General features: G+C 32.0%; 9 protein-coding genes across 16 annotated transcripts; 3 read left to right on the top strand and 6 right to left on the bottom strand.

Annotated features, from left to right (window-relative positions):
* Positions 1–8,370: 8,370 nt before the first annotated feature.
* On the bottom strand, positions 8,371–16,336 carry LOC103498051 (MLO-like protein 11). Of its 7 annotated transcripts, none has more exons than XM_008460506.3 (17): positions 15,894–16,336; positions 15,433–15,700; positions 15,083–15,319; positions 14,369–14,426; positions 13,985–14,217; positions 13,778–13,894; positions 13,368–13,428; positions 12,828–12,922; positions 11,714–11,788; positions 11,310–11,395; positions 10,680–10,729; positions 10,022–10,062; positions 9,691–9,861; positions 9,550–9,585; positions 9,283–9,350; positions 9,123–9,183; positions 8,371–9,027 (listed from the first exon to the last, which is right to left on the bottom strand). In XM_008460506.3, the coding sequence occupies exons 3-17, from the start codon at positions 15,206–15,208 to the stop codon at positions 8,644–8,646; spliced, it is 1,662 nt and encodes a 553-aa protein (XP_008458728.1). In that variant the 5' UTR covers positions 15,209–15,319; positions 15,433–15,700; positions 15,894–16,336; the 3' UTR covers positions 8,371–8,643. The 7 variants fall into 7 exon arrangements, with proteins under 7 accessions (XP_008458728.1, XP_008458731.1, XP_050945565.1 ...); XM_008460509.3 differs by having other exon boundaries at positions 15,083–15,279; positions 15,362–15,604; XM_051089608.1 differs by having other exon boundaries at positions 15,083–15,271; positions 15,362–15,604.
* Positions 16,337–21,461: 5,125 nt separating this feature from the next.
* LOC103498049 (nuclear/nucleolar GTPase 2) lies at positions 21,462–28,800 on the bottom strand. The gene is made up of 12 exons (XM_051089607.1): positions 28,643–28,800; positions 28,081–28,312; positions 27,391–27,524; positions 26,878–27,007; positions 26,186–26,346; positions 25,843–25,944; positions 25,631–25,735; positions 25,021–25,149; positions 23,589–23,729; positions 23,328–23,428; positions 22,238–22,295; positions 21,462–22,122 (listed from the first exon to the last, which is right to left on the bottom strand). The coding sequence occupies exons 2-12, from the start codon at positions 28,310–28,312 to the stop codon at positions 21,742–21,744; spliced, it is 1,674 nt and encodes a 557-aa protein (XP_050945564.1). The 5' UTR covers positions 28,643–28,800; the 3' UTR covers positions 21,462–21,741.
* Positions 28,801–33,327: 4,527 nt separating this feature from the next.
* On the top strand, positions 33,328–34,678 carry LOC103498048 (peroxidase 31-like). Its single transcript, XM_008460502.3, has one exon. The coding sequence runs from the start codon at positions 33,459–33,461 to the stop codon at positions 34,527–34,529; it is 1,071 nt and encodes a 356-aa protein (XP_008458724.1). The 5' UTR covers positions 33,328–33,458; the 3' UTR covers positions 34,530–34,678.
* Positions 34,679–34,893: 215 nt separating this feature from the next.
* LOC103498047 (U-box domain-containing protein 40) lies at positions 34,894–37,241 on the bottom strand. The gene has a single exon (XM_008460501.3). It carries the CDS (start codon positions 36,656–36,658, stop codon positions 34,997–34,999), a length of 1,662 nt encoding a protein of 553 aa, XP_008458723.2. The 5' UTR covers positions 36,659–37,241; the 3' UTR covers positions 34,894–34,996.
* A 5,780-nt stretch (positions 37,242–43,021) lies between these two features.
* On the bottom strand, positions 43,022–46,671 carry LOC103498046 (uncharacterized). Of its 2 annotated transcripts, XM_008460499.3 has the most exons (8): positions 46,491–46,671; positions 46,349–46,393; positions 46,111–46,253; positions 45,704–45,756; positions 45,070–45,602; positions 44,848–44,928; positions 44,540–44,602; positions 43,022–43,283 (listed from the first exon to the last, which is right to left on the bottom strand). In XM_008460499.3, exons 2-8 carry the CDS (start codon positions 46,391–46,393, stop codon positions 43,200–43,202), a joined length of 1,002 nt encoding a protein of 333 aa, XP_008458721.2. In that variant the 5' UTR covers positions 46,491–46,671; the 3' UTR covers positions 43,022–43,199. The 2 variants fall into 2 exon arrangements, with proteins under 2 accessions (XP_008458721.2, XP_050945563.1); XM_051089606.1 differs by lacking the exons at positions 46,349–46,393; positions 46,491–46,671 and having other exon boundaries at positions 45,704–45,775; positions 46,111–46,245.
* Positions 46,672–47,697: 1,026 nt separating this feature from the next.
* Positions 47,698–49,912, bottom strand: LOC103498045 (ferredoxin-thioredoxin reductase catalytic chain, chloroplastic). The gene is made up of 6 exons (XM_008460498.3): positions 49,681–49,912; positions 49,475–49,587; positions 48,884–48,933; positions 48,730–48,801; positions 48,072–48,132; positions 47,698–47,903 (listed from the first exon to the last, which is right to left on the bottom strand). Exons 1-6 carry the CDS (start codon positions 49,772–49,774, stop codon positions 47,859–47,861), a joined length of 435 nt encoding a protein of 144 aa, XP_008458720.1. The 5' UTR covers positions 49,775–49,912; the 3' UTR covers positions 47,698–47,858.
* A 1,010-nt stretch (positions 49,913–50,922) lies between these two features.
* Positions 50,923–54,216, bottom strand: LOC103498044 (uncharacterized). The gene is made up of 6 exons (XM_008460496.3): positions 53,423–54,216; positions 53,147–53,182; positions 51,698–51,899; positions 51,532–51,610; positions 51,340–51,457; positions 50,923–51,203 (listed from the first exon to the last, which is right to left on the bottom strand). The coding sequence occupies exons 1-6, from the start codon at positions 53,743–53,745 to the stop codon at positions 51,179–51,181; spliced, it is 783 nt and encodes a 260-aa protein (XP_008458718.2). The 5' UTR covers positions 53,746–54,216; the 3' UTR covers positions 50,923–51,178.
* A 1,471-nt stretch (positions 54,217–55,687) lies between these two features.
* LOC103498179 (metalloendoproteinase 2-MMP-like) lies at positions 55,688–56,575 on the top strand. The gene has a single exon (XM_008460695.2). It carries the CDS (start codon positions 55,688–55,690, stop codon positions 56,573–56,575), a length of 888 nt encoding a protein of 295 aa, XP_008458917.1.
* Positions 56,576–60,164: 3,589 nt separating this feature from the next.
* LOC103498178 (metalloendoproteinase 3-MMP-like) lies at positions 60,165–61,076 on the top strand. The gene has a single exon (XM_008460693.2). It carries the CDS (start codon positions 60,165–60,167, stop codon positions 61,074–61,076), a length of 912 nt encoding a protein of 303 aa, XP_008458915.2.
* Positions 61,077–70,730: the final 9,654 nt, after the last annotated feature.

The raw sequence follows: 70,730 nt of genomic DNA, 5'->3' as shown, positions 1-70,730 counted from the left end.
TTAATTTAAACCTTACTTCATAATTATTTTAAATTAATTAACTAAATAATAACATTAATGATTTAAAGTAAATATTTGATGAAAAACTGAGATTAGAAATGTAAATCAGAAATAATAGAAGAACCAATTAAAACTAAACTCAAATCTCAAAAATAAATTATAGCATTTTGAGATCAAAAAAGTCAACTAAACTTGGGAGGACTGTGTATTAGTATTTTCAAACCCTCGATTAAAAGGATTTTTTTTTTCCAACAAACATTTAAATTAATAAAGATATAGTTTTTTTTTTCTTTTTAAACAAAATAATATGCATATTATTTAGATTATATTTACTTTAATTACATTTATTAACATTTACATGTTTCTTTTAATTTTTTTGACGATATAATCATTTCCATGAGGAACTCATGGGAATTTAATAATTTAGTGTTATTTAGGTCGGTTTAAATTTTATTTTGATCTCTAAACTTTATATCTTGTTTATTTTGTTCCCTAACCTTTAAAAAACGCTTGTTGTTTCAGTCCCTACACAAATAATATATATATATATATATATTATTTATTTTTTTTTTTTTTGGTCCCTGCCATTAGGGGTTCTATTAACTCTTTAACAAAATGACGAGGCGAGACTTGATCTGTACATGTATGACTAGGCTGCCAAATGAAAAATAATCACTCCTAAAAATCTAGGATTTTAATGTTTAATTAGAGATAGATGATAAATCGATGTTTTATTGGAGAACTCAAAAAGTTACTTTGCCTTTAAAATTTTGATTGCATTTTGGTGCATTAATATTCTATTTTACTTTACCAACTCATGCTAGATGCAATTTCGTACACATGTAATTTTTTAGATATTTTGTGATTCATTTAAATGTTTTTTGGTGGGGATTGTGATTTATTATGAGAATATATTTATCCGAGTTTTGTAGAGTTTATTTTATAAATGATTTACATTTTTTTAGTTTGTTCTGTCGAAGCTTTTATTCGAGATGGTGCTCTTAGGCCTGTGAATATCGCTTATTCTGGTGTTTATTAGTGGTGATATACAATCGGTTTACACACTAATGAGGATCTTTATACTTGAGCTCTTTTTCTATTATTTCTATCTGTGATATCTTTAATAGCGGATTGGTTACATCTACAACCGAAATGGAAATCGAGCGTTTTCTGGTTTAAAAATGTCGAATCTTGTCTCAATCATCATTTTTCAGGACTATTCGAAATAAGTTACATGAATGTTAACATCAATATGACAGGAGTCGGAAAGTGGATGTGAAAGATTTGAGTTTTTGAGAAAAAACAAAGCAAAATTAATTTTTGAGTTTATTTGATAAATGATTTGATTGTTTAATTTTGTGTTGGCATAAACAATGTATAGAATAAATTAGTATGATTTTTGGTAATTTATCAATTTAAATAATATGATGGATCTAAAGTCTAACCATTCAAATATAAAAGCTACATCATCATTTTGTTAAATAGTTAACGAATCCTAAATAAGAACCAAAACAAATTCTTTCTAAAAGTTTGGAGACTAAAAAAAAAACGTTTTTAAATATTTATGAATCAAAATAAACAAAAATATAAGTTTAAAACAAAATAAGATCTAAACATATCTAAACATGTATATGTTTCCTACGTGTAACTTAAATGGATTATATTGAGAAAATATTTTTTCTTATGCCTTTTCTTTCAAAAGAAAATGGAAGTCATAATTATTTATCACCATCTAATCTAATTTCATTCAAAAGAATGTGACACTAATAAGTTCTTTTTCAATCCATTTGATTGGACCAAGATTTTCTTTCCTTTGAGAAAAAGAAAAAGTAATGTGGTTTCCTTTTTTTTTTTTTTCATAAAAGAAATTTTAAAAAATATTTTAAAGAACAAACTTCATAAATTATTCATAAATAATAACAAAATTTTATGTTATTTTTATGATAGATTTTTTTATCAAAATTTTATGTTATTTTTATGATAGATTTTTTTATCACTTTATAAATGTAACTTTTGCTCTTTGTTTTTTTTCTTTATTGGTTTTTCTAAGAAAATAAGAAAAACAATAAATGGGTCATAAAAGAATGGTGCACATAAAGAAGCAAAGTTACTTAGAAGAGTGGAAATGAATAGTCAAATTTCCAACTTTTTATTGTCAACAATTAAAATGTGGTTCCTTTAGCATTTAAAGGTATTATATATTTATTTATTACAGAAGCAAAAAATAATAACAATAATAATAATTTGTACTAAATCAATAATTACCATAGTTAAGAACTTTATGCAATTATTTGAAATGTTAGCTAGAGAGGTTCCACCCTAATGTCTCATTGCATTTACTTACAAGTAAATACACATTTTCATCCAATCATATATATATTTCATGTCCAACCATAATAGGTCCCTTTTAATAATTAAAATTTAAATAAAATATAAATCTAGCTAACTCCACGACACCTCATCCTTGAATCTTATCTCATTGTACTACGATAGATATATAGCTATATATGTGCGTATGAAAAATCGTCAAAAAAAAAAATTAACAAAATATTTATACAAATTCAAGTATAATAAATTTTATCTTTTAGTAGTTTTTCTCTATGACGTGCAAATAGTTTGAAATCACCTGTATGTATCGAACCAATAATTAATTATAAAAGCATAATAAGAATTAATAAGAGCAAATGTCAATTTATTTATATTTATCTATAGTATATATAAAAGCTTCCATGTGGAGAAATTTTTTTAGTCTATTTTACCCTTTTGATTATAAGTATTTTTTAGTCCATTTTACCCTTTTGATTATAAGTATTCTTACTCTTCATTTAATGATAATTTTGTCATTCAACTTCAAGAATGGATAGTGAGTGAATTTTAACCATTTCTCTCAATTTCTTTAACTATTTCAATATTTAATTGAAAAATATTTAATTGAAGAATTTGTATAGGCATGATAATAAATTCAAAGAAGCCTCCTAGAATTCTCTAAGCCACACTTTCACCAATTTATTTAATATAAACATATGGTACCCCTTGCTTCCTTATAGCAACAAAAATGAAGAGGGAAATGAGACAAGAAATATGAAAAGATAAGATAAATAGTGAATTTAGAAAATCGCAGCTTCAATTTGGAGGAAAGAAAATGTAAGAAGACAATTTTTATTTCTTCTATGTTGGAGATCTATATAAATATTTTTTTATTTCTTTGTAAATATTATTTTTTTATCTTTTAGTTATATAGATGAGTAAATAAAAAAATTTCTTCCATATTATTTTCTATTCTATTTTTTCTTTTATTTTTCTAGCTAAAATGGGAAAGTAAAATGACATAACTTATGTTTCCTAGATCAACATTCTAAAATTTTCCATTTTTTTTTGGAGAATGTGTTTTTAAATTTAAAAATTAGTATTATTATATTATTTAACTCTCTTTTTCTTCTTTTATTTTTTATAACTTCTACTTCTTTCAATAATCTTGAATGATATTAATTCAAAATTATTCTATAATGTGGAGATATAATATTAATTTTTAGAAAAAAAATAAATTAAATATTATCACATTTTAATTCATAACTAAACTTAAAATAAAGAGATAAAAAAAAAAGTTTGCATTCACTATTTAATAGAAATTAATTTTGAAACATCTCTATCATTCATTATAATTATCAATAAAATATTAATTCTAAATAGAAGTAAAAAATATCAGATGCAACTCTAAATTAGGTAATTATTTTTATAAAAATATGAAAATATAATTATTAATCAAAATTAATAATAACTTATATTATTAATTTTATATTTTAAAAGATACATACATGCATGTATAACGTACGTGCAAAAACCTAGCATATATAAAAGCTCCTATATGGAGAAACTTTTTTTTTTCTATTTTACCCTTCCTTTATAATTATTTTCATTATTAATTTGGAAGATAATTTTGTCATTTTAAATCAAATACATTTTTTAGCTTTTCTTTCTTTTATCATTACCCTTTTAATTGAATTTCATTAATAAAAATAATTTCTAATAATTAATTATCATTAAATGTAATCAAATGTTAACAACTTAGAATTTGAGATGTCTTTTATCTATTTATTTTTAGAAAGAAAATGACTTTAAAATTTATGACTTTACCTTTTATTTATAATTACATTGGTTTTAAAACTTTTGGAATTTTAGTAGTTTTGCAATGTCATTCTTGTTGCTATAAAAAGAGTCTTCTCTTGGTTTATTTTGCACACAACTCAATCTCTCTCAAAATTTATTTTTAAATTTAAAGAATGATAGATAATGATTTTTTTTTTTTGTTCCTTCATCTACATTTTTTCTCCAGCAAATTCTTTTTTGTATGATTGAGAGACAAGGTCAAAAAATTATTAAGAATTTTTGTTGCACTTCAAGAGTTTTTAATAATTATGTATCTTCTCCAATTCATGCTAGCAAACAAATGTTTGTGAAATGAATTTGCATGTTAGAAGATTATTCTTGTGTCTTTGTAGACCGTCAATATGGATGTTTTATTTGTTATGATATTTTCATTATTGACTTGGTTCTTCTTTCTTATTTTGAAGTTTATGCTTATTTGTTTTTCCTTTTTGTATTTTTTCTTCGATATTTAATGATATATAAAGAAATCTTTAATAATTAATCTATCATTCTTATACCTTTCTATTATTTTTGCAATTTGTTTTACTTCTTCAATTATCTTTGCATAAATTTTCAAAGAGAATCTAAAAGGGAAAAAAATATAATTTGAAGATAAATGTGACAAATCATGATATTGAAAAATGTTTGAAGTATCACGGGCATCGCACTGTTAAGTACTAGTATTCTTAAATTTTAAAGAATTATATTAATTAGAATCTTGAACTAACAACTATATCAATTTAAACTCTGAATTTTATTAGTGTTTCAATTTACACCTTCGGTCTCTAGATTTTAGTTGGTTGATATCTCGAGGAAAATTTATAATTTGAGCCAATTAAATTCCACAAATCACATGAATAATTGTACCAAAATTTAGACTATTCATAACAATTGCCTATGGAATTAAACTCTTTCCTTTATTATTATTCTCAAACATTTATATGCACCTTTTCAAGCTAAGATTTATTAAATGGACGATTCAGGAAGGAAATTATTAGAATTAAAAGATTAAATTGATTTATTTATAAAAGTTTAGGGATTTAATTTATATTTCCACCGTAACTAAAGTTTTTAGGAACAAAATATAATAAAAAGTAAAAAAATTAATAGATCTTATGTCGAAAGGGTTTCGATCAAGACATTATAATTAATTCATGAACTTCAATCGTTATAGGCCCTAAAGTTTAGGTTATAAATTATTTTACCTAAGAATAATTCTACGTAGTAAATGTATCCATTTTATATAAATAATTTTGTAGTTAAAACATATCATATGTACCTGTTCTGACAAGCTACATGATTGGGTTTTCTCTTAGATTTAACCTTGAGTATAAAATATCGAATGTTCTTTTTCACATATATATATATATATATATATATTACGAAAATTAGCATAAATTTCTACTTTCAGCCTAAAACTGTGTGTGTGTATATATATATAGCAGAAAATATCAATTTATGGTCTAGACTTCAAAGAGTTGAATCAATTTAAGCTTAAAATAATAATTTATATCACTTTAAATCCTAAATTTTTGTAAATAAGTCAATTTACACTTTCTATTATATTTCATTTGGAAAAATTAAACATCTTTCATAAATGAATCATTTTCGACACTTAATCTTCGTTTCTTTTGAGAATTGCTAAATAATGCATTTCCATTTTGTTAAAATCGAGAAGAAGTCAACCTATGTTTAAGAGTTAATGCACGGAGGATAATTTTCAAAAGTTAATCATATATAATGAAGAATGTATAGATCGATTATTTTAGAAATTTATTTGACCTAAATTATAAAGTTCACACGACATTAGTTGAACAAACTAAAGTAAGAAGTCGATCAATATCAACTTAGAAAAAAAAAAAAAAAAAAAAGGAAGTTTTAGGGTTCAAAAGAAGAAAAGAAGAAGAAGAAGAAGAAAGAAAGTGGTGGTAGGGTAGGGGGTTAGAGAAAAGAAGATGAGATGTAGACAAGTTGAATTGAGGTAGAAACATGTGAAGGTTGAAACCAAAAACATAGGCATTTAATACTTATGCCCTCTCACCAGAAGACCACACACCCTACCCTTTTCTCAATTATCCCTAAACCCCTCCACCACTTCATTTCTCTCTCTCTCTCTCTCTACCCTCAATTTTTTTTTTCCCTTTTTTTTTCCCTCTTTTTATTAGTATAACGGGATCAAAATTGACTCTCTAACCTTTAGAAATGGAGGTCATCTCAATACCATTGATCAACTTATTTGACCTATTTGTTTATATATTACAATATGTAGCCAACTCTTCTTCGTTTATTAGGTTAACTTTGGTTTGTTTGAGTATATAAATCTTTGGCCTTCTTTTAGGACACCCTTTTGGGTCTACAAAATTTTAATTAATATTTTATGTCTCAACAACTCTATATTTTGTTGATTATATGCTTTGCTTCTTTTACGTCAAATTGTACATCTTATTTATGAGTTATAATATAAGAATATGTGGAATTTCGTTTGATGATGATCGACGACTTAGAATTATGATTAGAATGAATGGAAAGTGTTAGATCGATAAATTAAGTTGTTTTAATATATCAAGTCTACATGTTTGTTATGTGTTTGTAATTAACTATAAAAATTCTATTAGTTGGGGAGTTCAAGAATAGTTAGAATATCTAGTCGATCACTTTAAAATTCTAACTTAAAAGATATTGATAGATTATAAAATGCTTATTATATTTGTAAATAATTTTTAGTAATTTTATCATTTGAAATAGATTTATTTAAAGATGGAGATAGTGGGGTATACAATTCAGAATGGGGGCTGGTGAGGAGACGGGCCTTAAGGGTCTCTATGGGCTTTTTAAGCAATTGATAAGCATAGTCAAGAATGTTTCTTCTTTGTTTATTTTACAAAACATAAAGCCAACCAAGTGAACCAAATTACCATGTTGAAATAAAGAAAAACAAAACAAAACCTACATTTGTGTAGTGTAGATCATATGCATCGGACAAATCCATAAGCTAACAAGTGCTTTAATCATCCAGTATAAAGTAAAAATTACCAACTAAAAGATGTGAAGTTTAGATCTCTCAACCCTATATCGTTGAACTAAAAAAACGATAACTATTGGATAATTATTTGTGATATTTATGCCTATGACCACCTCATTTTCATTGATATAAGATTAAGCGTAAATATTATTCTTTTCAGGTTTAATTTTATATCAAAGCAGATAAAATAAACAATTGTGTTGTATTTGATATAAACTCTTTTCTTTAAGTTTGAAGGTTTACGCTGGCAGTATTTGTTACTTATTCAGTTGTGGCAAATAAATGTAAAGGAATCCAGCTTCCCATCCCCAAAAGATGGCAAACAAGATTCACACAATGATGGTTTCCTAATTCCATGAAAAGAAAACCCAAACACTCTTGATGCTTTTGCATTTTCATCTTCATCAAAAGGCTGCTTTTTTTCACAACCCCACCAACTCCCCCCGTAATAAAAAGCCATAGCAGACCTTCACTTTCACAATCCATTCCATTCATAGGCTAACCAAGAAAACGAAGAGAGAGCTTCAGCAGAAATGACCTTTTCCAAATCCAAGTTCCTCACCATCTTTCTCCTCTTTTGCACTCTTCTTCACCTTGGCTTTGCCATTGAAGAAGCTATGGACGACCTCATTGCTCAGAGCGAGATTGGCCAACATCTCCCTTATGCACCGGACTGCTGCAGTAGCTGCCACTCAGGGACCTGCGGCGGTGGTGGCGGCTGTGACATCCCTCCTTATGGGTGTGTGGACAATCCACCTAGGTGTTGTTCTGGCTCGAGTTGCCACCCCACTCCTCCGTCGGTACCGTGTCAAGGACCGTGCCAGGGGCCGTGTCAAGAACCGTGCCAGGGGCCGTGCCAGGGACCGTGCCAGGGACCGTGCCAGGGACCGTGCCAGGGCCAGTGTCAGGGATCGTGTCAAGGCCAGTGTCAGGGATCGTGCCAAGGCCAATGTCCGGGATCGTGCCAAGGCCAATGCCAGGGATCGTGCCAGTCTTGTGGCTGTGGGAGAGGCAATGCAAGCGTTGAGGAACAGCATGAATCGAACTTTAATCATCCTAGGAGTGAATCAACATCCCCAAAGAATGATGGAAATTAGGACATGAAGCTCAGTGAAGGTGTTGGATCATGTTCTTCATGTCCAACATTAACATCTTAGTCAATAATGTCAACACTGCTCGTGGCTTGCAAATAAAAAGCTTCATGATTTGAATTCATTTTCTTATTATAATACCACTCTAATATCAATACATAACTTTTTCTCTACATATCAGATTTCCTATGTTACAAAAGCTGAATTTCATAAGTTCGTGTTCTGTATGAGTATCTCCTTCCTATAAACATCTACCCTCAAATATTCTCAACACTTGATTTCGGTTGAATCTTACACTAATCTAATTTTGACTATCATTGCTGCTTCGACGTAACTATCATTGCTGCTTCGACATTGTTATCAAGGCCAATATAATCCTACGGGCTATCTTTTGACTGGCATAGAAAAGCTTCTCATAAAGTTTTCTACCTCAAACTTATGATCAACTGACGTAGAAAGAGATGTAGAGGGTTGTAGAAGAGGCGTTCTAGCCCTGCTTGGCCGTTCATTAGGAACAGATTCAGGTCCATCGTGTACAGAAGTCGGCTGTAGTTCGATTGACGTATAGTCGACAGTAGTTTCAGAAGTATCATCAATAAGCCGACGGTCGTCATCCTCAAGTGACATCACCGTGCTTGTTTCAGTGTGAATCGTGGTGTCATCTGCAAACATGCGAAGCCTTCTTTTCCTTCTAGCTGCCTTCCCCCATCCATGGATTGTTTCCCTTATTCTTTGTGGAATTAATGCAGCTTTATAGTTTGTTCCCATCTAGAGAAAAGATGCACAAAAGTTTGAAGTTAATCATAGTAGTATGCAGGATACAAGTACAAAACTAGCTGGCCCACTATGTTTGAAACTGATACCTGAGTAACCAAAGCATACAAGGGCAAGGTGCTGTAGCTGCAAAGGAACTGCCCAGCAAATCTGCGAATAAACATCAGAAAAATTGAATATATAGCAAAAATTGAATATATAGCTCTTTAAGCAAGCACGCGACTAGAAATAACTTCAATTCATGCATACCCCAAAATAAGCCTTGCATAGACAAGCATATGATTCCTGATGAAGCAAGAATTATACCCGAATTGCCACTGCAAATTAAGGAAAAAAAAGTATTAGTTACAAACTTACAAGTAATTCTAGCAGAGTTTTCTCAATCCATATTTCTAAACATTTTGTGATCTTGTTTGTTCCATTTCATTTTTCCATTTGTTGTAAGTTGCAAAACGCTGGCAGCGCTTGATATCCGTAGAAATTAAGTTGATCATAGTTATGAAAGGAGGAAAGTACCCAGAACCAGAAGAATGATGCCAACTCGAATGCATTCTGCAAGGAGGGTTAAACAAGAAAAGACTTCAATAAATCAAATATAAACATTAAGGTCAATAATCTGGATGATGATCATTCTAATGTAAAAAAATAAAAATTGACCTGGAAAAGGATAAAGTGGATCAAGGACAAAAGGAGTTCAGGCTTCTTAAACCAGAAAAGATCATCTCTTGGCTTTAGCTTTGAACCCGAAAATGAACCAGTTATACCAGCACTTTCCAATGCCAATGTTGCAATGACATGTTGCAGCTTGGTGCCCACTAAAAGAACAAGCTACAAAAAAAAAAAAAAAAAGGTTGGATAGACAAGGTGAAGGTTTTCTTGATGATGAGAGGTTCAAGCAAGATCTTAAAATGCTGGTATAGAAAATTGCTGTGTTTAAAGAAGTTCATATGAGCGAGACAAGAGATAGACAAGGAGAGAGAACACTCACAACAATAGGAATGCTTGCTATCCAGAAATACAGATTAGAGCCTACAGTAGTAATGCAAAGAAAATGAGAAAATTCAGCATGTTTTATAGAAACAGGCAACTTGAGTTTGATCGTGGTAGTTTAGAGATGGATATAAAATAGCATGAGTTACAAGATGTTTGGCAATGTGTTAGGTGATATTTAGTATGATGTTAGTTAAGGATATAAGGGTAATTAGATAGATAGGAAGTTACTAGTAGTTATAGTGTAAAGGTGGTTGCTAGGGTAGTTACAACTTGTTATAAATAGATGGGAGGGTAAGTGAGAGTAAGGGAGGTTATTTTGTGGAGTGGTCTAGGGCTTGGGTGAGAGTGCTCAAGAGGGAGGTTCCAAGTGCATTATACTTGGGTTTATCTTGTATTTCCTTATAGTTACATTACAATAAATTCAATCTTGTTCTTGTTAAACACAACCATCAAGATCAGAAGCTAAATAATGACACCAACTGAAGTAAAAGTATCTAACGTAACCGTTCTGAGGATCATCAATCTTCGGCTCAACCTAGTAATAATAAGATCAGATAGGAAAGAAGCAGAGGAAGGATTAATGGACAAAATGACATATTTCATGCAATTGGTTCAAACCACAACTTTTTGGTCTTGATTTCCAACAGTGTTACCTTTTACATTAAACAGCATGAAAGCAACGACGAATCCCCACAATGGACCACTGCATTAAAGAGAAGAGGTATTAGTGTTAGTGATATATAATTAAATTTGCTTTCAACCACCAGCTTAAGCTTTTGGGTGAATTGGTGGTTTAATAATTAGTATTAGCTTTCACATCTCCTAGGAAATCTAAATATGCATGCATAAATAGTAATGTCAAGTTTCCAAACATGCTAAAGTGAGCTCAACTCAATAATAATTGGCACGGTCTTCCTCTCTCAAGGAAAAAGATTCAATCTACCATCCCTACCGTTGTAGGACTCGGAAAAAGGAGTTTCCAACACATGAAGCTACCTACTACTATGGTAAATATTTATTTTAGGTTATTATTTCAACTCCTTTATCCTTTACAAACCGAGAGGAGTCAAACTGGCCATATAAATATCAGAGCCTTTTGATTGTGTCATGATGTAGCAAAATCAACATTTTCAAGGAGACCAACATTCTAATATTAACTGAAGGAATTCCAATGTCTTCAAAAGGCCTCCAAAGTATTTCCCCTCAACCTCTGTGTTGTAGCTTGGCAGGAGTCTATTATCATATAAACTTATCTAAAATGAAATAGCAGTCATTTCACCTACCTCACGCCAACTATCCTTTGGAATTCTTCTTCCATGGAGCGGATCATGTAACTGTGGAAATCATAAGTCAAGGAGAGATGGTGATTCTGCAATAAATAAGTTCAAATGGAAAATCTGTTTCAATATTTAGGGTCTTAAGAATATAGATTAATTCCTTAAAAAAAAGCACCCACATATTAAGAGATTAAAATGAGCCACCTTAAATAATGTAACTAAGTAGATTTTACTGCGACTACTATGTTAGCATGAACAATTCGAACACATTTACTGAAATAATAAAAACATGTCACTATTGCACAAGTCCTCCAAACTCATACTAAGTATTCTCCAAAAGATTCCACAAACATAATAGCTTGACAACAGCCACCTGATGATACAAATGCTAGCAAATCATATTAACATACCATGATGAAGCCCTTGCGAAGTGTGAGGTAGTCAGCACGAACTACAGAATTCCCAAATTGCCGGAAAAAACATGTCTACAATTTATAAGTTCAATTAATTGAAAGAAAATTAAAATCAAGATATGTCAACGTAGTGGTAAAACATTAAAAGGGCAGGAGGAGAAAACTACAAGAAGAGAATACAGAGTTATTTTGTTGAAAGGAAAATAAAAAAGGTATCTAGATAGGCTTTCTAGAGTGCTATCTCCCGTATATCTGGACACAAATATTTGTCTACCTCACTCACCTATCTCTTCATATATTGTTAATCTATTGCTATAAACAAACTTCTCTAACAACTCTGACAAATTATGATGACCGAACATGTTATATGACTATTCTACACTAGGCTAACTAACCTGTTTACTAATTAACCAAATATGTATTGTTACTCTGCCACAAAACGCATATTTTGTATTCATCCGATATAAAGATTCCCTAAAAATACATACTTCAACTATTACAGTTGCTCATAAAAAGCGAGATGACCATGTGGTATCTTTTACTCGTCTCTATGGAATTAAATAATCTGATTCAAGTAGCCAAACCCACAAAACTAAAAATTTCGAGGTCCAGGCTCACATCGACTATGGAGTTGTCCATTCCAACCTCAAGAATTTGATAATAGTTCCCTCTAAATATGTTGAAATTGTAACAATGCATTGATTATCCAAGAAAAAGGAAAAGATGGGGAAATTTTTGCTCCATCGTTATCTAATGCTTTTTAGCCCAGAATTTAAGTTCCCCATGCTGCAACAAGTTTTTATGTGATTATATTTTATCCGAGGTGAAAAGTTCCTCCGTGACCTATGTGGGAAAAGTGAGTGGACTTTCTGACTGACCATTATACAGAAAGAGTTTACTTCCATCATTATCCAACTCTTCCATTGATTTCATCATCAAATGCCTCTTGATGTAGCTCATCACTGCATGCCAGAACGAAGCACACAATTGAATCACTATAAGAACCCCTCATAATACACCCTTGAATAGATGGATATGGTGAGTGCACATGCATGCGGATGCAGAATTATAACATCAAACAGAGAATTTTGTGTGGAAGTTGAATTCATACCACCCAGATTAGAAAACTGTTCCTTGTCATAGGATTTGAAGTGTGATATCGAACAAAGGTTGATTGCCTCCGCAATGTCATTTCTCTGGTGATATCTATGATGGCATACAATTACTTGTTAGAGTAAGAAAATTGTATCTGATTAAAGAATTAAAAATTTGTTGGCTCATTTGGAACCTTAAAAGAAAGAAAGAAAGAAAAAAGTCCTTCATTCAACGTGTTGAATAGTAAATAAAACATGAACTCCAGATAAGGGGGAAAATAGTGCAAACTTTGCAAGAAGAACGAGAAAGAAGAATAAATAGGTAAAGGGGACATCAACCTTGAAAATATATGAGGTATAAACTACTATGAATAAAAGATGATTGGCTTGAATAATGCCTTAGAGACTTCTAAATTCAGTATCATTAACAAAAGTGTTCTTGATAGGACGAAATAAGAATTAGTTTCATACTCATTATGCATCGAGTGCTTAATAGAAGATGAATACGATAAAATGCTATGTTATCTAATCCCACATTACCTGACCATAGAGCTTACCATTTAGTGAATCATGTCTGTCCATGTGGGCTTCATTCTCCCAAACTCTCCATCTGTGAATCTGATTTGTAACATATATCAAACAATTACAACTCGTAACACTTGTGATTCTTTTGAAATTTCCCAATTCCCATCAAATACCAATATTCTATGTCAAGATATTGCAGGTCAATAGGCAACATCTTTGGATGTATTTTGAGAAAGAAAATGAAGGCAGTCATTTCATCAATAACAAATGAGATCTCTTTCCAACACAAAATGCAATATAAATAGCAGATATTGGGAACTAAGGTGGTTATGTGAAACCAAAAGTGAAAAAAAGCTCACAAGTTTAGAAATCCTTGTTTTGGGAAGTGTGAAAATAATTTAGCTAGATTTAATACAAAATGACCATAACAACTAGGAAGTACCTTCACAATCGCCAGTAACATTGTTAAGCAGCTATAAGATATATGAGTTACTGCCATTATAAAGATAAAGCGATGCAGTTGCTCAAGACCCTCATATGAAACAAACGGCTCATATCCCTGCATAACGAGTATTTGAAAGTTTTCAATCAGCATCAGCTTGGAAGAAGTATGAGTTCTTATTTGAGTAATATGAACTTCATTACATGCCTCTTTGCAGGTTTTCTTGTTCACATTAAGCATCCGCCTAAACAAATGGGGTAATACAGAAGCTGTATATAGTTTTCGTTCCTCAGATGAACTGTCATCTTCATGTTCGTCAGCCTCAGCTTTGGTGCATGGAGTAAAAGGGGTATTGTAGAACTTTGATGGGATACAGATATTTGATATTGAGCTTGAAGTAGCTGTTAAAAGGAGAGAAATAAATCCAAGCAGCATCAACTCTGAAACCAGAAAGCCAAATGATTGAAGTTCAGAAATAAGAAAAGAAAAATAAGCTCTAAATTAAATACACTAGGCAGCCAGAATGCATAAACAAACTTTTAACTTTTAAGCACACCTTAAGCAATTGATTGAATAGCATGGGCAACTTACCTTCTTTCATTTTCTCCACTGCCTCAAACAGTGGCTTTCGATTAGTTTTCCCCAACCACTGAGTACAAAAGGAACAATCACAAATCATAAAAACATAAAAATCTATAGTTAATGAACTGAAACAAACCAAAAAAATAATCCAAGTTTGCAGGATCCTAGCTCTTAATCAAAAGAGAAATGTAAAGCTACATTCTCCATTCATGTTATTACTCGTTACATGAAAGTTCGAACAAATTACGGACAAAACAGTTAAAATGGAAGAATAATAGAAATTCAATGAGACAAACTAAGGCCCCATGTGGGTGACAATTTGGTTTTCTTTTTTAGATTTTTGAAAATTAAGTTTATTTCCTCTAAATTTCTTACCATGATTTCGTCCTTCTTTCTTTGAACGAAAGAGTTGAATTCTTCGCCAAATTCCAAAAACAAAAAACAGATTTTTAAAATACTTCATTCAGGTTTTGAAAGCTGGCTCAGATTTTTAAACATTGAAAGTCAATAACAAAACAAAAAGAGAAAATCATATGCAGAAGAGAGATGTTTGTAGGCTTAATTTTCAAAACCACTAAAAAAAGTCAAATGGTTACTAGACAAGGCTTAATAATCTCGCCAAAGATGAATCATGTGATGTTAGTAGTCCATAAATTACAGCATGGAGGAAAGGCTGGTGGACCAGAAAGAAAAAGGTACAGAATCACCAGATGAAATGCTTACAGTGCTTAACCGGTGAATGGACCGCTCCACAAGCAAAGAGACTGCAACGAAAATAGTCAGCACAGAAGCAACAGACCAAGTGGGAGTCAAAGCCAAAGATCGAATCTCCTGTTCATTTTCAGCCATCTTCAACAACTTTCTGAGAAACCCCTTCTAGTATGTTCTTCAAAGCTCCACTTACACACCAACCTGGCAGTCTTAACAGACCTCGATCAATTAGAAGGTCATCAATGGTCACTGATGAGAAAAAAGAAGAAAAAAAAATAAAATACTGCTTACTTTCTGAGGACAGCTAGATCACTCAAAACATGAAAGGAAAATCCTTAAAGACAGCATAATGCTTTGCTTACTGCCAAATAATTAGAAAGAAACCCGTGTTTGCTTTATCAAAGTGTTTCCAGGTCCCAATACTCCATGAAAGTGAAAAACGAAGAAGGGTGAATTTATCTTAGGATTTTGCCCAATTGATGGAGACAAAAGTTTTCTTTGCTTTTCCCCTTTTTTGGGTCTGTCCCCTTGGCTCTGAGAAAAAACTTAAGCTCAAAAACCAGCTGAGACAAACTTAATATGACCTATTGCGAGTATTGAACAAAGAAATCAATTGAAACAACAGAGTCCCTGTAGAATACACCAGAAACATTCACTATATCAAGGAAACAAAAAACTAGCAACCTTCTTTTGCATCTCGCGACCAAATGGACAAAAAGGGACAAATAAAAGATTCTTTCAACAACCCCTATGAGCATAGAATCTCAGCTCACATTCCCAAAAAAAAAAAAAAAAAGAAAGAAAAGCTTAGCTAAGAAGACACCTTTTCAAATGCTTCCAACTCCTCAAGTCGTAGAAACAGAAGTTATGTAAACCCAAATCGAAATGGCAACGCAAGTCCCAGTGAAGTGAGAACCCCAAAAGCTAAAAACCACAAGATTTGACTGTGTAGAAACACTAAATTGCAAAGCCCCACATGCAGTAACACGAGGTTCTTGGGTATGAAAACCCCTGCCTTGTGCATCAACTCCCCCAAAGAAACAGAGAGAAGTTCAAGAAGAATACAATACGGTAATGAAATAAGAGGGGAAATTAATAATGACCCAGAAAAAGAAATGCATGGAATTGCAGAGAAATGACAGTGATTTTCGTTTGGGTTTCAATTCTTGTGCGTGGCTGAAAATTTAAAACGGTGGGTCAGAACCCAACTGGACAAAGCAATAATCTTTAGAAGCCAAGTGGGAAAGAAGGCAAGTAATTAACTCGTTAATCGCTCAATTTGACAAGGCAGCTTTTCTTTTGTTTATACTCTCCGCTGATTGAGGAACATGTCAAAACGCCAAATCCACTGCTCCAAAGTAGACGTAAGTCATCAACTTATCAAAAATAATAATAATAATAACTTCCTCATTTCTGTGCTTATAAATGAAAGGAGAATAACAGAAATTTGAACACAGATTAACCATAAATTACCCATTAATCCAAAAATCTAAACCTCTTTTAATACAATTATAGAAGAGATGATCAAATATCTTTTCTCTAAAGAGTATGGTTAATTAGAACTTAGCTCATTTTGGCCCAAAAACTTAAACTTGTTGGTGATAAAGTTAATAATTATGTGTATAGCAACTTTTAAAATTAAAAATATAGCAAAGGTCTATCTCTACGTAAAGTTTGATCCAAATTTTGTTATATTTATTAAGGTTTTTAGTGTAATTGTTATATTTGTAGCTTAAAACACTTAAAAATATGACAAATTTTGACTATCTATCGATGATAGACAATATATTAATGTCAGTCACACTTTGTTATATTATTTTGTTGGTAGACAGATATTAAAAGCAATAGATGATAAAAGTTTTTCAATAATGTCTATCAATAATATCTTTATATTTTTAAGAATATTTTAATTTATTTTTTTATATTTAAAAACAACAATTAATAATACACCAAAAATTTAATAGTGCTTTCACTTACTCTAATTTTATTCTTTTCCAATTTTGTGTTGTAAATTGGTAGTCTCCCATTGCTTTTAAGTGCTTTCAAGTTCTTTCTTCTTTCTTCTTCTTCTTCTTTCTTTTTTTTTTTTTTTTTTTTTCCTTTTGAAATTTAGGGGGGAAAAAGTAATGACTTATTGAAAATGATGCTTTTGTTGCCATATTGAGACAAAAAAAAAGGGAAATTTACTTGTTTTAGAACAACATTAGTTAAACTATTAGGTTTCTACAGCAATTCTCAGTTGTTGACATAATAGAATATTGTATTTTAAAATTGTGCAAGAAATTATATATATATATATATATATATATATATATATATATGTGGAAAAAATGATGCATTATTGCATGATTTCTAAAATATGATAGATGAGAGGTTAATTAAGCTTACAAAAGAATATGTACCTTTTTATGTTATTTTAGTTTTTTTTTTTCCCTCGTGTAATTATCATAAGTTGAAAATTATCTTTTCTTTTTTAATTATTTTTAAATATAACAAAATTTTACTGACTATTAGCAACAGACTATGATAGATTACTATTTTGTACTATTAAACACATGATAGTATAGTTTATCGCAGCAGATAGATTAAGACATTTTGTTATATTTATAATAATTTTAAAAAGTTTGTCATTTAAAATAATTTTCTTTTAAAAATTCTAATAAATCAATTATTATGATTTATACGTAATGTAAAGCGATAAGACGAGATAAGTGATGTCCATCTTGTCTCAAAACTTGCCCTATCTAAACTTAATATTCCCTACATGCCTTTATTTTGTAGCAAAAGCAAAATCTCAAATCTTTATTATCAATTCAATAATCTCTCATTTTTTGCCAAGAAAATAAATACAAATAGCCTTCAAAGATTTGAACATTAAATACAAATATTAGGAATTGATTAATATTTTTGTCAATTTAGTGGTTATTAGGTGAGTTCAATCAATGGTCTCCATATATTTTTCTAGAGAAGAAAAGTTGTTATCAATATATATATATATATATATATATATTGTAATAAAACAAATTGATTTTGTTGATTTTGTATCTTCATTGGATCATGGAAAATGCATCTCTCTAAATTAAAATCATATTTATTTTTAATTATACTTTTTTAAAATTTTAAATTATATTATAAAATTAGAGACAAAAAGAGAGCAAGTTGAGAGCAAAGAGACTTTTTTTTCTTTTCAAATAATTAAAGGTTATCATCATTCCCTCTTTTTTTTTAATTCTAAACTTTTATGAAAGTAATATATATATATATATATATACACATGTACACACATATATATTTTCACTTTGAAACCCATTGACAAGAATGTAAAAAGTACATATCTTTGTTTACAAAAAAAAAAAAAAAAGTTGTCTTTCCCTTTAGCTAAATGTATTGAAACGAAGGACACACGTTTTACTATTGTTAGAGCGAGTGATAAATCGTGATTTTACTTTAATTTATAAGTAGTAGACATCGAGCCATATTATCGCATCCAATCAACATAAATAAAACATCAACAAAAATTAAACTCCACGGAATACGTTTCTTCGAAAACCTCGTGTGAACATATCTCTCTTTACATTTCTTTGTATTCTTTACCCGTTGATTTCATAACGATATTTTTACATTAAACTTGAGCCTCGGAATTTTCTTTCTTTCTTTTTTTTTTTTTTTAAGAAAAGGATTCTTAGATGTTAAGTTTTCAAAGTAATGACATATTATCCATCTAATTAATCTATTTAAATTGGAAGCCCCAACATTCTTATTTGATACGTAGCATAGACCTATAGATCATTTAGCCAAATCCCAACTCCCTTTCACCAATGAAGTTTCCTCCAAACCTAAAGAAATTGCCTTTTTTTTGACTCCACGATTGCTATATCATTTTATTAATATTTTTTGTAATTTTAATTTTTTAAGAGAATCTCATTTGGTGTTTTTTCTTTAAAAAAAGAAAGAAAAAAAAAAGCTTTCATTTTAATAATTTAGATTATAATTAATGGTGTGACGGTGAAAAAAAAGACAAAAGTCTTCAATTGACATCCACCATACCCTTTCATTTTTCTCCATTCTTTTTTCCTTTTCTTTTAAATATATACACAAGTATTATGTCTTTTCTATGTTTATTATCATTCAAACTTCTCCACGAAAGATGTATGCTTCTCTGTCGGTTATTTCTTTAAATTTTCATTTTGGGTGTTAGTGTGTTCGAATTCAACAATTGAGTTTATTAGAGTAGCTTATACGAGTAATGAAGTGAGAAACGCAAGTCAACGCGAATAACGAGATAATAAATCTTTTCAATTATTGGTGAACCAAACAATGAATGAGTTTCTTTTACCCACCCAACTTAGGGTGTCAGACATCCCGTAAAATAAATTCATATACAATCAAATTCTTGACATAAAATACATTCAAAAATAAAAGAAAGAAAAAAGAATGTATAAAACATATACATAGAAATATATTTCTCAATAATCTTGCTCAAATGGGATTCTAGAACATAAGGATCACAAATGCCAAACTTGTGAGGAAGATAGAGAAATAATTTTTGTTGCTCGAAGCACTTTGTAAAGATATTTGCAAGTTACTTTTTAATTGTAGGAACATGATATGCAATAATGGTGTCATATCGAACATAAACACAACAACAGTCTATCTCAATCTGTTTTGTGTGTTCGTGAAGAACATGATTTTGAGTAATATGTATTGTTGAATGACTATCACGAAGTAAATTTATGGCATGAAAAATGACCCATCCCAATATTTTTAAATACACTTTAGACCACTCAAGCTACAGAGGTACACCCAACGTTAATTGATAAACGAAACATTGTTTATGTTTCTTTTTAGTTTTTCAAGAAAAACAAACCATCCAAAACATCGAGCCATGGGGCAACTCTCCCAATTCAACTCACACCATCCTAATAGAGCCGAATCACAATTTGAGCAAAGAAAAATCTATTTGACGTGGACAACTTAACATGAAAAATCTTGATGAATTTTATAATTATAATTTATAATCAATTCCTTTGAACTTAAAAGAAAAGTACAAAAAGAGAGAATGATATGTAACATGCATTATATTAGAAGAAAAAAAATGTTCAATATGATTAAGCATTGTTGCTTAAAAGCAAAGTATGAGCAATAATTTCCTGTGTTCTTTTATTTTTTACGTTTTATAGGTACAAACCTTAAGGCTCCCCCATAACTAAATGCAATTTAATGTCATCAACATATTTTATTTATTACATTATTTGTTATCTTTAGATGAGTAGTTAGTCAGTCATATTTGAATTATATTCCTTTGATCAATTTCTAAAACAATGCATTCAAATAATTAACATTTGCTTAATCACATTCTTGTTTTTATTTTTTGTTGAAAACAGTTTTTTTTTTTTTTTTAATAACAATTTCTTATTTTTCCGTCCATAAAGAAAATATTAGCTTTAAGAAAAAGTCAATTTCATACAACATTTTGTTTATTTATTATTCATAATAATTATTATATGACGTCTATGGTCTCTATTTTATAGGGGACCATAAATAATTATTTTTCCTATTAAAGCGTTTGAAAAATTGAAAAGTGAAATTTAAAAGGAAGAAAGAAAAAAAATTTAAATTCGAATGAAAAACCTTTGGAAGAGACCTCTCTTGAGTCTTGACCACGGCCAATCAAAACAAAATAAGTTATGCAGTAAAAACACAAAAAATCTTACTCCTTCGAGTAAAAACACTTTTTAAAAGTAAATCAATGTAAGACATTTTAGAAATTTATTTAACGATAACCAAAATCAAAACCAACCTGAAACTACTAGGACAAAATAATCGTACAAACAAATACAAAAGGAAACACTTGACTCAATGATACTACATCACCCAAATCCAGAATAAAAAACATCAAACGAGAAAATAAAAAATCACACTAAAAAATTGTGGGTAGTTTTGAACAAGACGACATTGACCATTGAGAAGTAACAAGAACTACAGTTTTTTATCGCCCTAGTGTCGATCTATTATTCCATAGGACCTTTTCTAAAGTATCATCACTGCACTAGAGTTTAACTGCCAAGTTCGGTTCGAGATGGATTGGTGTACCTGTCATATACTTCCAGAAACAGGTAAACAGAAAGCTCCATTCATTCAAACCATTATATCTCTGATAATTTCGAACCCTCCCCTACTCACACTATTACATCCCAATAATTGTGGACGAATTTAATACAAAACTAAATCGGGGCCAAGGCCAAGACATCCCCTTTTCCTTCCCTCTCTCACTATTATCAAAGATGGCCATCCAATTTTTTATGTCCCAGCTGTTAAATGAAAAGAATTTTCAGCCTATGCTTTTTCTAAATTTGAAAACCATTTATGAGACATTTCATATCGGGCGCTGTTTTCTTTTGCAATGTGTTGCAATAAATAGAAATGGCTTTTAAAGACCTATACCAAAATTTGTTTCCAACTAAATGTAGGGAGACTAGACATGTTACATATATATTATAGGGTTAGCTTTTTTGGCCTTCCCTAACAGATATAACTAAAGAAAAATTGAAAGCTAAGAATTTATGGCCTATCTTTGCTAAGAGCCTTAAAGTAAAGGATGGAAGAGAAGCACTGGCAAAAAAAAGATACAACAAATATGTAATTAAGCAGGAAAATATCACCAGATGACCTCAGCTTGCAATTGTATGCTCATCTTCGTTTTTGTCGTCCTGATCTCCAGATGTCTTTCCCTCAGTGTCAGAAAGAGGAGCTTGTAATTCATCCTCGGAGACTAGAGTCTGGTCGGATGTCTCGCCATTCAATTCATTTTCACTAAACAGATCCCTTTGAACAGGCACACTTCTTTGCTGTTGAGATGATATAACATTTGCAATGGCTTTGAAAGCGGCTGCAGCTTGATTGCTGTCCACACCTGAGTCATCATCAACACCATAGTTGGGTTCTTCTGACTCGTCTTCCACTCGAGGTGGTGGAACAAAAAAGGGAAGTTTGCCCCTCTGCCAGTCATGGAGGACCATTTTTGCTGCAGTGGTTAAGTCAGGCTCACCACCCTGGAAAGAAGACCATCCCACTTGAAACAGTTAGTTTTCAAGTTCCATAAAACTCATTGCAATCAAGGCTGAACAAAAAGATAAACAATAATAACTTTCAAAATAAATGACATACCCTTAGGAGCTTGCCGGTCAATTTGCAAAGCTGAACTAAAAAGTCATTGTCGTCCTCCCTAACATGAGAACAAATTTAAATTGATATTCAGCATTATTTAATCAGATGGCAGAATATGAATAATAAGCAAATTACTGAATGAGAGATTGTTCTATTGGAAAACATAATAATTTTCTACGAGGGCCATGGACGCAGCTTTAATCATCTGTTATGTCATCAAATAACAGCATTACACTAACAGTTGCTGCAAACTAGAAGGTTATAGCTGAATGAGCAGAGATTATATTACCAAAGAGATTTCATGAAAGGCTGCTGCAACAGCATAAAGTTTTCTATCAATGATGATACTTTTAAATTTTGTTTTTCTCCCACAACCTAGGGGCTGTCTAGGGGAAGGAGTGATTTATGGGCAGGTTAGTGATATAATAATCCTAGTACTATAATAGACCTAGTGTTATGATAATATGCGTTTGGAGAAGGATTATGATAAGTAGTGCTATGATAGTATACGTTTGGGGGAAGGATTATGATAAGTAATATTATGATTGTATGCGCTTGGAGGAAGGATTATGATAATAGTGTTATGATAGTATATGTTTGGTGGAGGATTGGAGAAGGAGTAAGAATGATTGGGGAAGGAGTGAGAAGGATCGGAGAAGGAGTGGAATAGTGAAAAAGAGAGAAACGGAGGATTTTGGAAAACCTAGGTTTTCCATAATCCTTCCCCCAAACGGTGAAGTGGGTTAACATAACCCACTCCACTCCCCCATAATTCTAGGGCCAAACACCCCCTAAGCTTTATCATCTTTAGTCCCTAAACATTTAGGTTTATTTCTCCTTTCCCTCTAAATTGTCAAATTTGCTATTTTCTATTCGATCCCTACACTTAATAATAATTTTGATCCTCACTCAACGTGGACATGTAGTTGAGGTGGGTATTAGATAAATAACAGTAAGAACCAAAATGGTATTTTACTTTTCCTTTAAAAGTGACTAAAAACGCATTTTGGAAATTGAAAAACGATTGAAAAATTATATTTGAACCAAATAATAACGGTTGCAAAATCAAGCAAAAAGGATAGTCATGCACCAATTTTTTATCTTGTACGCTCTTTCAAGGTGTTCCTTCTTCACACGCTTCAAAACTTCTCCAATATGTTCCGATGCATCCTCCAAATTTGTAACTCGTACCTAGTGCAAAGTTCCAAATACCAAATTATACATACAGACAGTAATATAAAATATTAACAAATTGGCAAAAGGGTAATTTCCATACCAATTAATTGAAAAAACCTATATGGTAACGGTAGAAACCAGAAGGAAATGCAAATGAAAATGAGAAGAAACATACCACACCCTTAAGCACAATATCAGTTTCAGTGTCGCTATTTTGATAAACGACTCCCGGGCAGTCAATCAAGAAAATCCTCTTTGTGAGAGTTATATATTGCCAAACTTTAGTTTCTCCTGGAATAGGTGCAACTTTGCATACCTAATAAAAGAAAGGCAAAGTTACATTTCATGTATATGTATGTATGTATGTGTATAACATGGATTCACTATAGTATCACAACGACAAGCAACAGAGGCGAGAGATTGAAACAATCTTTTGAGTGATAGTTAACAGACCTAAAAGTTACCATGGCTTCTAAGACATACTTTCTTAGCAGTGAAGAAAGTAATGGAAGTGCTTTGTTGGACGTTCAACTTACCAGCTTCATGCAATATATTCAAATTAAAGTGTTTTTTTCTTTTTTTGTGAACGCCAGACCAGCCGTACCATATGCTCGTAAATCGTAATCTTTTTTATCTTAAAAATCAAAGTTTCCAGTTTTTAGAAAACCTTTAAAAATATATATTTTACATACAAATCAAGAACACTTTCTTGCACATGAGCACATCTGAACTCCAGATTGTTCCAAATATTTCCATTGATATGTAAGAAAAGTCCAAGAAAAAATTTATTGATTCAGCCACCTTTCAATCTTCAATCTAATATTCGCCTGCCTCTAGGTTTTCCAATTATTTTTATACCAGTCAACAATTGGTTGCCCTGAGAGTTGAAACTAGACTTCAACAAACTGGGTGTCAGACTTGTTACCTTCTCCTCTGGGTTTCCCAATTATTTTTAGCCCAGTCAACAATTGGCTACCCTGCTACTTGACGCTAAGCTTAACAAGAAAACTAGGTCAGACTCGTTACCTTCACCTCTAACTTTTCCAATTTTTTTAGATCAGGCAACAATGGGCTGCCCTGCTACTTGAAACTAGGCTTAACAAACAAACTGTGTGTCAGACTTGTTACCTTACCTCCACCCCCTTCCAACTATTATTTCCTGAAATTTTCCCTCCAACTCCACGGAAAGATTCTGCATTTTTCGTAGTGTAATATCAACTTGGTGGCTCATCACACTTGTGATTCATTGGTACGGAAATATTCAAAAGACAATATTTGATAAGCAAGCCATATGCTCATAAACATTCAAATGAATAAGAATATTCTCAAAAAAACATGTTACACCTAACAGACGTCCACACAGTTACAGAAGATCCGGATAATGAAATTTAGAACATCCAAATTTAGCATAACAAGATATATGGCATCCAAATTTTGCAATGATTGTTCCGAAAGTAACAAGATAGAACCTTTTGTATGCTAATTATTTAGTGCAAGCTTTTCGTTCAAAATTCAGTCCAGACATACCACCAAATGAATGTTTTAAAAAAATAGACTACAGTTTTTCACATTAACACAAGACATTTCAAAGTAGAATGAGAACTTACATTCTTGGTCCGTAGAGTGTTAATTACAGATGACTTTCCAACATTGGGATACCCAACAAATCCCACAGAGATAGCTTGCTTGTCACTTTTTAAGCGGGCAAATTGCCTCAGCACGGATAGGAGAGAACCCTAGGAGCAACAAAAAAGGGTTTTAAAAACACCGTTAAAGATCATGCTTCTTCTATATTGCCAAAGATGATACATCAAACGATTCCCTTGTGGATTTTCTCATGACCAATATGATCTAAACATAAAAAGATGCAATTGTAAATAGAGGGAGCATTAGAGAGCTTCAGATACTATGTTGTTTTACAAAAGGAAAAAACTGCATGAAATCAACTAAAATAATCTATAGTATAAGGACAAAAATGAAAGGTCTAGGGATGTTAAATTTAAAGTATAAGAAACCGTTTCATATAATTAATGAACCTTCCATCTTCTAACACAGAAAATGGGATGAACGAGGTTGAAAAAGAAGACAACTGAAGGCCTTCAAAATTGATTAAGAATGACTCACATTTTCCCATAGCGATTTTAGACTCTTAGCAAGAAATGAATCTTGACAAAATTGGTAATATTATGGGGTCCTTAATTTAATAAAAAAAAATACCTTTCCAAAGGATTTGTTGATGCTTGCATGAAATGCTAGAGTTGGATATTCTTTAGATAACACTCTAAGCCATCCCTTTGTTGCCCAAGCAGGAATCAAATCACACTGAAAATGCCATTTATTAAAATGTCTCAGCCAGCCGTAAAGAAGTTATCAAAGAATTCAGAACCAAGTAGGTAACTTTAAAATCCAAATCAAAGATAAGGTAAAACCTTATTTAACAGAAGAACCACGTGTTTATGCTTGCAATGCTCTTTCAAATGTCTCTCTAAATGGTAACACCTTGTTCCTTGTGGATCTCTTGCATCTAGAACCTGGAACAATGACAAATAATCAAAAGAGAAGTCAAATGGAAATGCAAGAAATGATAGGGGCTTTTGTATTAAGTTGCAGGGTAACACAACACAATTCTGACACGGAAGGAAAAAGATAAGAAGTTTAACATGTAAAATGTAATAATATGCAGATGTGCAAACTATTTGAAGACGTTTCTTTCCAAACAAGAAATAAGGTAAACAACATTTAGAAATAATAGTTACAATAATTACAACAAACCTGGACAACAACATCTGAAGAATCGATTACTTTGTAGAGCTCACCCCATATACGTTTACTTTGACCCTTCTCAAACATAGTATGTCGAACTAGGTCTCTAAAACCATCTTCTTCGCTTCCCTCTACAGTAGCATTTTCAGCATACTTTTCCTCAAAGTCATCTAAAGAATAAAGAATAGGCAATAGGAAAAACAGCACTTTTAACATCTGTGATGACAACAAAAAAAATTGAATGAAAAAATATATATATTCATTTTTTATAATAAACAATCTCATTGATGAATGAAATAATCCAAGGACATACAAGAGAACACTATCAAAGGAAATATAAGGTTTCAATTTTCAACAAGATAATTGAGGCTATGATCTTCAAGTTTAAGATATTCTTTTTGGTGCAAACGTTTACACCCAAAAAAGAGCAAAGCAATACATAAATTGAAAACAGCATCATCTGAAATATCTCGTCAAATAAAAAGAATAGAATCACAAAAAAGGAATAGAATCGCTTTTATTTTCTATTTTTTGACAAGATTCAAGGTACAAACTTCAAATTAATACAAGGAAAAGAAATAGCAAATCGGGAAGCAAACAGTTGATGGAATACCACAGAAATTGACCACTACTCCCTAGAAAGCATTTGTTTACCCAAATTTCTCTGCAAATGCAAGAGACTGAGTCAAAATATTTCATACCATGGGACTTGTCAGCCTTCTGAAGTAATGACTCATAGTCCGCAGCCAAAAGCTTTGGTCGCTTTCTCTTCCCCTTAGGCCCAAATGCATCCTGAAAAGGTTCTGTGTCGAGAAGATGGACTCTGGATTGCTTCAGAGATAAAGGTACCAGATTAGCATATCAAAGTTGAAAACTTTTGTCTTCCTTAGTAACATAATTCTCTTATAACAAGATACCATAATGGATGATTGTCTTAGCATACATAATGATGTCATAGAGCATTCAAAGCTTCATCTAGTATATGAATCAGTGAGTAAGATCAGGTGGGAAGGTGAGAGATAACAACACTAACACACTCAACAGGCATTGGACAACCTTTCTTTTGTCAAGTTTTGAAAGAAAAAAAAACCGATACAACAGCTAAGAACATTGGCAACAGTGGTGTAAAATATGTGTATAAATAAACCTTATCTATAAAAGAAAGTTAACCTAAAAACACTTCAAATCAACAAATTTTAGAAAAGACCTTCTACCTTCTGATGGTCATTCAACAGGGAAAGGGGCAGCTTCCTTTCCTTCAAAATCACATTATAGCTACTTGACATCCGTTTTTCAAGCTCTTCACGGAAAATTTCGAGCTCTTTCTGGTTTACAACTCGGGTATTCCCTATCAATTCAAGTAAATACAGATCGTTATGCTTCCTCTCCAAAATCTTATCACAACACAATACAATAGCATTCAGAATACAAGTTCATTAAATAATGAACAAGGAGAGAAATGTAGGCATGGCACCATCTGGAAAAATTATTGAATAAGGCCACAGTGAGAGCTCCCAATAAGCATTGACTAAAAGCCCAAAAAACCACATGCCCCTAAATTCCTAATAACAGTATGAAATCCATCTTGCAATTTACTCTCATCCAACATTGTGCCCCATTGTTCTGGTGGACTCCGACAATCTCTCCCCCATTTGCTAAATCAACACAAAACGTTCAAACAATCCGCTAATCAGCTTATAAACATGCCACTCCAACCCGACGGTCACTTTTTTCCTACAATCTCAACCAAGAACAACATATTTCATGCCCCCCAGGGAACCCTTTTATGTGCTTCTCTCAACGTGTGGGACAAAAAAACTAACTAAAAGAACCAAGCAATTGAAATAGAAAAGTAAGAAATGAAATATTGCAAGCATATAAAACACAAATCAATAAGAACATACCGAACCAGCGGCGATCGGGTTGAATTCGTGTGTCAGGTAACTCATTCGACTGAAGGTCATTCTTCAACACCTTTCCTTTCCGATCACGTTTTGGCCTCGTATTATACATCTTGAGTCGTCGCACCGTGGCGGCACTACGCCCATTCTTGTTTTTCTCATTGCTTCGGTTGACATCCAGAGAATGCTTTGGTTTCCCAGACACATTTACCTTCTTTTCCTTCTTCTTCGCCATCTTGAATTTAAATTTATGTTAACTCGTTGATATGAAATAAACTCCAAAAAAAAAAAAACCAAAAATTCAACAAGAATAACGAAGAATTTGGATGGGTAGACAAGTAACTTTAGCTTTAAGCATCAAAATACTAACCTCTGTTCGAAAAGTAATTATGTGTTTTTTTCTTGTTTCTTTTTATTCATTGTTTTTCGCCCTTGGTTTATGTTTGCATTTTGATAGAATAATTGAACATTTGTCAGAGAAGAAATCAACAAAGAAGACGTTTCTTCCCTTTCTTATGCGTATGCGAAGTGAATAAACCAACCAAACAAAATAGAAAATCGAAACCTGATTTGGAAAATAAGCGAGACTGCCGCAGCTGAGAAGAGGAATGAGTCGGCAGCCGCTAAGAGTGCGTGTGTGGCTGTGGAAGGTGAGTATGGAACTCCGAGCAGACTGCAAGTCGAAACCTACGTAGGGTTTCGAAAAGGGCTTTTAGAAGAAGATGACTACGGATATTTACGAGGGACAGGGGCCGGTTCGGTTTGAAATTAACCGAACCAGCCATACCGGTTCGATTTTTTCTATTAGTTGGTTATATTTTTAATAATCATCTTTTAATATCAAAAGCAAAAGATTTTAAGCTAAGGAATTTGTTGTGTATTTAAGAATTAAGAACCAACGAAGAAAAATCAAAAAACCAAAAATCTTACTTCAAACAGCAAATTCGGCGACGGCGGAGGTGAACGGCAACTGGGTAGCGGCTTTCGGCGTCAACTGAGGACTGGACAACGGTCGGAAACGAAGCTAAAAGAGAGACTGTGAGAGCTGGCCGATGTTCGACCGGTGTGAGCGGACGGCAGACGTTTGACGGCGACCTCGAGGGCCGGACGGGACGACGGAGAGCAGCGTCGGTGGGTACTATGCACCGGGGTGGTTTGCTTTCCCCTTCTTTCTCTATTTTACCTAAACACTTTCTTTTTCCTTTTATTTGACCAATTAAAAAGTCCACATATTCTAATATGTATAGAGTATATCCTCTTTATATTTCCCTTAAATCAAAATTTAAAACAATTGGATTTTAGGGTTAGCCAAAATGCTAATACTAAATCGAAATAATGTCACGTCTCCCAAAATCGTCCTAATGAAATTTTATTGATGGATAAATGATAATGATCGAGTTTGAATCGCATGTGTAATCGGGTTGTTTCTCACATATATATACTTACAATTATGAATTTCATAAAATTTACTATTATTGTTATCGTTACCTCATCTTTGAGGGGTCAAGCGGTATCATCGTTTCAATATCGGTATCGATAATAATAAATATGTCAAAATTGAATAATTTTCAATTGTGACAATAATACTAATGATAGCTACAACAGTAACTACACCGTTAAGATAAACAAAAAACCATAATTTTCCGGTAAAATTGAATTGAACAACCTCAACATATCAATTGGAATGCGTTGTTTCATAACAAATTTCATAAACAAAAACAACTTTATTGAAATCTACTATTTTATACTTTTCAAATTTTAACTTAGTTTTTTAAATCATCCGTAAACACATAGATAACAAATAAAGAAAATTGGAGGAAAAACAACTTTTTGAAATCTACTATTTCATAATTTTTAAATTTAATTTATTTTTTTTAAATCTTCGGTAACAAATACATGACAAATAAAAAAATTTGGAGGTAAAAGTAGTGTCTACAAGCTTAATTTAAAAAAGATAAAAACAAAATAGTTACCGAACACGGCGTAAAGTATTATTTTTGAATTGTATGGACCAAATAGAAACTTATTTTCAAATTTAAGGAACAAAAACGCATTTTACTTAAAAAAAAAAAAGGTAATAAATCTTAAATTTTAAAAATCATAGGATTATAATAATCAAGAACATATCTCGTCATATGTGAGAAGGATGACCATAACTCATAGTAAAGAAAAAATCAACTTCCGTCTTTTTTCTCTATCTTCCCTCCCATACATTTCCACCTAAACCAAAAGATTTTTCACCCTATTAAAAGTATAGGGTTCTGTAAAGAATGGACATCTTCTAGTAATGCCCTTCTAAATGTAATTTTTATAACTAAAACCTTATGAATTTAGGTCGTGTTTATTCACCCGTAAACATAATAAATCAATGATAATCTAAAAAGTGGACTCCACTTTGAATTTTGTAATCAAAGAATGTATTCTTATTGAAAAATATCAAGTGTACTCAACTTGTGAAATCCATTAGTCGTTATCATTACCATTACAAATATTATTAAATTTTTGAATTTGTCATATTTTATTTGTTATTGGTATGATTTTTACTGTTGTTGCTACCACCAAGGTCTTGCAATAACAGTAAAAATAACAATAAATATGACAAATTATGTTTAACGATAGCGACCATAGAATGATAACAATAATGGTCACGATAACAAGAACATTGCAATTGGAGTTATATCAATGAAATAAAATGCGACCTTAATACGATCCTTTCTTACGATTTCTGATAAGTGGGTCTAGTAGAATTGTAGGGACATGATTTCATGTTCCCATTAATGATGATGAAGATGTATGATGTAATGAGTGGGCTTGTAAGGGGCCACTTTGATTTCAACCCAAAGAAGAAGAGAAAAAGAAAAGACCATACAATATTCAATACAATCACCCAAGCCCTTCCTTGTTTCAAGAAAGAGAGTTGCTAATGAATGAGCTGTTGATGTGGACATGCAATTAAGTTTGAATGAATAGTGTGTGATTCTTTTTTTTTTTCTAAACTTTTTAAAATATTTGTTTGAGCAAACTTAACTTGATTGATTTACAAATCAGGGACAACATTGTAAAATCTTTATTATACAAATGCATACGTAGACTATTATAAACCATATCACACACCGAACAATCCTAAACTTTTATCTCTATGTTTAATTAATCATTATAACATTACCTTACGAGAAGAAAATTATTTTTTTTTTTTCTGGAGTTTATATATAATAAATGGGACCATGATTCGCAATTGAATGATAATGTTGGGTGAAATTATTTGGGAGTGTTGTAAGGTTTGTCCACTTGCTTTCATCCCACAAGCACTCGCACCCCCACTTCCCTCTCCACCATTGTACTTTGATTATTGTTTCATCTGTCGTTGTATGGTCTTTCATGTATGAAACATTATTACAATTACCATAATAATTCAATCTAACGTCTTGTTTTTGTTTGCTTTTTGCTTTTTCGAAAAATTGTAACAGAGGATGATGTTTAAACTTTTCGTTTGAAAAGGTATCTAGACGTAATTTCATCTCACTCACTACCATCCAAGTTAAAAGATCCTAAAAAATCTACTTATCGTTCAAAGTAGAAAGAGAAAGCTACTTCGATTTGTAGATGGCCAAAGTGATCAATTTTCCTTATCTCAAGAAAGGGGTAAGATGCAAATTAAGCTAAATGCAAATTGAGCTAAGTGCTACCATATGTCGTAATCTCAACTAGGGGGTGAGCGTGCATGCAAACCAAAACAAAAATTGATGAACCTAAGACAACGTTTAGAGATAAGGAGGGGTTAGACCATCCGTTTAGAAAAAAAATCCAAATTGACATTTTTAAAAAAAATTAAAGAATAAAATCAAGCAAAACAGATGCTCGATGATCACTTCCACTCTTTGACAGATGAGGTCAGTTTGAACATTTGTTAATTTGGCTGAGAAAACTACTTTAGTAAATTGTTGCACATCCCTAGTCTCAATAATCTCACGTCCAACCATATGTATCAAGCAATAATCTCACGTCCAACCATATGTATGCAAAACTTCGTACTTAATTGTACCAAACACTTCACTAATTGACATAGGCATTGAAGCGTGTGGTTAACCATCACAACGGTGCAACTTCTCTTACATTTGAGCTAATCTACATTTGGAACCTTTGAACCAACCTATCGAAATTCGAGGAGAAACATTTTTAATAGTTTCTTAATAAAAACCCCTCTTTTAAGAATTTTACTACTTGCATTTCAAGCATTTAATTAATTTATGTAGATTGCAATAACAACACCAAATATGTATTTAATGAACTAATGATCAAAGAACATAGCTGTGTGTTTCAATATCTTTTTCTATAGGTTGTAGGCCATATTTGTAGTACTGATTTTTGCTGACAAAGAAACTAATCTTTTCTTTTACTTTTGCCAATTAATTGAATATACTCTTCATTTAATTATATAATATCCTAATATCCTTTTATTTTTTATTTTTATAGTTTTATTTGTCTTTTCTAAACAGAAAAGATAAGACAAATGAAAAAAGAATATATATATATACTACTCTCTTTTATCTGTCTAAAAAAAAAAAGTGTTCTCCTCTCTCAAATCTATCTAATTTTGATTTATTATCCTCAAATTCGAATATATAATAAATTTATATTTGTTATGTAGATTTTATAAAACAAAAACCTGTGATTAGATTGTCATTTCTTTTTTATTTGTGATTTAAATATTTTTTTAAATCATAATGCTTATTCGGTTTAATGATAGTTTTTATGTTTGAATCTCACTCACATTATTCTTAAAAAAAAAAAAAGACCACCATATTTCAAAATCTATATCAAACACTACCCATTTTCAAAATTTAGTTAAGATTTTGAAATAGATTACAAAACTAAATAATCACAATTGTAAATTATGAAGATTATTCTCATATTTCTCAAACTAGTTAAATAATTTAGTATTTTAAAAAAGGCAAACTAATTTAAAAGGAAGAAGATAATAATTTATAAAGACAAATGAATAAAGAAAGAAAAGTATAATCAAATAAGTAATAACTTTGAGATAATTAAAAATTGATCCTAAAGTTTCAATTCAGTTCCCATACCCTAAACCTAGGAAACAAACCCATATAATTAAATTTAAATGATTAGGTATGATATGTAGTATAGTAATTTAAATCCAATGACATTTTTTAGTAACCACGAGATCAATCAAATATTTATATATATATATATATATATATATATATATATATATATATATATACACACACACAGTTGATAAAGCATTTAATAGCCGTTTTAGTAGGTTTAGGATAAACTTCAAAATTCACCGTAGAATGAGGTAGGAGTTTTTGTTTTGGCATGATTCATCTGCTCCACCATGCCGTCGGCGACCTCCCATGGCCGCAAATTTCAAAATCCTTCCCATTGTGGGCTCCCTATATGCTTCTTCTTCTTCATCATCATTTGATCTTCACTTCTTCACCATTTGTCTCAATTCTCTCATCCCCATGGAGTTTCTCCTTCTTCTCATCCTCCTCATCCTCTCCGTCTTCTCTCATTCCTCCTCCTCTGCTCTCTCCCCCGACTACTACCGGAACTCCTGCCCTTCATTTTCTCAAATCATCCGCGACACCGTCACCAACAAACAAATCACCAACCCCACCACTGCCGCCGCCACCCTCCGTCTCTTCTTCCACGACTGTCTCCCCAACGGCTGCGATGCCTCCATCCTCATCTCCTCCACCCCCTTCAACGCCGCCGAGCGCAACGCCGACATCAACCTCTCTCTCCCCGGTGACGCCTTCGACGTTGTCGTCCGTGCTAAAACTGCCCTCGAACTTTCCTGCCCCAACACCGTCTCCTGCGCCGACATCCTCGCCGCCGCCACTCGCGACCTCCTCACCATGGTCGGCGGCCCTTACTACACTGTCTTCCTTGGCCGCAAAGACGCCAAGGTTTCCAAAGCCTCCGGTATCGAAGGTACGCTCCCTAAACCCACCATGTCCGTTTCTGAGATCATCAGAATCTTCGCCTCCAGAGGATTTTCCGTTCAGGAAATGGTGGCATTAAGCGGCGCTCATTCAATTGGGTTCTCGCATTGCAAGGAATTCACCACTGAGATCTTCAATTACAGCAACAGCCATTACAACCCAAGATTTGCATTAGGGTTACAGAGAGCTTGCGCGGATTACAAGAAGAATCCAACTCTCTCTGTTTTCAACGACGTAATGACGCCGAACAAATTCGATAACATGTATTTCAAGAATTTGCAAAAGGGTTTAGGGCTCTTGAAGTCCGATGGTGGATTGTATAGCGATCCAAGAACGAGACCATGGGTGGAGAAATATGCTACTGATGAGAGTGTGTTCTTCGCCGCGTTTTCTCAAGCGATGATGAAGCTTGGTGGCTATGGCGTCAAAGTGGGGAATGAAGGAGAAATCAGACGCAGGTGCGATGTATTTAACTGATTAGAATTTGTTTTTGATTCGAATTTCGATTATATATACCCTTTTTTCATTGTTCTTATAAGATATGATTGATTTGTTGTATTTGAATCTATGGAATATGAATAGAAAAAGTAAAGGGGAAGAAGAAAATAACCTCATTGCTCTGCTTTTCTTTTTCTTGATCTTATAATCATTGAAATGAAAGAAAAGCAAAACAGAAATTGAAGATGAAGATTATAATTGAATCACAATACACAAATTCACAATACAAAATTTTGAGGTTGCTTCTTTAGAAGGCTTTTTATTTGGCATCTTCATCTGGAAAAGAGAAAAAAAAAAAAAGGAAACAGATGAAGATGAAGGAGAAGAAAACAGAGTAATCAAATGAAATTCAAAAGTCGTTTGTTCTTCACTAATATTCACAACCCAAATGATAAACAAAAAAGAAAAAAAAAAATCCCAAGTTTACAAATTCAAATGGGTTCTGTTCAGAATTCTGATGAGTTTGCGGTGGATCTGTCCATTCCGGCACCAAGTCGACACCGAGTTCGGCTACCGAAACAACCCGAGTCGAGCAATTCCTCCCAATTCACATCCTCAGCTTCTTCATCTCTGGCTTTCATATACTCCATCATCCTCTTCACCTTCTCTTTTGATCTTTCACTTCCATTTTTCTCCATTGCCATGAAAAGATCCATTGCTCCGGCGGTTTTTGCGAGACCTTTGAACCTCAATCCGCCGAAACTCAGTCCAAACAGAACCGCCACACAACTCTCCCGAGTTGATTCAGAGTCCAACTCGTTTTCTCTCAACATCCCCACCAAACACTCCACCGCGCCGGAGTCTAACAACGCGGCCCGGCCCTCAAAACAAGCTGCTAAATTACACAAAATCAGCAAAATACGGCCGGCCATGTGACGAGATTTCACCATCCCGAGAAGAATCGGCACCGACCCGAATTTCACTAGCTTCGAACGGTTGCTCTGAACGTGGGATAAGTGGTAAAGAGCAAGAGCTGAGTCGTGCCGAGTTTGCTCCGAGTCGGATAACAACAGCCGTATCAATGGTGGTAGAGCACCCAACACGCCGATCGCCGTCTTGTTGTTGTCGTCGAGAGCTAAGCTGAAAATGGCGCCGGCAGCATGTTCTTGAACCTCCGGCGAACCCCCTTTCAGAACATCGATCAAATTAGGGAGAATGCCCGATCGCACGATCTTCACCTTGTTCGAATTCTCTAAAGATAGATTTACAAGCGCCGCAACTGAATTCACTTGAACGCCAGAGTACCTTGAGACGATGAGAGATCGCAAAGCAGAGAGAATCATAGGAGAACAGAGATGAACTCTACTGTCCTCTCGAGTTCTCGTAATTTTTCTCAACGTCGTCACAGCCTCTTCAACCTCAATAACCTGAGAACTTTTAAGCTTCACGACGATCTCTTCCTCTTCAGGCAGGTTAAGAGTACCAATGATCTCGTTATCAGAGGAAGAAGACGAAGAACAGCAACTCGGGCGAATCGCAAGGGGAAGAGGCAGAGTAGGAACAACGGCGCTTACAGATTCATCGGAACTCGAATGAAAATGAGAACTTCGTCGAGCAACTTCAGTGGCGGCATGGTTGAATCGAACCACAGGAGTCTCAGCAACCCCTTGAATCAATTCCTCATCGCTTTTACTATGAGCCGCGATGAATTTACGAACAAGCTTTTCAGCAGAGGAGAAATCAAGGGGTTGAGGAGGTTCAGAAGAGGAATTTTTACACCAATTGAAAATGGTGGATTTAAGAGCCAGATTTGGAATCACAGATGAGAAATCCGGCTTAGAACCATCTAACAAAGTCGGTTTCAACCCTAAATCTTTACAAACCTGAACACAAGCAGCTTCAAAAGTATGACCAGAGGAAACAATTACAGGATCCGCCATTAAAGACCCAGTAATCGGACAGAGCAATTCTTTAGGTATTTCCTTAAAATGGGCTTTTGGTTTTGATGGAAATGGTGAAGAAGAAGACCGATTGAAGATCCGCCATTTCCGTCTAGGAGTACTACTTATCTCCGAAACAGCAACAGATGGAGAATCCTTCCCAAAAACCCAGTTGGGTTTAACATCTCCATGAAACATAAACTTCACCAAACCTTCTTGAAACTCCATGATCGAATCTCAGATTCAGAAATGAAATCCCTCTGCAAGAAAGAAGAAAACCCTTTAAAGAGCTTTTTAACGATGGGATGGAAAGAAGAAGAAGATGATGTTAATCAAACGGGTCCATGAATTGTTGATGAAGCTCCATGATTTAGTGAGAAGTCCGGTAAAGGGGAAGAGCGGATGAGAATGCTGAAGAAGAGCGGTGAACGGTGGACTAATTCCCGTGGAGGTCTCAACAGAATGGAATCAAAGAGAGAGAATTTGGGGTTTGAGGAATATCAGCAGAATCGAGAGAAAGAGTAAAGTTAAGTAAATCCCAAAGTAAGTGATGAAGAAAAAATCTGAGTGTTTTGGGATAAAATAGAATATGCTAATTCCTTCTTCACTATTATTATTATTTGGTTAATTAACTTTGAATACTCTGCCATGGAAGAAGATGAAGTAGAAGAAGTAGAAGAAGAAGAAGAAGAAGCTTGAATTTATTGTTTTGATTTATGTTCACACACATGTTTTTTGACTTTTGTGGAATAAGGCCAAATAATATTGATTGCTACAATTTGTTTTAAAAGAAAATAAAAAGGAATTTTTTTAGTTAATGTTTTTTTTTTCTTTTATTTATTTGGTTAATATCTAATATGGTTAGAGATAATATTTTGGGACTGATGGAAATAAATTAAAATGATTAAAAAGAATAGGTTAATCTTTAGTAATGTATTGTTTTCCATTATCTAAGTGATTAGATTGATTTTTTTGGTTAAAGAAAACTTTTTTTTTCTTTTAATTTTATTTGATTCCAAGTTTATGTTTTGAGTGACCATTTTGCTCTTTTTACCCTTTTGAAAAATTGGTTTAGATTTAGATTTTTACAAGGCTAAATCCGACCCTGTTTAGCAAATATTTGATTTTAAAAAATTGTGCTATTTTAACAATTGGTTATAAATTGCTATTCAAAAATTTTGATTCCTAGAAATTTTGATGTGATTTGAAACTTTCAATTTTTATTTTTTATATATTTTTGTCTTTCATAAAATAATAATAATGAAAATAATAAGAAGTCACATTTTGTAGTTACCAATAAAAATAATGCATTTGTGTTTAGTGTAATCAATTATGCATGCACTAACTGATGACCACATATGCAATATATATTATAATTGTAGGTATATATATATATAAATAAAGTTTAATTATCTTGGATTGTAGTTTGATTTATTTTCAATCAAAAATTGAGGATCATATTGTTTATTTTATTATACCTTTCCTATAGTTGCTAAAAAGTTTCTACATTTTTAATACAATTTATTGAAATTAATTTTAAATTTTTTGAACAACTATAGAAACATTCTTTAACATTATGTAAAAACAACCAGTCATCCAAATACTTGTAAAATAATTTCTACAAACATCTTGAAAATCTAATTTTGAAAACCTATAAAGTTTTGGATATTTGAAGATTTTTGAAAAATAAAATCTACCCCTAGCATTTTTAAAGTTCAGCAACCTATTAGATACGAACTTTAAAATCCAAAGATATGGTAGAGCTTAAGAACTAAGTACATAGAAATTTAAAACTCGAGAACTATTTGTATTTTACAACTTATCTTCAAAATATATTTACACGAGCAATGATTAGGTGCAACTTAAGCTACATCTAATTTTTGTACTTCATACTTTTCTACCAAGAAAAAAAGGAAAATTTATTTTTTAAAAGATTATAGAAATGACTACTTACCTAGGAATAGTAAACTTTGAATAAACTACTTGATTGAAATAATAAAAAACATATAAAAATTAATATACTAACACCCAATTGGTAACTATTTTAATATATAATAAAGATGTAAATCTTTGTAAGACATCGAACAAAAATAAATTTAATTTTTAAAAACAAAATGATTATCAAGATAATCATTCTAAGTGACTTGAGGCATTTTAAAGCAACAATTTAGAAAGAAATTAAGGGAAAAAAAGGTAATTGGATAGAAGGAAAAATCACACGCAACTTATAGCCTATGGGTTTAATAAACATTCTTTTCCCTTTGGTTTTGGTAGTGGAAATCACAATGTAGAATTAAAAAGAAAAGAAAAGAAGGAATTAGTAAACACTTCTAATTTTTTCTTTTAGAAATTAAATCAATGAAGCAATAGAGAAAAATGGAGGAGTTTAGTAATGAGGTGGCAGTTCATAATTTGTCTAAATGAAACTCTTTTGCAAGGGAACAGTTGTAAAGGCTGAATTAATGTTGTCTGCTTTGCCCAACTTTAATGCTCAAAAGTGGAAAAGCTTCTTAATATTCCCCATTTTCCATCCTTTGTTTTTCCCTTTTTAGTTATAATACTATTTTGTTTATATACTTTATATATTTTCAATTTTAGTTTTATTTATTTTTTATTTTTTTATTTTAACTAATTTGTTGAAAATATTTACAAATATAACAAGATTTATTTTAACCAATAAACTTCTATCAGTTCCAATTTCTATCAATGTCACTAATAGACACGATAACATCTATTGTTGATAGAATATGAAATTTATTATATTTTGTAAATATTTTAGTTTCTTTTGTTATATTTTTGAAAATTTCCTTACATATTTACATGTTTTTATATGAAAATTATTGTCATTCTTTAATCAATTTTGGTAAAAGTATATTCAATATATTTAAAGCTTTATCCAAAGTAGAAGTATGAAGACTAAATAGGATAATTGAAGTCTCTTGCACTTTTAATCAATCTTAAATTTAGTCCTCAATGCTAATTTATTTATATATGTGTATTATATTTTCTTATTAGAAGATTATTGTTATTATTTTAGTTAAACTTTACTTTAAGAAACTAAACCTAAGATCCGTTGAAAGTAGAAGTAAGAAGACAAAACTAGGCAAATAAATGTTTAATAAAGTAAATTTAAACAAGCTTCAAAGTATACGAATAAAAGTGATATTTTAACCTTCATTCTTTTTATTAACATTATCACAAAATTATTTATATAGCTATTCTGTGGAGTAAGTGGGTGTAAAAACTTTTAGATCCTTTTGGGATTGTGGACTGAAATAGGCTAAGGGAACTTTAGGAAAATTATTGGATCCTTAATTGTTAAGAGAGTGAAGCAACTGTGAGGAGTGATTTGATTTTAAGTGTGAGGTGAGGTCTAGCCTGGACAATCTTTCCCTTTCTTTTCTAAAAGTGATTTTGGATTCCACCTTTTTCTCTCCTTCCATCCTCTTTCTTTTCGGTCTTGTTTCAACCAAGGGCAAATTAGTAATAATAATTATAAAAAAGCTCCTTGATTTTTGGTTGTAAATTATAATAATTTTTTTTTTGTCAAGGTTATTGTTTTAGGCCAAGATAGTTTGATATTTTATTTCTTTTTCATATCTGGGTGTCCAAGTCAGCTTTTGCACACTTCTACTAAGGTCGCAGAACAACTCACACAATTATTCATATAAGGTGTTTGAGGCAAGGAATGAGTTACTATGATTTGATAGAGTAGTTTATATCTGGAGTTTAGATTATTTTAGTTCAAAATATAACAGTATGTATTTGATGTGTAGATTATTTTAATTTGATAAGAAATTTTTAAACAGCAAAAAAAAAAAAAAAAAAAAAAAAAAATAGACGATGAATGTCAAATAGTAAAAAACGGTAACAAATTAGAAGTTCTGAAAGTATTCACCGTAGCTAATTGGAGAGTAACAAGAGATGGTTATTATAATCTTAGATAATCTTTACCTCAAATGACCGCTATCAAAAAAAATCCATAGGATACTAATTTCACATTACATGTTTCAAAGCTTTCGTTTTATGTATAATACGTCATAGACTAATTTTAATATAATTCTTCTGAGCCCATGATAAATAATCCTACAAAACTCTTAAAATGTTATCTGATTAAAACAATGTATGGTAGACATTCTTCACACAAATTGAAAGTTTGAGATTCTATTACACATAAAATTCAAATTTAAATCCAATAAACAAGTTATTTTAATTTTTTAGTAAGTGAACAACCTACTAAACATATAATTAAAAATTTAGGGACACATTAAATATAGAAATTAAATTTATTAGATTTATACATTAGACACTTTTTAAAGTATTCAAAAACCTTTTTTCATAGAAATTTAAGAGATTAGGGCTAAACTTGTTTTTCAACCTATAATATTCCATCAAGCAAAATGTCAATTCCCTACCTTTGTTTTCTTTTTCGAGATTGATTGTTACAAATTCTATGATAGTTGGACATTTGAGGTAGTTTAGGTAGGATAAAACTAAATGGTAAAAGGAAAAAAAAGACCCCTAGAAAACTCAATAACACTCCATCTTCAATTGACTTTATATAAAAGGAATTTGAGAGAAAGATAATGTTTGTGCTACTAACCTTCAAACAATATTATATAAAATGATATAAAACTAGTTGACAGTGGTTTCGAACTGTAAAGAGGATTTAAGAAAATTGGCCACAAAGACTCTCACCTTCCTAACGCTAATTCAAATCTCAAATGATGCCTTTTAACTTTATGAAAAAGAGGTTCTTTTGTGCTTTACAAAGTGGCATCATTACCTTTTATTTGGCTGTTTGCTTAGTTAACTACTCAAAGAGATGTGCTTAGCCCTCCCCTTTGAGATCCCAAACAAAAAAGTCTACCTTTGGTTTATTTTGCATTTTATATTATTATCATGGAATACATTTATTCACTATTTTCTCTTTTTACGTTTTGAGTTGTTTTCAAATATAACTAAATGAATCAAAATATTTACATGTAAAATTTCAAAGTCTATTAATGATAAATGTCGGTGCACTTCTATTAGTGTCTATCAATGTCACTAATAGACGGGATAGAAGTGTATCAATATCTATCATTGATTAGTTCCTAAAACTTTGCTACATTTATAAATACTTTCAACAATTTTCTAATGGGTATGTGCTTAAACTCTCACCTAACTTATAACATCCTAATCATTATAAACTTGGTTCCTATGATTTCGAGAAACTTAAGACTCAATAGTCTTTTACCATAAGGTAAATGATTGTTTATGAGAGTTTTAATCAAATCATAGACACGAAATTCTCATTTTCTTTTGATCACGAGAACCAAATTTGCAATTTAATAAAAATAATTATTATCTTTTTGAAAGTGCTCACATCAATTCAGAGGTCAATAGGAGCCTAAGAAAACAAAAAAAAGTCAAATAGTCCTTTTCCTTTCTTTTCTTTTTGTTTTGTTGAAAAAGAAATTTTTTAACTAATATCCAAAATGAACGAACCAAATTGTCTCGAAAACAACCATAAAGTTAAAATAAAATTTCAAACCAAAGTGGGATAACCAAACAAAGATTTTAAAACCACTATACTTCTCCACCAAATCCGGCAATAAACTGACCTTAAGGAAGGATAGTATTCTTCAAGATTCAATGATCGATTTTGAAAGTGCAATTAATTAACCACAAACTCAACATTTACTATGATGAAAGATTAAATTAATGAGTAAAGGTTAGTACCTTTTAACTGTTAGCCTCTCATTCTTCTGAAAGCCAAAGAAAATAGTCCACACGCTATTCTCCTCCCTAAACAAAAAATAATACAACCAAATTTGGCTTTATTCTCAATAAAGATTGATTTTCATGAGGCATGGATGGAAAGTGTAAAAAGTAAACAATTTAAAAGAAATTGACATACTTTATCAGAGGTCTCTATCATTGATGTCGAGGAATCTGATTCTCTAATTCCATTATGGTCCAACATTACTTTTTTGGAGATTTTGAAAGAATAAATACAAATCAAGTTCACATTATGAAAGAGAGAGAGAGAGAAAAACCTTCACCAGCTACCCACATGTTATGTGCTTTGTTATAGAAAATTCCCCTGCTTTCTTCATATGAGAGTAGAGGCAGCCACGAAAGATCAAGGTACAATAAAACCGGTTGATCTTTGTGATCTCCTCCTATTCAGAAGTAAATAACACATGGGCAGTTACCATTGATGCAAACAAGCAAAGATATATGAAGTACCTTTTCAACTTGCCAGTCTGATGGTGAGGCCAGGCAGTAGCCATCAGCAGAGTCGTGGTGATTGTCTTCTTAGCCTGTTCTGCTTCCTGCCTGGAATGTGAGAGAATGCACAAGCACATGAAGTCTAACCTTAAGGTTCAAGCGTATTGATGTTATTTATGTTTGATGAGTTTGAATGTAGTATTTGGCATTCATTTTTATATGGAATTCTCTCATCTAATGATATCTTACATATATGTTTACCCTAATGAATTGGGTAGCTATTGACTCCATTCCCAACAAGTGAATAATTGTTCAAAGTTTTATCCATGCACGCTAAGAACAGCATTTGTAAGGCAGAGGTCAAAGTATGCACTATACACAATTAACTCCACTGCTTAATTTATCCTCAACCTGTTTATACATACAGATAAACATCCCGCGAAAGGGCTCTAATTCGTAAATGGAATAAGTTATCAAGCATAAAATCAAATTTAGTAATCCAGATCAATACATCCGTACACATTTGGAAGATAGACATAAGAACTGCAAAACTCTATGCACGAGCCATTGAGACTGATGGGGGCAGTGGCTGCTTAGAACGGGGCAACAGGGCGAGAAGAATCTTTTTCCTTGGGCCCTGTTAATTAAGAATCCCAAGTCAGACTCAACAAATTTTCTGTAGATACATCTTTCAGTCTTTTTGTTAAAAAATTAAAGTTTAATAACAATAAGAAGAAGACGACTCATATAGAAAATGGAAGCATATACCAGAACATTTTAGAAAAAAGCCTAGACTGAAAAGACAGACCAGTCACAATTACAGAAAACGACTTCAGTCAACAGAACAAGACAAAGCTCATAACTACAAAACGGGCAAATGGATGCAACAGCTTGGATGATATGATATTGAAGTTTCATGTTAAATCTTTTAATAGACTAGTTAGCAAAGTGGTAACTACTACATCCACAGTACTTTTTATCAAATAATTTCATAGTGCATTATCACATGCCGTATGGCACACTCTTCTTTGGCAATACTAATTAATCTGATGAACGGCAAGGCCACAGGTGAACAACTTTTAGATAACCAATATAACACAGAAGCCACATTGAGACTGTGGTATTATTGACACTAGTTAGGGGATGTTCGTTTATATGCTTGTCTATTCAGAAATGAGATGTTTGTATTTTGGTAGCAAATAGATAGTAATCTTTAATAATACTGTACTAATGAAAAAGATTTCTGGTTAGGGTTTCAGCTCTTTGTTCTATAATAATGCTGAATCAAAGGCAATAAAAAGTAAGTACAATTGATCTTTTAGACAATTCATGAGTAATCAAAATAAAAGTTCAAAACTTTGAGTTGTTAAAAACAATTTTAAGATGAACTAATTTTAATATTACAAAGTAATTATCCAAGTGTACCAAATTAATTGATTCCAAAATTCAATTGTTATGAACTATAACTAATTTACAATCGCTATCTATCTCACATCCATCCCCATGAAAAACAAAAAACTCATAAAATATAATCCAGCAATATTGGTAATCCCTATAAAATTATGACACTTAAGAAGCTCATGCAACATCCAACATTTCAGTCCACCCAGAACATTTTGATTGAATCCTAAAGTCATTCAGTTGCAAGCCGAATCTAAAACTTTGAAACTTGAACTTGACAATATGACAGACCAATTTTTAACCAGCCCGGTTTATCAAAATCATTCTATACTTATTTTTTGGAATAAGAAACTGGGCTCTCATTGAACGAAGGGTTTATCAAAATTACAGTGAGGCAAGTACGCCATGCAGGAGTGAAAGCAAGTTTCCAAGCAAAAAAATGTATTTCAATTAGAGCTAGATAATCATTGAAGACCAGGGAAATGGAAATACCATCGGTATCCCCAACTCTTTAAGATCCTTGTCTTCCATCTGTCTTAAAGCTGCCATATCAATCTGCCAGATATAATTTGCAAAAAGAATCTAAGTCATAAACCACCTTCTGAAAGCCCATAGAAAACTGTCATTACATTTCAGCTAAGCCACAAGGAACTTCATTCATAACATTCACATGGAAAACTAAAAAGCCCGGTGGTCGTGTGCTAAAGAATTTACATCTTAAAATGAGACTTTCAGTGAAATAAATTCATTAAGCACGCCTAACAATGCTGAAAAATAACAGGCATGTTGAGATAACTTACCTCTTCTGCCTGAAAATGAATGGCATATTTCCCCAAACCAAGCGAATTCAACAAGCCAGCAACAGAAAGAGGAAGCTCCCCCTGTACAACAATCATTGACGAGAGACTTAGCAACAAAAGGATCTGATGCCTAAGATAAGCTAACCCACAAAATTGTAAAATGTCATAAATTAAATTGGCACACTAAATTAGAACAATAAGCTGAACATAAACAAAGTGTACCATTGGGGAACTTCTCTGCATGCTGCCACTTATTGCTGTGTGATCCTTAGCTGCCCTGCCAGACACAGGGAGGGGAGCTTTCATTTTTGCAGATGCAGAGTCTACAGTCCTGTAACTATCAGCAATGCTGTTTCTAAGAAACCATTCATCTCTAGACCGATCAGCTTCTCTCATAGATGAACCTCTCCTAAACTCAGCATCGTATTTAGGAGGTGAATACCCCATGGAGCTTTTCACGATCCCATCAGGGGATCTAACTCTCATCCTGTCAATATAGGAAACAACACTTTTCCTCTGTGAATGTTCTAGGTATAGATCATCAGCACTTTCTCTGGAATGCGTTTGTCTTATAAGATTGCTCCCTCTAAATTCATGCCCACGATGTACTACATCTCCACTAGTTGAGGGCAGAGAATTTTTCGAAAATCGATTGTGTAAATCTGTCCTTGAGTGTTCTTCCCCAATACCAATTTTCTTAGATTGATTTTTGCGCATAAGTTTCAAGCGAAGATCATTTTGACCAACTCTGTAGGCTTTATTTGAATAAGAACTGAAGTAACCACCAGCTCAAAGAAAAACAATACATTTAATAAAATAAAATAAAATACAACACTGGTATAGAACAGGCTTGTACCGTTTTTTCTTTCGCCGCCACTTAAACTCGAATGAAAATCAACTCCACGTTGCCTGATAATGGAATACCCAACTAAGACATGCAAAAATTCAAAATACATATTCTAAAACCAGCTCAGAATCACTATAAGAACGAGCACATTCATACAGAACATATGAAAGGAATGCTGTTATCTTAAAAGCTACACTAAAATTGAGATCTTTAGAGCATGAAATCAAATTAGTCTTGAAGAAATAAAGAAGTACTCAACAATTTCATTCAATTTTCCCTGCTGAATTAAGCCTAAAAATAAGAAGAACCAACAGAACAAGAGCCCAGAGCACGAAGAACCGAAACACGCCTCGATCTCAATGCTGCTAAGTGCTAATAATCAATAAAGAAAGAGAGAAAGATAAAAGAAAACAAACCGCTTATTCGTTGATGAGAACAAATCCTCGGCATTATCAGCTGATCGCTCAATATATCGTTTTCTTCTTGGCTCAGGTCCAGAGTCAACATACGATTGTGTGAAGTCAGCAGCAGAAGATGAAGAACCTCCTCTCTTCACCACCTGCAAATGATTCGATATAAACCGTAGCTCAATTATCCAAGTCGTAAGGAACAAACTAAACGAAGTCGTTTGCAGGAGAATAGGCATTGGATTACCTGACCAGAGCGGCCGAGAGTGATGGTGACTCGGGGCTTCGACATCTGCAGAAACAAAACCTCGGGAAGAATTGAAGGATCTATCGAGGTGTCTAGGAAACAGAAAAAGGAATGGAGTGGAATGAAGAGGTAGGGAATTCACCTACAGAGATGCCATGAAACCCTAGGATAAAACTGTGATGGATTGGGGGGAAAATGAAGAAGAAGACGACGCGAGAGGAATGGTACGGTGCGCGCCATGGTCTGGCCGAGCCACTCTGGGCTGGGCTACAACGACTAGAGGAGCACCTCCAATGAAGATACCGAAGTCTCACGTCCATATCAATTTAATTTTTTTTTTTTTTTTTTGGTTTTATATCCGTGTGAACCTTTTACGCTCATGTTTACTAATTTTATTACACAATTCTGTTTAAATTGGCAGATGAATGGTCATAACTCCACCTTTCGAATTTACAATAAAAATTATATTTTAAAATATTATTACTAATGTTAAAAAATACGACTAAATTCTTTTGTCATATTTAGGTCTCATCAGCATTGATTTTAAGTTGTAACACGGATATTTATCAGTAAGCTTTATGCATTTTACTGTTTGTTCCTTTAGAAAAAGAATTCTAAGCGGTAAAATTTGAGATTATATTGTTTTCAAATATAACCTTATAAACTATAAAGATAGGATAAAATTAAATCATTCAAATAACTGTAATTAGATCCATCTTCTGATCCATTAATGCAAAAATGAGATCAAATAATTAACTTTCCAACTTTTAAAACAATAATTAATGCTTCAAAAAACATCTACTATTTGTAAATAGTAGCGTACATAAATGTTGAAGAGAGAAGATAATCCCCAAGCAATTTTTACTCTTTACCATGTTTGAAGTCTTCATATTGTAAGAATTTGAGACAACTTCTCAAAACAAAAATAATAATAACAATAATAAAAAATAAAACTGTTTCTTCTAAGTTCAATTATTATTTAGAAAACAAGGAACATTAAAAGGACAAAAGTCGAACTTAGAGATCTACGATCAAAAGAAAGAAACAACAATTTATTCCATACCTCATTGTTTTTCTTTTTCCCACAAACACTACATCAATTAAGCTATACTCAAATTGGTCCAAACAGAACAACACTTAACTATAATTTAAAATATGGAGGTGGCCGATAAGTGAGCAACCTAAGTGAAGCTAAACCAAATATTCTTCGACCATCAAAACTTGCATGATAAAACTATAACAAAAGGAGATTCAATATGTCTTTAAATAGACTTTACAAGTGTTTATAAAGTCTTATAAAGTCAATCTAAATGCACCGTATTAGCATTCACAGAAAAGAAATTCAATCATTTGTCGGAAGGAGATATGGGAAAACCATTCATTATCTCATCAGCATATAGAGTTACTGTTACATACACATTCATTCAATACTTGTATACTTCCACCTGTTTTAGCCATAACCACAATATGAATTACTGTTCAATGAAAAATAACAAGTGGTAATTAGGGGTTACATGTTTGCTGTTGTTGCCCTGATATCTTCCAAGGAGATTGCCTACACAAAAGAGGAATGAATTTTTTTTTTTTTTTTTTTTAAAATCAAGCGAGAACATGAAAGAATTACTGATAATTGGAACCGCGGATAATTTCAACATATGAAAACTAAATAAATAATAAGTAGCGGGGTCAACCTATGAGGTCAAGATTAATCGACAAGAATTACCTGATCATTGCCGGCAAAGTCATTTTCCGGAGTCAGGAAAAGCATGCAGTGACACTCTTTCCTGCCAAGAAAGACTTAATTTTCAGACCACATGCGTCTTATATGGAATAAAAACGATAGTGTTCGCATTTCGGTGCTTCCTTAAACACCAGCCAGCTACCACATTATTCTTGGGATAAATAGTAACTTTCCTTTATGAAATAACACAAAACCAACCTAAAAACCACCTTGCTAAAGTGAACATCTACCATGGGAATAATTCTAAGCCACTTCATGAATGTAAACCCCTACTCTTCATGTGCGAAATGGTTAGCTACGGAAGAGGTATTTCCTCTCAAGTTCAATAACCTAAAAATGTAAATCTTAGCACTAATCGTTTCAAAGATTAAATTAAAATAAGGTGCATCTCGATAAACTCCCACCACTTCCTCTTTTCCTTCCTAATTTATAAGGTCAAATCTTATCAAGCTGAATAATCATAATGCAGAAGATTGAGTCAGTCGATAATGAAAGTGACAGCAAAGTTTAAGTTTATAACGTATAAGTCAGTGAGACATGCCTATGATTTTACGAATTCCAGTCAAGAAAAATGAATTTCCTAATGCTACCTTTTAACATTTTTTACACATCAGTCATTAGCTATAAGTACATATTATACCTCTCTCTCATTGGCACACATGGACAGTTCCAAAAACCTTGTGCAACCTCAGCAGGTTTGTCATCATAATGCCTGCAAAAAAAAATCATCAAACTATTTGAATTTTCACTAAAGAATGTTTGAACCACCATTAGTTCAAGTGAGAAACACTGACCGACAAGGACAAAGTGGTGCTCCCAATGTATCTTTGTGATCTGCCAGTCCCTGTTTAGATCTAACATGAGCTTCTCTTACACTAATTACAGATCAACGACATTCAATCAATTAATAAAAGTTACCACTAAAGAAATAATCAAATAAAAGAAATCCACAATTCCAACAAGGTAAGTCCAAAAAATTTACAAGCAATATCTCAAGTTAAGCTAGTAAATCAACTTCCAATAGTATAACTAAAAGCTACGATTCATCATCAGCAATGTCAAGAAAATCCCTTAAACGACCGTAGTAGGCAAACAAATTTTATTCAAGTTAACATCCACCTATGAGAGCACAGACATATCTAAGTTTCTTATATTCAACTGCTTCACTAACTAAAAAATTGTTGTTCATGAAGAGAACTTATCAACCAATTACGATTGATCAATGAGATGTTTCCACAAACGTCAACAGATAAACACAATCATCTAAAACACTCAAGCAACTTCATTACTAAAGAAAGAACCAAAGCAGGAAAAAAAAATGAAATCAATGAATAAACAACAATTGGATATTAATTAATACCAGAAGTAAAATCTGAGAAAAGAACCTTGATTACAACAGCAGTAACCCCCTTGTCTACACAGAAATACGTTCCTGACTTACGAGCATACTGCTCCGAGAATTTCCTCATTATTTCGACCGACTTCTCGGACGGTTCCGCTGAAATAACAAGAAACAATTTCCTCTACATCAATCAATTAACAGAGAAATAGAAGATTTACAATCTGTTTCAAGAAATTGAACTATAGTTACCTTGAGCTCGTACAACATGGCGGTGACGGGAACATCCGAGGGAGGAACCGGAGAGTGGAACGGCGATATTGAAGGATGAAGCTTGTAGAATCATTAGGATCTTGTGGAGTTGTTTAAAGTTTTTCTGTTTTGTTTGGGTGAAAGAATGTTGAATTAGGGAGATGAAGATGATTGATAGAAGTGAATTTTCTGAAGGATGCCATTGCCGGGTGCCCTCCACTCATTTGCAAAATATCAGCGACCGAACTCTACGAACCACTCGGTTCGGATTTGAGATTGGCTCAACGCAATGGGCCAAGGTCAGGTTCATGACAAACCCATCCATTTCATCGGCCCAATCATATATAGTTCTCGAACTCTATTTTTAGTGTTAATTTCGTATTTCCATCTTCTTCTAATTACAAATTTAGTCAAAGCTACTATTAGCCCTAGCCTGATTGATATGATATGACTAGAGATGCAAAAATTTGAGAACAGGCTTGTTTAAAAAGAACATGGGATGCTCTTCGAGTAGAATGTACTCATTTTTATCTATGTAATCAACTTAAGATAACACAACACATATATTAAGTATCTGGTATAAAAACAGATGAAAGATATGGAGTGGTAAGCAAAAGAAAATAGTCAACCTAGACTTATGTTGTTAACAAGGATAAGCTGTTTACCAGAGGCTTCTCAATTGTTTTAATTTTAGAAAATCTGCCTTTCGTCTTTAAATATTTAGGATATATCTTTTAGAAATCTAAGTTTCAAAAATTTCATTTTTAGTGTTCAGATTCTAAAAACTATTTTTTTTAGGATATATCTTTTAGAAATCTAAGTTTCAAAAATTTCATTTTTAGTGTTCAGATTCTAAAAAAAAATTGGATACACAATGTCTTTTAAATATAGTCAAATAAATTAAAATATTCAAAATATGTAGTAAAATATTGAATTCTTTGACAAACTTCTACTATTTGTTATGATAGATAAAAACATATCGATTTCTATCCATGTTTATCATTGTCAAAATATAAAATTTAGTTATATTTTATCATTTATGACAATTTTTCCAATAATATTCTCCAAATTGCATAACTAACAAATTCTGATTTTTTTTTGGGTCTAAGTTCACAAATCCACCGGACACAATTACAATTAAGGATTCCCTTATTTATAAAATTGAAGTTCAAATTTAATAGATCAATTAGTTTTTTTTAAATTTCAATTTAATAAAAAGTTTGTAATATAGAAACTTGAAAGTTCGGTAGTAATAATTAGTTACTTTTAAGAGTTCAATATCATAAACACATTTATCAAACTTCTTCTTACAAATTTATTCATTCATAATAATACACAATTGAAACCCCCATCAGCAACTCTAGAATCTGGACAATAAATGAATGCATCTATATTCTTCCCATAACTCCCACCACCCACAAGCAATGATTCTGTACAAACTCTCTACGGTTTATACCCAGGAAGCTGATATGAACAAGGAAGATCAGATTGTACAAATTCATATAGTGGATGTGAGCTCATTCCTGAAAAAAAGAAAAGTCATATCATCAGACCTAATTTTAAGCAGTTGACAATTGAAACGACTGAACTTGGACAAACTGAAGTTTATTTAACTGGGTTTAGGACTGACAATGGCGGTGTTTTGATATCGATACTCACGGTTTGAAATGAAGATATTGATCAACTGTAAGAGGCTTAGGTCCACCGAACCAATCGATCAAGAATATGCTCTCTATTACCAATTTGTAGAATCGAAAGTCGTGATCCTTGGGCCAGTCTATCAAAAACATGAACAAGAAAAATAAATGTGATGTTAATATAACAAGGAGATTATGGTTTGAGTTTACTTACTTTTCATCTCTGCATGCTTTGAGAACAAGGAAGTTTTAGCAAACTCTACTTCTTTGGAATTAGGCTCCACCTGCTTCAGCTGTAGGCCAAACAACTTAAAGTTACACAAGATGAATAGTAGCATTGATAGAAGATAAGTAGGAGACTGTTAAACCAACAAATTTACCTTCCCGATCAATGTAATTTTTGCGCACGTTGGGTTTTCTGGATCAATCTTGCCACAAGTTCCAATAGGGTATTCACTGAGTGTAAATGAAGCTCTCTCGTCAGAGATTGCATACTTCGCAGTTGGGTCGAGAGTAGTTAAGTAGAAATATGGTATGCCTTGGCCTTCGTTGGGCGGCCCGTCACTAAACGAAACCACATTCCTGCAGCAGACATATATCAGCTTAATCTTACCTGCAAGTTGGGCATTCTCAATTGCATGTTATTTAAGTTTAGGCTTGTCATAATCAATCAAAAAGTGCTTCAAATGAGTCGGACATAGAAATCAGAGGAGAGTGATTAGTTCTGAATGCTGGAGTCAAAGGTAAACAAAATAAGGATGTTCAGAACTTTAGATGTGAGGTTAAATTGTTGCGAGTGTATAGGCTGTGCAGCAAATCACACAGAGAACTCAGGTTGAGTTTTTTATATTTGTAATGAGGGGAGCTCAATCAAAGCTTAAGAAAAGAAAAACTTGCTTAAGGAGGTGAGAATGTCTCACTTTTAAGGGGAGCTAAGTACGTTGTATTCAGGATTTGTGGGGATCTCATACAAAACTTGGAGAAACCTTATTTTGGAAGTGGGGAAACTCAAACTTAAGGGAAGTTTATCATATAAGTATTTTGTTGTAATTGCTAATTTAGAGAGAGCAGTTTCTTCTTTCCCATCGGGCAGCAACTGCCCCTAGACGTAGGTGATATTGCTCTAAACTGTGTTATCAATCCACTGTCTCACTATTTCTGCTGTTATTGTTTGATATTAGTAATTCTATTTGTCAGTAATCATGACAACATTGTATATGACATTTGTATTCTATGTTAGATCCATTTTATGTTTCAGCTTCTATTGCCAATAACTTCTTACCCACTTCGGCAAATTAGTGATTTTCTCTTCCAAAGCTGCTACTCTTCCTTCCATCTTCCCACCATCTCTCAACATTTTCACCGCTGTGATACCAAAATAGTGTCTAACTCCTTTTTCACTCATTGTATTTATAATAAAACTTCCCCAAGAAACACCTTTAGCTAATTACTAAACTACCGTTAGTACCTATACTTAAAATAACATTCCTATCAGAATGATTTTGAAAACACTCTCATAAAAGCACTCAAAATACAGAGGATTAACCGAATTAGAAGAAGATTCTGATAAGAAAACAGGATGGACAAAATTTTTGAGTTTGATAAAACCATTTTAGCAATGCTCAATTCCAAAACCAAGTTCAATATTAAGTTAGTCTGTTTGGATCAAGCATTTCTGAATCAGTCCAAACAAAAACATCCCCTTACTATCAAAACAACACAACCACAAAGTTCTCTGCTCACATCCATAGCTCAGTGATGTTAAAAGATTAAAAAATCGGGGACACAGCTCAACAGAAAATGAAATGAATAAGAGATAAAATGCTTACCCAAAAGGCGCTCCCCCAAAATCACTTGAGATGGTGCTGCAGAAAATACATAAGAGCAATGAATAAGTTCAGTTTAACCAAAAAAAAAAAAAAAAAAACACTTATTTCTCAATCAAATTCCTCCTGCAAATTTACACCGGAAAAAGCAAAAATTTCATTCAATCAATTCGATTAAACAGCAAAAGAACGAAGACCTAGATTCTATATATATATATCAAGAAATAATGAACTAAAATGAATCAGAAACAGAGGGTGATTCATAGATGAAGATCATACCTCAAGATTCCCCATGAATTCTGAGAAACCAACCAACGAGCAGTGGCCGCAGCATTATCCGGGTCGGGTTTTGAAACGAAAATCAACCGACCCAGAACAAAATTCTGCAATCCCACGAAAGAAAATGCCAAATACACAAAAAACAGATAGTAAAACAGACCACGAAAGATACCACTGGCCATCTTCAGGTGAAAAAGAACAAGAAATTGTATTAAATAGGTGTGGATTGGGAAAAAAAGAAGATGACGATAAAGCAAAAAACCCAAATCCCAAATTGAATATATAGTGGAAACCCAATTCTCTGCTGACGGATTTGAGGTCATAACAAAATCAAACTCGAGGATCGAGCAAAGATGAGTGGAGAAAGCATATAGACTAAGTTGGACTGTTTGGGGAGATATGCTGAACTTTCGGGCTCCATAGTGTAGATTACTAAAGTTTAATTATAATTATAATTATACGTCACTTAATCCTTAATTTAGAAGTTGGTTACAAATTTAATTTAATCATTTTGAGGATTTGTATATATTCAACACTTTATCATTAATAATAATTAATAAAATTTGTAATATCGTAATCCATATTTAATTAATAAAAAATAACTTTTTGACTTTTTAAAGTTAGCGGGGCATTTAAGATATTCTTGAAAGTACAAATATTAAAATTAGAAATCTAGAAGTATATGTTGTAAGACTAACCAAACATCAAAATGAGACCAAAATAATATTCTAACTTTAAAATATAGAGAATCAACTCATAGATTTATTTGATATTCTATTTGTGTGTTAGAAAATATTGATGGCTTGTATCGATATTGAGACTTGATATACTAATATATATATATATATATATATATATATATATATATATATTCAATAAATATCGATATCGATGTAATATTTTTGTAAGTAAAAAAAAAAAATAGAAAATTTGTTTATATTAGGTAATGAAGTTCTCTTTTTTACTCTCAATCTAACCTATATGAATTTTGTTGTTAGTATTTTTTATTCATATTGGATTAAAATTATGACATCTTTTTATATTCTACGAGAATTTATAAAATGTATCAAAGATATATATGGATATATTTAATATCAATGTTGTACCTTTAACTTACGAATATATCCCATATGAATGGATATATTTTCATCCTTGTTGTTAACTACATGGAGGGATATAACATTTTATTATTAGATAAAGAACTATATTTCAGATTCAAATGCGTCAATAGAGGTCGAGAGTTTAGGTAAACATTTCTCTCTAGAGCTTATGACCATAATCATAGTGTTGGATAATATATTCAAAACATTCGAGTAAAAAAAAAAAAAACTTGTGTTTACATTCTTAATAAAATAATTCCATGGGATCCCAAATTTGAGAAAAAAATAACAGAAAAATGTAGAAATTCTAATGTAATAAAAGTGGTTATATTTCTTGAAACAACTCATCCTTTATTATACGAAAATAACTTGAATCGATATATGAAAACATTAAAATAAAAATTATTGGATATATTATCTATAATTTTTTTTTTCAAAAATAGAAAAATTTGATATATTATTTACACTACAAAGAACAAAATCACTAAAAACAAAATTTATTACGCTCAATTTTTTGTATAAAGGGTAAACATTATGCAAAGTATGATTAAGTATGGTTAATATATTTACTATTAACAAATTCAAAATAGGGTTAATTTACTCAATATAGCAGAATTTGAAGAATATAAAAACGTTAAAATAAAAATGTTTACACAGTGGCTAAAAAAACAGGAAACAAAATCTAAAAGATTATGGATATAGAATAAAACGTATTTTATTCATCTCATATCATAAGTTCATGGTGAAAAAAAAAGGGTAGAATATTTATTTATTAATTATTTATAACCCATTATTATTATATTTTCATAAAAGGAAAGAGATTTTATTTCTCTTTTACAAGAATATCTCTCAACTAAATTTAAAAGAAAAGAGCTTTTTATTTCATCAAATTGAAAAGGTATGGTTTTATCCAAAAAAAAGAAAAAGGAAAAAACAAAGAAAATGAACGTAATTTATTCATCCCACAAAAGGAAAGAGTAGGTTTTTCTCTTAAAAAGAAAGAACAAAAAGAAGTATGTTTCTAAACGAATTCAAAATTTCCATGTATCAACCAACGCTCAATTCTTTTTTTCCTTTTCTTCTTCATGCAAAATTTCTCTATAAAAAAAACCCTAAAAATCTTTTCCTTCCACATCACAATACAATTTCTAAACTTTTCTTAGCAATGGCGTTCAAGTCTCTCCAACTATTCTTCCTTCTTCTCGCTTCCTTTACATCTCACGTAATCTCCAGACACATTCCAACTCCAATTCCTCAACATCTCTATGGATGTCGTAAAGGTGACAACGTTGAAGGAATCCACAGCATTAAAAAATACCTTCACCGTTACGGTTATTTATCACACAACACGAATACCAGTTCCCATATCGAACTAAACAGCAACACGTTCGATGACACCCTAGAATCTGCCGTTAAATTATACCAGAAATGGTCTAAACTCAACGTAAGTGGAATTCTAGACCAACAAACATTAGATCAAATCTTCAAACCTCGATGTGGATTACCAGATGTGATCATGAAATCTAACTCAAATAAGAATACCGAGGATGATCTTGAAATATCATCTCATTACGCTTTATTCCCAGGGAACCAAAAATGGCCAGATTACAAACGCCATCTAACCTACACATTTACCAACAATTTCCCAATAGACTTCGTGCCATCAGTGACTGAGGCTATGAAAGAATGGGCAGCCCACTCACTATTCACATTCTCACAAGCTGCGGATGACCAAGTCCCTGACATTAATATCAGCTTTCAGGTAGGGGATCATGGAGATGGGGTTCCTTTTGATGGACCCGGAGGAGTCGTGGGTCATGCTTTTGCACCAACTGATGGGAGATTGCACTTAGATGGCGACGATAAATGGTCGGCGGGGTTGGAAACTCAGAAGGTTAATGTGATGAATGCGGCACTTCATGAGCTTGGACATGTTCTTGGTCTTGCCCATAGCACCGTTCAACAAGCTGTCATGTGGCCCTATATTGATGTTTATGCTTTAAAGGCCTTGACTGATGATGATATTGCCGGACTCACTGCTTTGTACCCCTAAAAATATTAAGTCTTTACTTAATTAGATGCATTTTGGACTGTGTTTCTACTTAATTTATGCAACACATTTAAGAGAATTCTTTTCTTTTTAAACGTAACTTTTTTAATATTTATTTTCTTTTCTAATGGAGTTTGGGTTGTATTTGAGTATTACTCTATTTTATGCACTTTTAAAATAAACAGTTAGAAGTTTGCTTTTTCCAGATTTATCTTTCTTCTTGTGTCATGTAAAGGCCACATTATTGTAACGGGACGATTTTTTTTTTTTTTTTTTTTTTTTTTTTTTTTTTTTTTATTTTTTTATTTTTAATTTTAAAGAAAATACTAAACGAATACATTATTAAGCATTCTGTAAAGGAACTAACAATTTAGGTGCGACTGCTATATTTTTATTATATCAGAACTAAATAGTTACTTATGCTTAAATTAGATGAAACTATATCTTTAAATTTCATGAACACAATTTAAGATTAAATTTAAACATCGATGACTATTGACGAATCATGTTATATAAGTTAACAAACAAAGCAACTCGAGCATATATAGTTCATATAATAACAACGCTAGAAATCAGACCAATATATTTCAAACAAAATAAACATTTGGAACCTTATATTTTTCAGTACTTAGTAGGTGGCATATTTCAGAATTATTTTGAAATGATATATACAAAAGTACATTTGTTAGGTTTTAAAAGTAGCATGAACCATACATGCTTGAAATGATTATTTAAAATCAATTTTGATAGTATGAAAATGAAATTTAAAATCACGTATTCAAACCATATAATAAATTTAGTTGATTTTACAAATGATTAAATAATATATGCACTTATATATTATTAGAAGTGAGTATTATTGATGGGAGGAGGGTTACTCATGAAAGTATGGTGGTGCCGAGACAAACCTTATTAAGATAGAAAATTCAAAATTGGCGTTAAGTAACAAAAGTCCGTCTATGTTGCGGTTGGGTTCAGTTTGAGACGTTTGGTTCGGTTCGATTCTCTTTTCTATTTCTTTTAATATATATAAAATTACCTAACGACTAAACACAAACTATTTTATTTTAAATCATATAGAGAAAATTTTTCACTTCACAAGAATTGTTGATAAGCTACTGGGTGTTTCTCTTGGTGGTAATCCATTGTCAAATAATTTTTGAGACAACATTTCTGAAAAAATTAAAAAAAAAGCTGAGTAATTAGAAGTATTCTTACCTATCCAAAAGGTGGTAAAATCACTATGATTAACTCCAGTCTGGTTAGCCTTCCAACATATCAGCTTTCTATCTTCAAGGTCCCAAATGCTGTATGCAAAAACATTGAGAAACATTGGAGAAGCTTCCTCTGGAAAAATTCGGCCGACAAGAAAAACATCATCTTATTAATTGGGCAGTAATCACCTCACCTAAAGAAAAGGGTGGGCTGGGTATTAGCAAAGTTAAAGATACAAATTTTGCTCTGCTTTACAAATGGCTGTAGAGATTCATTACAGAATTTGACCTCCTCTAGAAGTGCATTATTCAGGCCAAATATGAAAATGCTTTTGTAGGAGATATCCCCTCAAAAGGCAAATACAGCAGTCGAAGGTCTCCTTGGATATCCATCATTAAAGGGGTTGGTTGGTTTTTGAAACAGATTAATTGGAAGATATATAATGATGAAAGTCTTTCTTTTTGGCATAGTCTTTGGCATGAAAACAACCCTCTAAACTTATACAGACCAAGGCTTTATGCTCTTACTACAGAAAAGAGAAGCTCCATTATTAAGATGTGGAATGCGACATATGCAAATTGGAACTTATCTCCTAGAAGGCCTCCTAGAAATTTTGAAATACAACAATGGGGTGAATTGACTGCATCCTTTCCTACTCCTCTACAGAATCGAGGACAAGACTTTGATGGAGAAGCTGATGTTTGAGGGACGAGGTAGACTTTAGAGCTTGCTAGAGACAGTTTTCTAATTTTGACTATTTTTTTAATTCTTTATAAATATATCATACTTAAGAGCAATATGTTTTGGTTTTCAAATCTTTCCATCTCTATTTGTACTAAAAAAAGAAATCAAATATTGTAGAGTGACAATAAAAAATAGACTCACTAAATGAAGATTGTGGATGTGAAAGAAAAATGAACTTTTTTACGAAAGGGACTGGAAAAATAGTACATGAAAATTAAAGCAAAGCTTTGTAAATTACTAAATTCTTTTGTAGTAAGAAAAAAAAAGTATAGTAATATAGCATGAGAAAGCAACAACGATTTGCATAATATTTTTGTAGTTTTCTTTATCTCCTTTTGTTTTTGTTTAAAATAACCAAAGAATCTCATTAACTTGGTTGACCATTAGATTTAATCTACGTTTTTATTTTTTTTTCACGACAATAATAATAATTTATTTCTTAATTATTGTTCTAAATTTAAGGTTATGTTTAATAATTTTTTTAAAAAAATTTATATTAAAGGCATATGATGCAAGAGTCAAAGTTGATAATACAACGACTATACTAGTTAAATTATGTTTTGTTTATTCTAAATTTAGAATTATAGAAATTTATTAGACACACCATTTGAAAGTTTAATGAAATAATAAAAGATATAATTACATCAGATTCATTAACATAGAATATGTTAAATATTGTCTGAACCATTATCCTTCATGAGTTTGAAAATAAAATATGTAAAACTACTATGAACAAAAGCAAAATTTTCAAATACCCATTTGATTAAAACTAATACTATACGATATATTTAGAATTGAAAATTCAACAAATATGTAAACTAAGATATAGGTAACTTTTTTTTTTAACAATATATTTAATAAGATTTTGTCAATTATATTCATTGTTAAGCTACGGTAAAGTTTACTCAACGGTAAACATGAATTCTAACCAAAATTATGTTAATTTAAAAATAAAAAATATTTTTGTAGGATATTGCTATTAAAAAATCGCTACCAACTTAGTTAATATCAGAGGTTATCACATCTAATTTTTTTAATGGAAAGAAAAAAACGTTACCAACTTTAATTATTTCCTTTTCCAAAATAAAAAAAATTATTATTTTCTTCTCATTTATTAGAAAATGATTAGAGAAAATCTTCTCAGGGCTCTCTACTTAATACAAATTCTTACCATATTTTTACATTTGGTGTAAATCAGGAAATTAAATATAAACGTACAAATAATCAAAATAATTAATTGGTTAAATATTTACAAAAATATAAATTCAAGACCGCTTAAACTCTAAAATTTAGTAAGTGAATACATTTAAATTATTTATCAGAGATTTATATTTATTTCACTTAATTTTATATAAAATCAGCTCAAGATTATCGTTTAATTACAAATATTTGTCTAATAAAAAGCTGAAAATTTCCAATTATTGAATAATTAATTATATTGAATTTTCAATAAAGAAAAAGGCTGGATTTTCCAATTATTAAAAATAACGGCCAAGCAAAAGCAAATATAGCTTCACTTCTTGGCTTTGTTTTTCATGCAATTTTGTCTTTAAAAAGGTCCCCAAAGTCTAAACTCATCTTCAGTACACTTCAAATACTAATAATTTGCCTTTTCATATTTGTAGGCTTGACAATGGCTTCTAAGTTATGTCTCCAACTCTTCCTACTTCTGGCCTTCATTATGCCTCATTTAATCTCTGCTCGCCATTTTCACAACCACAAACTTTCTCGACTTCTATTTCCCGAGCATCTCATAGGAAGTAGTAAAAACGATAGCTTCGTTGAAGGAATTCATAAAGTCAAGGCTTACCTTCAACGTTACGGTTACTTAAGCAATGAGAACGATAACAATTTGAGTACAGATGCATTTGACGACGACTTGGAATCTGCCATTAAATCATACCAAAAATTCTCCAACCTTAAGGTAAGCGGAGTCTTAGACAGGAAGACCCTAGAACATATGTACAAGTTTCGATGTGGGGTGAAAGACACTTTCGTATCAGCAGCACAAGAACATAAGAATAAGAATACTAATATTGAAATTGGTGGTTCACATTACACGTTCTACTTCAACAACGTATCATGGCCAGCTGAGAGGAAGCACTTGTCGTATGGATTTATCCATAATTACCCACCGCAGTTCATCGATCCATTGGTTCGAGCTTTCCAGACATGGGAAGATAATACAAAATTTTCGTTCTTCCTAGCCTCGAGAGTACAAACGGCAGACATATTGGTAAGTTTTGAGAGAGGAGAGCATGGAGATATTGACCCATTTGATGGACCAGGGGGAACATTGGCACACTCGTTGGGAGCGATCGATGGGAGAGTGCACTTTGACGCAGATGAGCAGTGGGAAGGGGAACCTTCTGAGGAACGGATTGACCTCGAGTCTGTGGCATTGCATGAGTTAGGACATACGCTTGGGCTCGGCCATAGTAGCGACCCATCGGCCGTCATGTTTGCTTATATGGAGCCTGATACTTATAAGACTACCTTGACTAGTGACGATATTGAAGGCATTCGTTCTTTATATGGCGCATAATTAACTTTCAAATCACACCTTTGCTTTTTATCCTTTTTTTTTTTTTTTTAATTAAACGATGTTATGTTTAGTTTAGTTTAATAAATTTTCATGGTTTAATTGAAGTCAGAGATTTATTTTATGGTGCAATTTGAGTTGTACCTAATTTAATTTTAATCATTTACTTAGTAACCAACCGTATATTGTTGAACGCATGACAATTTTTTTTTCTTCTATTATAAAAGTATAGTTTTGGATCGTTAGCATTGACCATTGTCAAATTCATATTTATTTTTCCATGTGCGTATTCAATCCCGACATATTTCCATCATAATGTATAAAAGTTCAAAGAACACAAAAACGATATAATGTAAATAATAGATATGGTTTAATTATTTAAAAATTATAAGATACTTATTTATTTATTTAATTTAACTTATTTATTTTTATAATTTTTTCAAAAAATACCCATCGAAATCTTAAAGTAACACCCTTTAGAATTTTTGTTTGTCGGAGTGTCTTTACATAAGAAATAAGTATATATAATCACTACTACAGAAACTGACTCTTTTGACAGTTTTAAACTGTCAAGAATGATTATTCTTGACGGTTTTAAAACCTCGTTGAATCCAGTGTCAAGAAAAACAAATTTCTTGACAGTTGTAAAAAAACGTCAAGAATTGTTAACGTTGACAGTTTATAACCGTCAAGTATTCAATTATTCATGACAGTTTAGAACCGTCAAGATTAAGTTTTAATGACAGTTTAGAACCATCAAGAATGTGACTATGAATGACAAAAACCGTCAACAATACGAATATTCATGACATTTTAAAACCGTCAAGAGTGCATTTTTCATGACATTTAATAACCGTTAAGAAAGTGATTGTTTATGACATTTTGTACCCGTCAAGAGTATTCTTTTTCATGACATTTGGGAACCGTCAAGAGTATGCTTTTTAATGACATTTTGGAATCGTCAAGAATTTCGTTGTTTATGACATTTGCAAACCGTCAAGAAATTTATTATTCATGACATTTCAGAACCGTCAAGCAATTTTCCATTCTTTTAATTGTAATTTATTTATATTATTGTTTCGATATTATGCTCCCATTGGTCCAATAATTCAACTACATATAAACGACAAATATAGTTTGAAAACTCAAACATAAATATGCACTAGAACAATTCCAAAACTTTAACATATATTAACATTTTACCATATATGTATCAACATTTCGAAAACTTTACATATTTGTTTGATATTATTATATACAAAACATTACTTCTATCAACCCAACTCAATGACCTTGAATGAAACTTGGCTTCAAATAAACTTGCATTCTGCATCCTCTACTACCTCCAATTCATGAGCTAAAATAAGTACCACCAATAGCAGAGCCAATCTACAAGAAGTAGATAACATCACAACAACAAATATAGGATTAATGATCAGCTATGTTGATGATAACAATGTAAAGAGGTGGTGGAAATAGGTTTAGATCAGATTGTCAATACCAAATATTTACAAACTCTTTGTAACTAATTGTTTCAAATTCACCTGTACTCTGAGCCATCAGCAAGATAGGCACCATAGCTTTCAATGGATGCTGCAACCAAAGCCCTATTGTAATTATGCCCTGGGATACAAGATAAACATATAAAATAAAGGGAACTATACAAAATAAACATACAAAAAATAGTTACAAAAGAGAGACGTGGTGAGTTGTGTAAAAGGAAGTGTACAACACATTTCTACTAGTGGCAAGCAATGTTGAATTGATTTTTTTTTTAAATAAAACTATCAAGAATAAAAATTATCAATAAGAAAGTAGACACATAAACATGATCAAATAATAAACATAACACATAAACATGATCAAATAATAAACACAAAAACTTCAGTACCCAAGTGAGCATAAAAAACTACTTTCAATTAACTTTATGCACCCACCCTTCTTATTTATGCTATCAACTCCTAAAGACATGAGCTACATAAAAATAAATCATATTTAAAAGAGAATTTAACATTATTCACACTTCTTTTTTAACAAAACTAAAGTACCTATGCTCAAATAACAGTCATCTGGCTTGATAGTATGACAAAGCTCTCGCTACGACCATGTGATAATAATTTAGAACTCTTGAAAAAAATAGAAACACATCCATCTTAACAATTTGGAACCCATTCAGGCAGCCAAAATTGATCAATTCAAGTAATATTATGGATGTACTTATGATTAGTTTGCACCAACTTGTTAAAAATTGCACAATCTGTTTTTTTTCTCAAATAACACAGAAGAGGAATAATTTTGCTCTGTCTCACAACTTCCATGAACTTTGCATTTTATCATCAAGTGTACCGAATCAGATTGAGAATTAAGAAACTAGGAATAAATGAAAAAAAAATCATACAAATATCTAAGAATATCGCTATTAAGTTATTATAGAGTAATCAGCAAAACTTATGCTATAAAAAGAGCTTAACAAAGCCCGAGATAAATACAAGATAAGATAAATGCATGTATATTCCATCTGGCTGCATTGAGAAGAAAAGAAGCAGCAAGGCATGTATGGAACTGAAGAATGACATCTCCACAGAGTGTAGAGGAAGGCACATCTCTTCAACATGCCTCTTGATTTAACTGCAATAAAAAGAAACTTCAAAACATTATAAATTCTCACTGAATATGATATTTGATATTTAAAAGACAAATATGATTTAACCAATATTGGAGGGTGAACAAAAAAATCAAGAAATTTCATTGCTAACCTGTAAACCTCACGGGCATATCTCATAGATCCCTTCCACAAAGCAGGGCAAACATAGAAAAAAAAATGATAAGAAATTACAGAAACTATGAATATTGATGTTAATGACTTTCAGAAAAATAAAAATAAAATTGAAGTTGTGAATGATACAAAGATTCATATTGATGGTTTTAGTTGGTTTTGTTTGGTCGTGTTCCTGTGCGTGTGGGTCTATATAAACAAGTGGTGAGTGTGTGTGCGCCAAGTAACAGATTATGATAGGTACTGACCCAAAATGCAGTTTAGTATTTTTCCTAAACAAACTCCTTTGTACACAATCTCTTAAGTAAAGTGGATGATGAAACAAACAATATATAGTCACCACTAAACCTAAACACACAAAGAACAAAATATATTCCAAAAAAAAAAAAAAAACAGATACAAAATTATCCATTTACCAACCTAGACAAATGTGACCATGACTATAGATATGAGGAAGCAGAGGAGCTGGATGCAGAAATATAACCTGCAGCAAAAATCAAACACAATACAATAGAAATGATTTCAAGCCTCAAGATTGGATGGATTATGTTTAAACCTATGGGGCTTCCATTGGGTAATGCTCAGGAAGTATAGACCTAAGTTTTATATCACAATGTCATTCTCACATGCTTAATGTGTACTACATATAATTGAAATCAAGAAATCAGGTGAACAGAAAAAGAAAAGAACAAAAAAAGTTTTGCAATTGAGTTCAAGAAGCTCATTCCACTCACATTATGTCAACCTTCATTTATGAGGATTTTTTCTGCATTAAAGAAACTCAAATACATCTCAAACTTGGTTAAGAACAAATTAATTTCCATCAACTACTAAATCTACAATTCAAGTTATTGTTGTAAGGAGCTTTCATTTTTTATTCATGGAAACTAACCAACAATTTATTAGTGTACTCAATTTTGGGATGATGTGTTGTAAATCAAAGAATTCATCCATTGAAGATAATTAAATTTCTTTTGAAAGAAAATACATGGAGGTTAGATCTATTGTTCCTCGTTTTTGCTAAGCAATTTTGAAAGGCAGAAAAAAATCACAAAGGGTGGTGTAGTTGATTGAACACATTAACTATTTGGGCAAAAAAAAATGATATTTAACTATTGTTTCCTACAGAAAGATGAAAGAAAGTGATATGTAATTTTGTAATTGAGAAAAATGTAGGGTTTTAACAACCAAGCAAAGAAACAAACACGTACGAGAAAACTACCCAACTTCATAATCACACAAACATGTGAGAATTCAACTCTAACTTTATTTCGGGCATTTCATCAAATAGTTTAAGAGCATAAAGAAAACATCAACATTAACAACAACCTACTATGTTTTGGTTATCACAAAGAATAAGACATTCTTCCTCAGGGCAAGAGATGAATTTAAATGGAGAAATTGATATCACAATCCATCAGAGTACAAAACAACACAGCAGAGAAGAAGATAAGAAATAAACACACCCTTAATGTACAAAGCAACACACGAAAAGTTAAATCATGCCATGGTTAATTGTAGTTTAATGAAGCTAGACTTGTTAAATTTTTCTTTATTGTGTATCCAATGTTAGACTTCAATATGCATGTATAAATCTCTTTATATGTACATACAATTGCTTTTGCTTCCCGCAATATCTTTGACATCAATGAAAGCAATGCACAAAGCTTCCATCAACTAAACTTTTTATCTTCTAACATGTCCGAGACTTATTAACAAAAAAGGGGAAGACACTCTTTGGCATTTATGTTTCTCATGGCTACTTAGTAAGATAGAAATAGGAAGAACAAATAGATTGAGGGATTGATTATGCTATTAGATCCCATAAACCAAATAACAAAAATAAACCCTCAAAAGAGATAGAGCTAGGGAAAGAGAGAAAAAAAAAACAAGAGAGGGTCGAAGTAAGATTACTGGTGAGATCCTTCGTCGCTGACCACCACCACTTTCTCTAGCAACTACTGTAAAACCCACAACCTCTTTTAGCTAAAGTACCCCAGAAATCTCTCAAACATAATCTGAGACAGAGAAGAAAATCATGGGACATAGATCAACCTCTGTCTCCACCATCTGGACTGCTCACTGTCACTCTTTGTAGTGTTTATTTTTAGTGTCCAAAGATTATGAAGGAAGCAATTGTTATTCCTTTAGATTTGAAGATTGAAATAACCCAGATTAGTTTCTAATACACTAACCAACAAGAGAGGAATTTTTCTGACCTTGGGAGTGAACAAAATCGAAGAGAGGTTTGAGACAAATCAAAGAGTGAATGTGGAGAGAGATCGAATTGAAGAGAGGATTGAATTGAGGGTGGGGCGTGAATGAACGAAAACGAAATGGAAGAGAGACATTTAGGGCGTGAACGAAGGAAAAATGAAAAGGCATTTGGGGAAAGGGTAACGTGGGCAAACCCTAAAAACAAAATTAATTTAGTAATTCTTGATGTTTTTGAAATGACAAGGAAAATTCTCTTACTTGACGTTTTAAAAATGTCAAGAAATTTTAGAATTTCTCAGTGTCCGCCTTTTCATTAAAATTCTTGACGTTTTAAAATGTCAAGAATTTAATCGATATTTCTTGACGTTTATAAAACGTCAAGAATGTAATCGATATTTCTTGACGTTTTTAAAACGTCAAGTATAATTACATATTATTTGACGTTTGAAAAACGTCAAGAATGTCGATTTTATAATAAATTTTGACGTTTAAAAAACGTCAAGAATTTAGAAGATAATCCTTGACAGTTTATAACAGTAAAGAAAAACGTTCATATTGCTTGACGGTTTAAAACAGTCAAGAATTCTGAAAATTGCCTCCTCTCCTCCTTTTCATCAAAATTCTTGACGGTTTTCCTTTTAAACCACCCATTTCTTGACGTTTTTACCAAAAACCGTCAAGAAAAGAAAAAACCAACCATCAAGAAAGGGTCTTTTTCTAGTAGTGAATATTTATTAGTGAACCAATATATAAATCGAGGTTTAAAATATCGATGTTAATGTAAATATCAAAAATCTTAACTTTATGGAAACTTCGACAAAAATATTGATAAAATATTGATTTCGATAAATATTTTTGAAAAGTTATAAAAATAAATTTAAAACAGTAAATAAAAATTTTATTATTTTTAAATGAGTAAACATGTTTATTATTGGCATTTTAATGCTTCTTTGTTGTAGTTTTGAGGATTTTTATGTGACATAATAGAAATATCGATTCATTCCTTCTATCAAGGTCGAATCCATGGAAATGTGAAAATATCAACATATTGATGAAAATTTAATAAATTATGTATAATTTGACTAACGATTATGATAAATAAGTATTTTGATTCGTTAAGATGGGTAGTAGTATGTTTGGGACTTTATTGTTGAAATTTCGAAAAGAAAATACTTTTTGTTTGTTATGGTTAAACTTACTATAAATAAACTCATATGCTTTTAATTGTTTAAAATCAATTTTGAGGGTATATCTATAAAAACAAAGTTAAAAAAAGTATATATTTAAAACATGATTAATTAAGTTGATTAAGATGAGACATATCGATTCTTCGACATCTAAAAAAGAATGCGCAATAATGTCAATTACTGTTGAACTAAACTCACTTTAATTTCACTTTTCATTATTATTAATTGATAAATTACTTAATAAATTTGCCAACTTAATTAATGGATATACTATTAAATTTGTTTTGGAAAAACAATATGAGATAATCAAATAACCTGTCGTTAATCCACATGTTAATAACTATTGTAATAGCTAGAGGGACAGCAGAAGAGAATAACACAAGAAACTTTGGTAACCCAGTTCGACCAATGATGCTTACGTCTAGGGAGCTGCGCACAACCCTGATGAATAATTTTATTAAGATTCACTTTCAGTCAAAATACATAGAAACAACATATGCACCTTGTTCTACTATATGACTATTTAACATGCTCAATAGCTTCAGACTTCAGGCTCCCCCTGAATGTATGAGTAATCCTTCTCGATGGTGTTTGACTTCAGGCTCCCCTTTAGTGCATGAGTGAATCTTCCGTACGATATCTTCATATTCTACTGAAGTTTCTGCTGTGATCACTCAAATCACTTCTTTATCCTTTTTATTACTCATCATATAAATCAACTTAGATCAACATCCAAAACCTTTAGTCATAAGATCGCACTATCTTTTCGTACCTGCAACTTCTACGATTGATTGAAAGAGAATCTTTTTATCTTTTGTTTATCTTATATTTAGAAAAAATAATCTCATATTTTCTTTTAGACAAAATCTTCGACCAACTCCCTTTTTTTCTAAAAGAAGAGATTTCTTTCCTGATTTAATGACATGCTTTTTTAGAGCCATATTATGGATCAGTTAGCTAGTGTAGATACATCAGCATGTCATACCAATCTTCCCAAAACATTATATCTAACACCACAAGCTTCCAACAACAACCAAACAGATCATTTCAAAACAAGTTGGCTTTTTTTTTTTTTTTTTTTTTAATTTTTTTAGAAGTTTTACTTTAGTTTTGTAAATTATCAAATTCCCTCGTAGTAAGAAAAAAAAGTAGTAATATAGTAGGAGAAAGTAACAATGATTTGCATAATATTATCGTAGTTTTCTCTCTCCTTTTATTTTTATTTAAGAAAACCAAAGAATTCTATTCACTTACTTAGCCACTGGATTTAATTTAAGTTTTATGTTTTCTATAAAAATCATAATAAATTATTTCTTAATTATAGTTTTAAATTTAAGATTATATTTAATAATTGTTTTTCCACATGCAAGAGTTAAAGGGATAATACAATCACTACGTCACAATTTAGTTATGTGTTTTCTTTATTCTAAATTTAGTATTATAGAAATTTATTTGATACGATATTTTGAAAGTTTAATGGAATAAATAAAATATATAATTATATTGGCTTCATCAACATAGAATATGTAAATACTACTTGGATCATTATCCTTCGTGGGTTTGAACAAATATATGTTAAATTACTATAAACAAAAAGAATTTTTTTTTCAAAAATACCCAATGGATTAAAACTATTCTATACTACAAGAAAACGGGGCTATCCCAACGTATTTTTATGCATTGAGATAGAAAATGTTGGGATATAGAACATACGCTGACGCCGTAACGTCTGTGTCGGCAGATGTCATCTTTCTCGAAGTTGTATTCACGACGTCGGGACTGCGTACACCTTCCCTGACGCCATGCACGTGCATGTCGGAGAAAGGTAAGAATATTAAATAATAATTTTTTTTCCCCGATGTCATTCACACCTACGTCAGGAATGAGATGACTATCCTTAATGTGGACGTCTGTGGCATCGGAAAAAAGTGAAATTATTATTTCAATATTTTGTTTTCCCCTGACGTCTTGCATGCATATGTCGGGAATTTTGTTACTATTTTCTACATTTACCTTGACCACATCGGGGAAAAGTTAACACATGCCAACAGGATTGGCTAATTCGTTTCACAAGCAGCCGAATGCATATGTAGTTAAGTTTATGAAAACCTTTTATTGTACTATTTTCTACATTTAATTGTCAGTTTATAACTTATAATTTTTTGGTGCAGAATCAAATGCTGAAACTTTCAGCCCCAACCCACCTCAGAAGGTTCTCAACCAATCTTTGGGGACAAGATATGTGAGACCCTTTTGGGTAGACGATCGAATATTTAAAAGGTCTTGGTTGGGGTCCCAAGCCCAAGTCTTGAAAGAATGTTGACAGTTATTCGTCTTCATCATATGAGTAAAAGAGTGCATGCTAGGAAGGTTAGCGAACTAAAAGCTCACCTTGACAATGACAACGCTCAACAATTAATTGAACAACAATGAAAAACGTTAGAGTTGCATACCCAATAAATGAAAGAAATGAGGAAGATGATTGAGGAAACGAGTCGAGCACAGAGAGGACCTTGAACACTTGCGGTACGTATTTTTCAATTTTTTAGTTGTTTAATTTTTTATCGGTGATATATATCTAAATTTACTTTCATGTTGGTGGGGAGTCAATGGGAATATGACGTCTGCAGCAATTAGGAGAACTAGAATTTTTTTCTGAATCTACACATTTGTAATTTTTTGAATATCTTAAATTTCATTTTAATATAAATATGATTTGGTACTTTAATAACTTTTTATTAATTTTGTAATAGTTGTTTTTTAAGATTTAATTGAATTTAAATTGAATCGGAACAAAAAAAGAGTATCTTAAAAAAAAATTAAATATACCAATTTTAAAAAATATATTATAAAATATTTTTCCCGACAGACAAAACGTGTCAGGAATGAGTTCCCTTTCTGACCCTGCATCGAGCAAATATCCTCCGACACGACATCGTGAATCCCTGCATTGTCGACGAAGGAAGGTGAAGTGAGAATTATCCTATTGTCGGCGCGTGGATGGGGCGTCGGAAGTCCCTCTTTGTCGACGTGCTATGTCAGTCAGCATTGAACGCGTCGGGAGAAAGTCATTCCCAATGCTGTTCTGTTTGCACGTCGGTATTGCCCCCCAATGCACAACTGCCAATTGCCTTCCTGACGAGACCTTCTATATCGGGCGAGCCTTTTCCGATGCTATTTGTTATATATTCTAGCGTTGTTATGGGTCAGAAGAGTCCATAATTCTTGTAATGATAGGATATTCATAGATTTCGAAATTAAACAAATACGTAAAACTATAAGATGTAAGTAATTTCTCGAGAATACTTAATAACATTTTATCAATACTCAGTTAACTTAGGGTGAAGTTAAATCAACAATAAATATGCACTCTTACAAAAATAAGTTAATTTAAAAATAAAAATATGTATTTATGTGCGGGACATAAGATATATATATTACTCTCAGAAAAATCTCTATCAACTTAGTTAATATTAG

Source organism: Cucumis melo, chromosome 9, assembly GCF_025177605.1.
Source record: "Cucumis melo cultivar AY chromosome 9, USDA_Cmelo_AY_1.0, whole genome shotgun sequence".
NCBI classification, from domain to species: Eukaryota; Viridiplantae; Streptophyta; class Magnoliopsida; order Cucurbitales; family Cucurbitaceae; genus Cucumis; species Cucumis melo.
The sequence above is the reverse complement of the archived record's forward strand: the minus strand, read 5'-3'. Positions and strand labels throughout refer to the sequence as shown.

Bases quoted from the DNA above. Each gene is read 5' to 3' on its own strand.
- LOC103498178 (XM_008460693.2), top strand. From the start codon at position 60,165: ATGGCTTCTAAGTTATGTCTCCAACTCTTCCTACTTCTGGCCTTCATT.
- LOC103498051 (XM_008460506.3), bottom strand. From the start codon at position 15,208: ATGGCTGAAAATGAACAGGAGATTCGATCTTTGGCTTTGACTCCCACT. The intron at 9,351-9,549 runs GTACTTTCCTCC...CTTAATTTGCAG, and splicing joins CATCATTCTTCTGGTTCTGG to TGGCAATTCGGGTATAATTC. The intron at 9,184-9,282 runs GTATGCATGAAT...GTTTATTCGCAG, and splicing joins TATGCAAGGCTTATTTTGGG to ATTTGCTGGGCAGTTCCTTT.
- LOC103498049 (XM_051089607.1), bottom strand. From the start codon at position 28,312: ATGGCGAAGAAGAAGGAAAAGAAGGTAAATGTGTCTGGGAAACCAAAG. The intron at 25,150-25,630 runs GTATTTTTTTTT...TGTTGCTCCTAG, and splicing joins TCAACAAATCCTTTGGAAAG to GGTTCTCTCCTATCCGTGCT. The intron at 23,730-25,020 runs GTAAGTTCTCAT...TTCTTTTATTAG, and splicing joins ACACTCTACGGACCAAGAAT to GTATGCAAAGTTGCACCTAT.
- LOC103498179 (XM_008460695.2), top strand. From the start codon at position 55,688: ATGGCGTTCAAGTCTCTCCAACTATTCTTCCTTCTTCTCGCTTCCTTT.
- LOC103498045 (XM_008460498.3), bottom strand. From the start codon at position 49,774: ATGATTCTACAAGCTTCATCCTTCAATATCGCCGTTCCACTCTCCGGT. The intron at 49,588-49,680 runs GTAACTATAGTT...TTGTTATTTCAG, and splicing joins CCATGTTGTACGAGCTCAAG to CGGAACCGTCCGAGAAGTCG. The intron at 47,904-48,071 runs GTAATTCTTGTC...TCTTTTGTGTAG, and splicing joins ACTTTGCCGGCAATGATCAG to GCAATCTCCTTGGAAGATAT.
- LOC103498048 (XM_008460502.3), top strand. From the start codon at position 33,459: ATGGCCGCAAATTTCAAAATCCTTCCCATTGTGGGCTCCCTATATGCT.
- LOC103498044 (XM_008460496.3), bottom strand. From the start codon at position 53,745: ATGACCTCAAATCCGTCAGCAGAGAATTGGGTTTCCACTATATATTCA. The intron at 53,183-53,422 runs GTATGATCTTCA...TATTTTCTGCAG, and splicing joins AATTCATGGGGAATCTTGAG to CACCATCTCAAGTGATTTTG. The intron at 51,900-53,146 runs GTAAGCATTTTA...TGTCTGCTGCAG, and splicing joins TTTGGGGGAGCGCCTTTTGG to GAATGTGGTTTCGTTTAGTG.
- LOC103498046 (XM_008460499.3), bottom strand. From the start codon at position 46,393: ATGTCGAAGCCCCGAGTCACCATCACTCTCGGCCGCTCTGGTCAG. The intron at 45,603-45,703 runs GTACAAGCCTGT...ATTCAAATAAAG, and splicing joins TGGCGGCGAAAGAAAAAACG to CCTACAGAGTTGGTCAAAAT. The intron at 44,929-45,069 runs GTACACTTTGTT...ATTGTTGTACAG, and splicing joins TGCAGAGAAGTTCCCCAATG to GGGGAGCTTCCTCTTTCTGT.
- LOC103498047 (XM_008460501.3), bottom strand. From the start codon at position 36,658: ATGGAGTTTCAAGAAGGTTTGGTGAAGTTTATGTTTCATGGAGATGTT.